Here is a 67,393-nt window from a genome sequence, read left to right as displayed (position 1 = left end):
CCGCTGGTGCCCAGTGCCAGGCCGGGACCCCTGAGCAGACATGGGGGTCCCTCTGCTGCAAGGAGAAACCTCCCCACCCTCCTCTCCCCCCTTGCTCTCTGCAGGGGTTGGGAGCTTTGGGGTGAGCCCTGTCCTGTAGCCAGGGGCCAGCTCTCCTTGCGTCACTCGTCCCAGCGGGTGCAGAGTCCCAGAGGTCCCCACGGTGCACAGTTCCTCCCTTCCCGAGCTACAGTGCTTCATCTCAGACTCCCAATTGACCAGAGATGCAGCACTGCACCTTGGGCTGGGAGACATGGAGGAGCCCACGGTCACCCTTGCTGCGGCTGGTGTGCGTCCGTGGGTCATGCCACGGCAAGGCTGTGTGTCTGCCTGCCTGGCTGGCTGCAGGCAAAGAGGTCTCCCCCCTTCAGAGCCACATGCCTGCATCCCCCATGCCTAGCCCCAGCACAATGGCAGGACAGACCTGGGCTTGGTAGCTCAGCCTGGACCCAGCTCTGCAGGGACAGACAGGGATAGGACAGATGGGGGGGGGGTTCTACCTCCGAATCCGTGTACCCCTCCCGAGAGCCGGTGCGGAGCTGGGCAAGAGGCGAGGGTGACAGGAGTCCCCCCAGAGTCCAGGGCTGCCACTCAGTGGGGCCAGGACACCCCAGGACAATATGGGGTGTGGGTATCACACAGTGCTTCCCTCCCTGCCCCCCGCCCCTTCCCCGCCTGGGGGATGAGGAGCGTGTGAAAGCTCCTGCTGTCCCTCCCCACCCCTGTCCCTGTCCCAGTCCCCATCAGAGGAGAGCCTGCAGCTGGCCAGCACCTGTGGGAAGGCTCCAGCCTCTGCTTCCCAAGCTCAGACATAGGCCCAATCCGTTCCCAGGGCGGCAGGGCTGAGCCCAGCCCTTCCCATGGGCAAGGACCGGGGGCTGAAGCCCATCTGGACCCAAGGATGAGGATCCAGGGGGAAGCTGGAGGAGAGAGAGGATGGAGGGAGCAGCCAAGCCCAAAAATGTCTTTCACAGGCGAACACTAATATCCTGAGCAGAGCCAAAACATGATAAACAGACCATCTATCACAACCGCATCCCACTGCCGGGCCCCGGCAGCCGCGGCACTCCCAGCAGCCTGACAAGAAGCAGATGGTGCATCTCCGGCATGAACCCCTGCATCCGGCACCGGGGCCCCCGGCCGGGTGTGCCCAGCTGGGAACTGGGGCAGAAATCACCCCGTGCAATGTGCTGGGCTCCCCGTCTGCTGCCCCTGGTTCTCGGTAGGAAAGAGTGGGGAAAAGAGCCCTGTGGTGCCCCAAGCTTGCTGTGTCCGTCAGTCAGGAAGGAGGTTTGGGAGCGGCCTTGGCTGGCGCAGGGTTATCTCCTTACCAGCCATGGCTGGGCCAGCCCTGAGCCCTGGCCAAGTCTGGGAAAAGCCATAGGGACCTGGAGCCAGAGGAGGTGCCACAGGGACCCTTCTGCCACCCTACGCCTTTGCAGAGCCTCTGCCCCACTGCCAGCCCCACCAGGCAGCGCCCCGGCCCCATGCACACCCCCGGGAAGGGGCCGCTCTGCTTTCTGCAAGGAGCAATGCACGGCACTGCAGCGTGCCCTGGGAGCGAGCGCCGCTTTGCACAGCCGGGCAGTGGGGAACAGGAGCAGGTTTGCCCGCAGCGTGCGGCTACCTGTGCCCAGGGAAAGGGCACGCGGTGGTGCCCGCGCTGGCAGCGTGCTGGCATGCCGGCTCTGCCCGGCTCTCGCTGCTGTCCGTGTTTCTGGGACTGTACAGTCATCGTGTGCCTTCGGCAGCCTTGATGTCCCCAGGGACTCCCACAGCCGAGCCTGTAAGAGACAGAGGGTGGCAATCAGCATGGTGGTGTGGAGCCGTGAGCTCTCGGGTCCCTTCCCGGGCAGCTGCTATGGGCCCCCCCAGGCGCCCAGCACCCCACGGGACTGAGGACAGCAATGCCAACAGCTCTGTGCACACAAGAAACCCTACGATAGCCACTCAAAGGCCTGCCTTTGATTGCTCGAAGCCATGTGTGCCCAAAGCCCAAGGGCATGGGGCATGTTCCCCTCTCCCGGTGGGTGGCTGGCATGTCCCCAGGCATGCGGGGAGTCCTGCAGTGGGGCCCGGGGATGGCCCCTGTCCTCTCCCTGCCACTGCCCTGGCCCTGGTGGGAAAAACTGTGATGGAGCCTTCTCTGCCCCTGCAGCGTGGGGCCGGGAGCCCTCAGCTGCCATCCCCGGGAGGTGGTGGCGAGGGAAGAAACACCGAGAAAGGCTGGAGGAATGTGCTGGGCTGTGCATCCCGCCGGGCTGGAGGCAAAACATCTGCTGGGGCTCGCCTACCCCTGCCTGAGGGGAGGTCGGCACCCTTATCCTCTCCCCGATGTCCCCATCGCAGCCTCTCCATCCCACGATGGGGCAAAAAGACAGCACCACAGGGCCTGTCCTTTTCCCCTTGTCTCCACTCTTGGTTTTATCCCAGTTTCCCGAGGAAAGGAGGCTGCCACCAGCGTGCCATGCAACTCACTTTGCTGCTGGGGGACCGACTTGTTGGGGGACACCAGTGTCTCCCGAGCATAGCCTGCCAGGAGGAGAGCTCCGGCCCCAGGTTGCTCGTCCCCTCGCTCGTGTGGGTGCGAACACGCCACGTGGCTTCCGAAGAAGAAACCAGAATAACAAATGGCTGGACTTGTGGTCCTGCCGATGCTGAGGTGGCCACCAGCCGCCACCGCATCCCCCAGCCAAGGCTCTCCGGAGGGTGCCCGGGGCACGGCGTGCATGCCCAGGACAGACCCCCGGCTCCTTCCTTGGTCATGCCAACACCGCCTGGCATTGCCCTGGCTCCTACCCACTGCTCACCTCCAGCCTTTGCCTCTGCCGAGCCGCTTCCCCTGCTCGCCTGCCCTGCCGCTGCCAGTGGGTGCCGGGAGGATGGGAGCAGGCGGGTGAGCGCTCGGTGGCCGCGAGCTGCCGCCCCGGCGGCGCTGGGCTGAGTCAGAGCTCGGCCCTCCCCGCGCTTACAACACAGCGCCCTTTCCCCTCTCCAGGCACGCCGCCGCTGCAGGAAATGTCCTTTTTTAATAGCAGTTGGGATTTGTTTCCTCCTTGAAACTCCCCAGCCCCGCGAGGCCAGGCGCGAGGCCAGACCTGGGCTTTTGAGGGAAACCTGAACCCCCCGGCCAGGAGGGCTCTGCCGTGAGCGGCTCGGGGCTGCCCCGCTCTCTGGAGGAGGGTGGAAGGCACTAGGTGATGCTCAGCCCCACGTGGGCACCCTTTCCCCTCCTCCTGGCCCCCAAAAGCCTCATCTCCACCAGCCACCGGGGCTCCGTCCCTGCCCCTGCGGATCTCTGATCCAGTTCTGGTCATCAGCTACCCAAGCAGCCCTGATGCCACCTCCCGCTGGCTGAGGGACTCATTGCTGGGTGACACCGGGCAAGGTAAATCCTGCCCAAGGACCCTGCCAGGTGCCCCCTCCCGGGTGGCGAGGGCTGGGACAGTGGAGGGAAACATGCTTTTGCTGGAAGGACTCACTCAACTCTACAGAAGCTTAAGGGACTGACCCCAGGGCAGCTTCGGCTGCCTGTTGGGTGTCCCTCGCAAGCAGCGATTGCACAGGGATGCTGCTCGCTGTCGCTTTGCAGCACAAGCTGGTGGCGGGACAGCTCCAACGCTCCTTCCCACTGGGGCCTTCCAGCTCTCCCAGCATCTCCATCCCGTCCCCCAGCATCTCCATCCCGTCTCCCACGGACAATGGTGGCCTCCGCAGAGGAGAGGTGCCTCCTCCCTCCCTTCCTCCCTCCCTCCCTCGCCAGGGCTGGTATTAAATCAAAGGTTTATGAGAAAATGGAGGGGCCAAGGGAGATCCTAATCTGGTCGCAGGCTGATTAACCCCGAGTTCAGGCTGAGGTCCTGATGCTCAGCTATAAATAGCTCTGCCTTCCCTTTCCCATCCTCCCGCCGGGGCTGCGGCGTGCCTGCCCTTTTATGGTCAAAAAGGCAGATTTGGAGACCGAGCGGCCCCCATCTCCCATGCTGGGGGCGAGCCAAGGGGGCCCAGGGGGATGCTGCTCTTTCTTGCTGGGTTTCGCTGGGATAAATTATAATGCCAAGAACAAAGGAGCAGGTTTGGGGGGCTGAGAGCAGGGGATGGGTGCAGAGGGGAGAGCGCATCTGGTTTGTGATCCTTCCTCCCAGGCAGGCGGCCCCTCTCCTGGTGCCAGAGCGAGGGAGAAATCACCTAATTTGGTGTCTCTGCCGAGAGCGGGGCTCCTCCGCACCCCGCTCGAGGCGCAGGGTGGTGGCACGGTGGGGACAGCGGGAGGGAGCTCAGGGACAGATGAGGCCTCTGCCACCTCCAGGCTGCAAACACAAGCTTACATCTCTCCGTTTGTCACCCAAAGGCAGAGGACAAATCCCACCATCCCTGCCTGGCCACCACTGTGCCCAGTCCCGTGCTGGTGTGCAGGACCCACCGGCTCCTGCAGAGCTGCTGGTGCTGGTCGCTGCGGCAAGGGGCTGAAACCCTCCAGCAACACCAAAGCCTGGCTTGGGGGTGGGAAAGAGCCTCTGGAGGGGCAGGAGTGTCAGGAAGGGGATTCATGGCTGGAAGAAGCATGGCTAAGGAAGAGCCAAGGCACACAGCAGCCCGGTCATTGCCTTTCCCACAGCCTCAGCTCTTCCCCACTGCCCCCAGCCCACTGACCATCGCCTCCCCATCCTCAGCTGAGTTCCTCCTCCCAGAGCTGCCTCCCCCTCCACAGGGCAGCACAGCCCCAGGCCCCCTCCCCAGCCCACTGCTGGAAGGCGATCTGGGGGCACGGGGAGCCCGCTGGCAGGGGCTGACGCCTGCCCGCCCCGGAGCAAGCGGAGCGTGGGAGCGGGCGCCGGCACCAGCCCTCCTGCTCTGTTTACACGTCACATTCCGGGTCCGGAGGAAGTGGTGCAGGGGTGAAGTCCCAGCGGGGACAGACCGTCACGTCACCAGCCTCCAGCCCTCGCTGGGAAGGGCTGGTGGGAACCCAGAGCACTGCGGGGAGAGCTCCCCATGGACGCCGTTCCCAGGCGGTGCGGGGCAGCTGCTCCAGCATCCTCCTTGCTCCCTGGGCTCTGCTCCTCACCCTGCTCTTGCATGGCTCCCAGCCGGACCTGGCTGGAGGAGCTGGCGGAGGGGAACGCTTCTCGGCACAGCGGGCATGCAGGAGCTCACATGAGGCCGGCAAAGAGCCTGGAGCTGGAGCGGGCAGGGAGCAGCGAGGCTCCCTCTCCTCTCACGGAGGCACAGCCATGGTGTGGCTGGAGCTCATTAAGCTGCCAGCACTCTTGGCTGCTTATCCGGGCTTTATCATCTTATCTCTGCTCCGGCAAGGGAGAGGGGGAGTGGGAGTGTGTGCAGCATCGCCTGGACATGAGAGGAGCCCAGTTGTTAGTAAATCACTTCCCCTGCAGGCCCCAGCTTTCCCAGCCCTGCCTGTTGTCTGCCCAGCCAAGCAGTAAAAGACGCTAAAAGAAAATGCCCTAAATGGGTCGAGTGCCCAGCAAGCAGGAGATGAGATGTGGGAAAAGATCGAGCACAGAAGTTACATCAGGACCGATACTCGGGCGCTGTTTCCCTGCAGTGCCCGTGGAGCCGGGATCCCCCGTGCTGGCAGACCCTCCGGCAGGTCTGGCCGGGGAGCGCCCAGCGTGCGGGGAGAGCAGTGCAGCCCCTCTGCTGTGCGGTGGGGCTCATGGGGGCTGGAGGAGGGGAATAGTAAAAATGAAATTTAAAAAAATAAGGTTGAAAAAGGAGGGGAAAAAAAGGAAGGGCAAATCCGCGATGAGGGATCCCAGGTAAGAAAGCCAGTCTGGAAAAGAGAGACGTTGCCCTGTGTACCAGCCACCAGCGAGCTGGTCCCGCAGCGAGCGGCAGGGTGACCTGTTGGCCACCATGGAGCATCTGCCCCACATGCGGCACGATGGGTCCCACGGCCCCATCCCAGGCCCTGTCCGCTGCCGTCCCTTGCCCAAGGGAAGCTGCTCGCCCACCTCCCAGCAGACCTCAGCCCAGGGAGAGGCAGTGCCGTCCTTCCCCTCCCGCCCTGTGTTGCCCACCATGGCAGGGATGTCCCTGCAGAGCAGGGGAGATGCGCTCCCTCCCAGCGGTCTTGGGGCGAAGACCTGGCTGCCTGCACGCCGCTGGCTGGCACCCACAGACCCTGCTGCCCCAGGGTGGGAATCCTCCGGCATTGCCTCTGCAGCCGCTGGGGAAGGGGCTTAACAGAGCTGTCGCAGCCCCATCCCAACACAGCCTCAACCGGGGCCGAGCTCCCCGAGATTCACGGGGGGCAGATTGCCAGGGCAGACGGCTGTGCCCCGGGCAGCTCCAGCAGCACACTGCCTCCCGGCATGCTGACCATCTCCCGCGGCTCCAGCACTGCACAGCACCGTGCTTGCCTGCTTCAGCCACAGTGGGACAGGGAAGACGTCGGAGCTCAGCACCTCCGACTTCCATGTCTCACATCAAACAGAGCCTGGGCAGGCTGGCTGCCTCTCGCTCAGCCCGACCGCACACATGTCTGTTCACCTGCCTAGCTGACAGCTGCACAGTGTGCACCTAATGGAGGCACACGGCTGGCTCCAGGGGCTTGCCGGCCCTCCAGAAGCCCCCTCCCCATCCCCACAGGCAGTGTGACCATCCCCAGCTTGTCCACCAGCACAAAGCAGCTTCATCCCTCACCTCCACCGGGCAGCGGGAAGATGCTCGCTCACAACAGCCACAGCCCAGGCGCTGGAGCATGGCCCCGCTGCTCTGGCACTGCGATGGGCTCCCGCCGTGCTGCTCTGCAGAGGCCAGCTCTGCCCTGATGCTGCTGCTTCTCCCTGCCCCAGGACGGTGCTGGCACAGCCTTGTGCGGCCACATCATCTCCATACTCAGCTCTGCTGGCTGCATGGGCTGAGTGTGCAGCAGGAATTTGGCTGCCGCTGCTGGGAAGGGTCCCTGTCCATCCCTGGGGCAGCCCGGGGCACCCACCAGCCCCTTTTCCTGCCCGGGCTGGCATCGCTGGGGTGTGGGACAGAAAAGCCCAGTCCCTGCCAGGTAATTGCATCCCTGGCTCTGCACGGGGTCTGACTCCAGCCTCTGCGCCTTGTCTCCGTGACCATGCCAGATGAGCTTGGCCCCACACCTGCTGTCCCTGCCCTGAGCCAAAGGAATGGGGCACCCCGAGGGGCTGGGGGAGCACTGGCACCTCCTGGCCAGTGACCCCCTTGGTGGCGGGTAGGGGAGGAGGAGGAGGCCCTACTCCGCTGCGTCCTCCCCGAGCCCGGCTGCCGGGTGTTGCTGGGAGGCAGGCACTGCCCCGGCTCCCCAGGACATCCCCAGAGTGGGGCAGGCAGCACGTCCCCACCGCCCGGGGAGGCCAGAGCCCGGCGTGGAGGCAGGGCTGAGACAAACCCTGTGAATGTGCATGGTCCCAGGCAGGCAAAGGGGTTCGGGGTTCAGGAGCGGCGAGTGCTCCCCCAGTGCCCGCTGGCCTGTGGCCACGGGACGTGTGTTGGGCTTCATCCACACCCCCAGCTGGAGCTTCCCACTGTGCAGGGTCTGCTCCGCTTGCCTCCTCTGTGTGCTCCTGGCCAAAGCCAAAGGATGGTGAAATGGCTCCAGAGCTCAGATTTACAGCCTCTTGCCTCATCATTTGCTGCTCGATTCCGGCTCACTCATGCAGACAAGCTTTCGCTGCTTCTGCCCCGCACGGGTTAAGGCACTGAGGCTGCCCCAGGGAGTGCGCTGGGGTCCCCAGCCCGGTGCTCAGCCCCCTGCACTGCCTGTGCTCCTGCCTGCAGGATGTCTGTGCCACGCCACTGCCCACCACCTTCGCCAAGGCATGGCGGTGACCGGAGCGCAGTGCCTGCCTGCTGCTGGCAAGAGCCATCACCTGCCAGGAGGCAAAGCATGGCGCAGGCTGGTGGTATGGCTTGTCGTGGCCCTATTCACCGGGAGCCGTGGCAGGCTGCACCGCCAGGCACTGGCTCTCCCCGGCTCAGCCCCAGGAGAGGAGGAGCAGTGGGATGCCGGGGATGAGCAAAGGCAGGTTTCACTGGGGGTGCAGAGGAACAAGCCTCGGAAAAGCCTGATCAGGAGCAAGGCTGGTTCTCGGACAGAAAAGGAGACCAAGAAAAGAAAAAAAAATAAAAAGCCCTTAATCATCTCCAGACTGCCTCTTGACAAGTGTGGAGGGAAATGCCACTCTATCCAGCAGCCACCCAGAGCTGCAGCCTGTCTAGACACAGCCTTCCCCGAATTCCTGCTGATAACTGCTTGGGAAATCTTTGGCGGAGGCATCTGCCTGTGTTTGTTGGAAATTAACTCCTCTCCTGTCGGCCGGCAGCGGGGAGGCAGTGGCGTTGCCCTTTGGCAGAGCACAGGCAGAGCACAGGCAGGCACAGGCAGGATAGGCCCATGCCGGGGACACTGCCGCTGGGATGGGGACACAGGCCATGTCGCACCGGTGGCTCAGCCCCAGGAGAGGAGGAGCAGTGGGATGCCGGGGATGAGCAAAGGCAGGTTTCACTGGGGGTGCAGAGGAACAAGCCTCGGAAAAGCCTGATCAGGAGCAAGGCTGGTTCTCGGACAGAAAAGGAGACCAAGAAAAGAAAAAAAAATAAAAAGCCCTTAATCATCTCCAGACTGCCTCTTGACAAGTGTGGAGGGAAATGCCACTCTATCCAGCAGCCACCCAGAGCTGCAGCCTGTCTAGACACAGCCTTCCCCGAATTCCTGCTGATAACTGCTTGGGAAATCTTTGGCGGAGGCATCTGCCTGTGTTTGTTGGAAATTAACTCCTCTCCTGTCGGCCGGCAGCGGGGAGGCAGTGGCGTTGCCCTTTGGCAGAGCACAGGCAGAGCACAGGCAGGCACAGGCAGGATAGGCCCATGCCGGGGACACTGCCGCTGGGATGGGGACACAGGCCATGTCGCACCGGTGGCTCCCCATCCCCATGTGCAGCATCCCAGTGCCGAGATGCCACAGCTTCCCTGTGAGCAGCCAGCGACAGCGGGAAGACCTTGAGGCACAGCAGGATGGGGATAGACTGGGACCATGGTGGCCACGGCTGCCCTGAGAGGTTACAGTGCCCTGGTTACTGTCACCGCCCCTTTGCAGAAGGACACACAGCCCACACGGGAGCTTGCACCCCCAGGGATGGCACTGGGCGCTGGCTGGACCCGCTGTCCTCCCGCTGGACCCACTGGAGTGACAGCTGGTGGTTGTCCCTGTGGCGGCTGGAGCTGCCCTGCAGAGGAAGGAGGCAGGGGGACATGGCAGATTGCTGCCACATGCCCGCACGGTGTCCCCAGGTGACCTGCCGGGAGGGCACAGCCACTGCTGGCGCCCTGGGAGCGGAGGGACAGCGCGGAGCTGGCCAAGGCAGCACCGCGTGCTGCAAGGGAAGGGCAGGGAGGAGGCACGACCCGGGGAGCCTCAGGGAGCCTTTGCAAGGTCTAAGCTCAAGGCTGTCTAGGAACAAGCTGTGTCCGTCCCCTCACACCATATGGGGCCAGCAGCCCTGCCATTGCCATTGCCATGGCCACTGCCGCTGGCACAGAATGACCGTGCTCGGCAGCCACTGCTCCAGCTCCAGGGGGACGAGGACGCGGCAACCATTCACCCAGTGAGTAACGGAGCCAGGGAAACGCCAGCGGCTGAGAGCACGCCAGTGGTGCCGGCCGGGGGGCAGAGCGAGGCAGCGGCACAGGCCGTGAGCCCTGGCCCCATCCTGTTTTCCCCAAAAAGTGGCAGCAGCACGGCTGGCCAGAACTGAGTGAGCAGCTCGTGGGCCCTGCTGCGCAGGGAGCCCGCCCGCCCGGGCTCGCCTCCGGCTTCCCATTTTTTCCATCCTAGACGTACACAGAGCAGAAAGCAATTCCTCCCCCAGCCCCGGCAGGGCCCTTCCCCGCCTCCAAAAAGCTGGGCGAGCCCCAGCGAGCCTCTCTCCCAGGGCCAGGACAGAGCTGTTGGGACAGATTTTGGGGAACCTCTTTGCTCAGGACCACCTGGCCCCGAGGTGGCTCTAGCCACTCCTCGCCAGCCCCGTGCCCAGCAGGTTTCCCTGCCAGCACCCTGTGGCCGTGCTCCACTTGCCTCCCCCCCTCCTCGGGCACAGCGTCCACGCACCTGGGGCGGGGGCACCCCTGCCCACCTCCCTGCAGCCAGCTGGGCTGAGCATCCGTGGCTGGCAGAGGGGGATGCTGGAGGAGCCGTGCCTTCCCCTGCCTCCTGCCTGCCTGTCCCTGCCCACACCCAGGGCAGGCACCGGGCAGAGCAGGAGCACCCACGCTGCTGGGGAGTCTCAGCACCAACCGCCCCCCCCATCCCCGCTGCCCCATGCACCCAGCGCGCCCGCCCGCCCGCTCCCTCCATCCACGGGCACCTACCTGCCGCCCCACACCTGCGGCGGGCACCGCGGGGACGTGGGCACGCACCCGCCACCTCCTCCCGGCACATTATAACGTGCCACTGGGACCCCGGTGCTGACAGCTGGGGTTTTTTAAGCGGCTGGCATGGGAGCCCTCGGTGAAAAACTCCTTCCAGGCTGCTCAGAAGCTGGAAAACCTTTTTCTTTTTACCTTATATGAGCTGCAGGAGGAGGCCAGGCTGTCGACGGGCACCGCTGTCAGGGGCGCCGAGGGGATCCATTGGCTGGGGTGCCGTCACGTGGCCCCGCCGCTGTGACCCGCCGCCGCGCAGCCGAGTGTTGCTTTTACCCCCTAAGGAAGGGCTGCTTGACAATTTTCATATTTCTTCTAAATTTGGAGATTTCAGACAATGCTGGGAGGCTTGGCTCGGGATGCCAGAGGCCCATGTGGAAGTCATTAAGTCGGAGAGGGGGAGCGAGGGAAGGAGGGCTGGGGGGAGCGGGGGGAGGAGAGCGGCCAGGGCTGCGCCGGCTGCCAGCGACGCGCCTGGGAACCCAGGCCATCCCGCCCGGAGAAAGTTGTTTGCAATAACTGACTTCCTCCCAGCCCCGGGACCGCGCACGGGGGGACGCGCACCCCACTGCCAGTGGGGCAGGGGTCCGGCGGGGCAGGCTGGCTGCGGGGCCGGGGAGCCAGGGCGGCGCTGGCATCTGTCCCGCCGGCCGGGGGAAGGAAGCGGAGATGCTCCCTGGCCCAGCTGGAGGTTAGCTTGTGATTCCCATTACTTTGAGAAGTTCCATCTGGCCTGGGAAAAAAGGCGTTTTGGTGGCCATGGGTCTCTCGCTGGGCTGCCCGTGTGTGCAGGGTGAGATCCCCGAGTGCCGGTGGGGCTGGGACCCCCATGGGACAGTGGTGGCGAGGCCAGGGCTGCAGGGCTGGATGCACGTGGCACCTTTCCCCCAGTTTTAGCTGCACGGAGAGCCAGTGTGGGAGCTCCATCACCACGGGGCTGTGTCGGCCCTGGCCCTGCGTGGACCATGAGTCCATGTATGGCCTCCAGCCGGCACTGGGGCCGCGTTAATGGGCAGCCAGTTGGCAGCCTGGGAGGGAAACACCCGGCACCAAAGCGCCTTCATCCTTCCGCACCAGCCATCAGCACCCCGCACAGCGAGGAAAGGGGTTGCCTCTGCCCCAAATGCCGCTGCCCTGCCCCGAGCCCCTCCAGGCCATACAGCTGTTTGCTGGGCTGTGCTGGGCTCTCCCCGGGCAGTGAAGCCAGAAGTGGAGCACGGCTCTGAAGAAGGAGGGAGCAGCCGCTGCAGAGTCCTCTGCAGCAAGTGATAACCGAGGGAGAGCCGGGAGCAAGGGGGGGCCACCAACAGCTTCTCATCTGGGTTTTCTAAGGTGGTATCACTCCCTGGGGGAGCAAAGGGCTGGTCTCTGTGGTCTCATGCCCTGAGAGGTCCCCTGGCTCATGGGAAGGAGCTCGATCCCGAGCCACGCACAGGCACAGCGGCGGCGGCCACTGCTGAGCACTCCTGGTGCCCAGGGAGTAGAGTGTGGTGGGGCAGGACTTCCACCAGCAACACATACCAGAGGGGCCAGGAAAGGAGAGGGGCCCTACCGTCCCCAGACCCCTGTGCCTGGGAGCTGGGGACAGCCCCAAAGCCAGGACATGGGCCCCTCTGCCATCGTGCCAGGCTTCGTACAGGGATGGTGTGGAGTGCTTGGCATCCCTCCTGCTCCCCCCAGACTTACGCACTACCTCAGCACCGAAGCCCCTGCTACAGCAGCCGAACATCCCTGCAGCACCTCTGTGTGTCCCCCGGGACATCCCTCCCACACTGAGGCTGTGGCCGGCCACCAGCCCCCTCCCCGCTACTAGCCCCGCACCCCTGCAAACCAGGCGGCCACCAGCCTGGCACAGCTCTGGGCGGCTGCAGGCGTCTCTGGAGGGTCCAGGCTGGAGACGAAGCCCTGTTGCCTGCAGCTGGCAGGGAGATGGGTGCTCAGAGTCATCCAGCTCACCTGGAGGAGGTGAAATAAAGCAAGCTGGCAAAGCCAGCTCTGAACCAGCTGGCCTGGTTTTGCTCAGCTGCTGGAGAAACGCCTACCGCTGGGAAGATGGAGCATGGGCAAGTCACTTTGGGAGTTGTTAAAGAGGTGAGGAGGAGAGGCAGCGGCTGGCCAGGCTGCTGCGGAGCAGCCAGCCACACCAGCTGGCTCTGGGGGGACAGTGGGGAGCAAAACCAGTGTGGAGGAGGTTTTTTTTGTACCAGCAACAGGGTTCAGCTGAGGGAGGGGGCGAGTTGTCCGGGAGGCTGCTGCCTTGCCAGCTGCAGTAAAGTAGAAGCAGGGAACCGGACTGTGCTTTTTGCACCATTATGCACACACGCTCACAAGCACACGCTCACATCTCCCTCCACCCCTGGCACCCTGCAGCGATGAACACCATGGCCCCGCCATCCCAAAAGAGGCAAATGTAGGAACCGCCGCGTGCTCAGCCCTGCTCCCAACTCTGCAATGCGGACTGCAGGGCTGGCAGGCCAGTGCTGCCCGGCGAGGGTGAGGACAAGACACGGGAAAGCAGCCGACAGCACAGCCCTGGGGGATGCTCAGCATCTGCCAGGAGAGCAGGGACTGGAGTGGCAGTGCCCGAACCTGCCGGTGGCATGCCCAAACCCAGGGGAGAGAGGAGCTGGTGTCCTCCAGGGACCCAGAGCCACCATTGAGGTACCTGGCCAGGAATATGAAGGACTTCCCTGGGGCTGCTGGCAGTAGACTGGGGGGAAAAAAGCCAAACTGCTTGTTTCAGTCCCTGCGCACACACAGGTTCAGTGGCCCCGTGGCAGGACAAGCCCTGCCAAGTCCCAGGAGCAGCCAGCTCCCAGCAGGTCTGCCTGCAGTCACCGGGGCGCGGGGCCGAGCCTGGGCTAGGCTGGGCGTGCGAAGGCAACCGCACAGAGCACAGCCTTGCCACATGCTGCCCTGCAGCAGGGGCATCCCCTCCCTCCGCTGCAGATATGCCTTGGTGCCCGGCACAGAGCTAGGACAGCACGTGTGGCATGTCCCCAGGACACGCTGGGGCTCCTCCCGGGGCACAGAGCCCTCCCACGCTGAGTCCGGCCCCGTACCCCTCGCTGTGTGGGCAGCCCCTGCCCGCAGGTACCGAGCTCATCCCCATCCTGTGCCCTGGGAGCCCAGCAGCCTCCCCGGGAGCCGGCACGGAGCCAGCACCTCCTGGCCCCTGCCACCCTCCGTCCCCTCTCTCCTCCGCATGGCCGCGCAGCCCCTGCCTTCAGTGGGCTGGCTTTGAGTGAAGCACAACTAGCTGCTGCCATTAAACAAACCCTATAATTAGAAACCAGGTTTCCTAAATGAAGTGAAAAATGTAACGTTAGCCTCTGTTTGTTCGCTGGATGCTGCTCTCTTGTTCCATGACCCAGAGGGGTCATGCCCTGTGGTTTCTGAGAAGCCTTAATAAGGTAATGTTTAGGAGGTTACTATCTTTACAACTCTTGTCTTATTACAACTCCATAAGAAAAACATTTGGGGCAAAGCAGGATTCCTTGGCGCGGGTTTGTTTTTGCTGCTCCTTCGCTAAGATGCTGCCCAGCGATCCCTCCTCGAGGCAGATTCAGTTTCAGTATCTCCTCAAAAGTGATTTTTTTTTTTTCCCACCCCCCCCGCCGACCTCCAGCCCCCTCGGCTGGGCATGAGGGCCCGGGTGCCCGGGCGGCCGGGACAGCCCCGCTCCCGTCCCGGGCAGGCGGTGAGGGGACCGTTGGCTGCCAGCCACGCACGGGGCGATGCCGCGGGGCAGCAATGGAGAGGGAGCCGCCGGGCAGGCTCTGCAGGGCTGCTCCCACCTTCCCGAGAGCCCAGGGTGCGATAAGAGAAACCCCTCTCCCACAAGCCCTGCTAACATCCAAACACACCGAATTTACAGCCTTTTCATCTGCTGCCCGACATCAGAGGGAGCTGCTGGGGGCACGCGGGCGTTTCTCAGGCCGTACGTTGTTACGGCCGAGAGCAGGCAGCCCCTGCCTCCTCGCCCCCACGCGTGCAGCAGGATGGCGCGATGAATGGGCGAGCTGGGCTGGAGCAGCTCTGAAGGCGACCTTCGGGACTGGCCTGTGCTGCTTTGTCAATCCCTTCCCTCCACGGACTGCTAAAACAGCAGCACGTAGGAGCAAGGGATGGGGACCATCATTTTGCCCTGACTTCAAACCACCAGTTCCCATCTGGTGACAACTCACCGGGAGCTCGAAGGTCCCCGCGTGTGCTGCAGTGGCCCCGTGCCCAGGGCCACAGGGAGGAGAGGTTTGACTTGAGCAGACGTCAGTGCCACCGCCGAGCTTTCCATTTACCTCCGCCCTCCGCCTTGCCCTGGGAAACTGGGAACTTGGACGCCTGCCCACAAGCAAAAGCCCTAAAAATAAGAGACTTTCTCCTCGTGGACCAGGAGGGCATTGCTGCCCTGGAAGCACATCCCTGGGAGCTCCCTCCAGCCCCGTGGCCTTGCAGGGAGGGCAGCAGGGCTGGCTCTAGGCTGCTCCATGTGTCCTGCATGGGGCTGGAGCCAGCCCTTCGCGCGGCCAGGAGCTGGGACACAGAGGGCGTCCTGGAGGACCATGTCTCACCTTTGCAATCCAGCACAAGATGCAGCCATCCCTCCAAGGTGCTCAGGGGTTGGTGTCCGACCACCACGTTCACTGGCTTAGGCTGTGGGGAGAAGCAAAACCGAGTTATTTGGAAACCCAGCATTGCCTGCCCGTGCTCTGCGCTGGTGGGCAATGGGATGGACTGAGGCCAGGAGCCCAAAGGGCTGGGGGAGGCAGGAGGGCAAGCCCAGGGGATGTGGAGGGAGCAGGGTGTGGGGCCAGGTGCCATCAGGCTTGGCAGGCTGAGGGGATCTGTGGCCATGCCGTGCCTCAACGGTCCCTGCAGCCTCCCTGCGTGGAGGAGACTGCTGCTCTGTCCTGCTCCGTCCTACGGGGAGCTGGGGCTGCCCCGCGCAGAGCACCCAGAGGAGTCGCTGGGACGAGAGTCTGTCCCCACCATGCCCTCACACCAGCCCCTTCTGTCCCCCCCACGGGGCCAGCCAGACACCGGGCAGCAGGAGCAGGGAGCCACCGGGGCAGCGGCCTCACTGCACCGGGCGCTGTGCCGGGCCGAGGCGGAAGGAAGCGGGTGTTGCACGGGGAGCAGGAGAGTAAGCTTTTTCCATCAGGTGCTCTGTCTCCAGGAGCAGAAAGCAAAAGAAAACAAAAGGCAGGAGAGGAACAGGGCAGGAGGAACCTGCGCATCTGGATCGTGTAACCAGTGACGTGCTGTAAACGCTGGGCGGCTGATGGATGTGCCGGCGGGGCCGCGGCAGGATGTACCGGACACGCACCCTCCCTCCCGCCCCGCTGTCCCGGCGCTGCCGGCAGCCGCTCTCCCAACGCCTCTGGCCCCCGTGAGCCTCCTGCCCGGGGGCGGGCAGGCCGGGGTGCTGCCGGCCCCGTGGCCCCCAGCCCCAAAGGACAACGCTGCGCAGCTCTGCCTCCCGACGCCAAAGCCCGACGCCAAAGCCTGGCTGTTATCTCACGCGTGTGATCCAAAGGGCGTGATTTACAGACAGCCCGGAGCATCACCCAGCTCCCCGCCCGAGGAGGCAGAAGGGCTGCCGAGACAGTCGGATTAGGGCTATATAAATAATGCTGTCCTTTGATGCAGAACCCAGGCGCGGCGAGACCCCGGGCTGCCGACAGCTCATCCAGCCCCTTGCATGGCCGCCATGGTCAGGCCTCCTGCCCACGGCACCCCAGCACCTCAGGGCGACTCCGCAGCCGCAGCTCCTGCATTGGGCAATGCCTCTTCCCTCCCGCGGGAAAACCCTTCCCACCAGGCTGGGACTCTGGGAACGGTGCCGGCATCACGGGCGCACGGGAGGGGACAGGTCCGTGTCCCACGACAGCTGCCCAGGGCAGGGCACCCACCCTGCTCGATGCCAGCAACAAATTCCTGGCCGCCCTCGCCAGCCAGGCTGTGGCTCTGTGTTTATGCAATGGCAGGAGCCGGCAGAATTAAGCACTTTTTGTTTTTCCCTTTTTTGAGGACAGGGAGTTTTAATTCCCACCAAACAATGTTCTTTTTCCAGCAAGCTTAAAATAAGCCTTTTTGGCCCGGGCGTCTCTGGAGCCACTCACGCGCTGCGCGGGCCTTTGTGCAAATATGGATGTGAGCACCGCGCTGCCGGCTCGGCCGGGCGCTACCTGCCGGGGGACGGCGGGGGGACGCGGGAGGGCCTCGTGCTGGCCCCCCGTGCCGGCGGCCCCGGCCCCAGCCCTCCTCCCCGCCGCGGCGCAGGGCTGGCTCTGGCAAGGCCGGCTCGCCAGAGCACGCTTATGTTTGATGAGCGAAAAATGTTGCTCATGCAGAGAGAGGAGGTGCTGTGGCCATGCCGCAGTCTCCCGCCGGCCCCGGCCGCTTGGCCCAGGGGTGGGTGTGTGCTCAGGTGTGCTGGGGCCTCACAAACCCCGCCGAGGGTCCGGGCTTGGGAGCAGCCTGGTGCCCGGAGAAGCGGCCAGGCCCTGCAGCGTGGCACCAGCACCACCCGCCATGGGTGGAGTGGACCGCAGACCCCATGCCAGCGACTTCTGCCCCAGCAGGGACATTCCCACTTTTAAAAAAAGGCAAAAAGCTGTTTTCTGCCTGTGTGGGAACTGTGGTCTGATTCTGCCCATTCCCTTACCTGTGCCCCCCCCATCATGTGCCCTTCCACATGCTCCGGGGCCAGCGCATCCCTCCTGCCGAGCACAGCACGACGCAGCTGCCCTGCATCCCTCTGCCCCAGGAGCTCAGGCTCGGCTGGGGGCATGGCAGCAAGTTCCGTGATTGTTACCCTGGGAAATATGAGCCTGAGTTTACTCGGGGCAGGTAGAACTTATCTTCACGGCCCCTCCTGCCCAGTTTGGGGGCCTGTTCCCACTCTCTGGCCTCTGCTTTCCACCCAAGTTTCCCGTGGCAGTGGGGCCATGTGGTGAGGAGGTAGCAGGGATGAGCACATACAACAAAACCCGAAAGCACGTCCCCTCTCCCCTCTGGGTAACCGCTCCCAGGGGAGCTGTGCAGGGGTTTCTAGCCCTTCCCGGCCGCCCGCTCCCTTGCCTCCCCCCGCAGGGCTGACCCCAGCACACCCTGCTCCCGCAGGGGTGGCACCGCGGCCGGCACGGGCACACGGAGCCCGCCAGCCACCCTGTCCCAGCCGGGCAGGCAGGGGCTGGCCACGACCCAGCCGCCTGCGCACCCCGGCCCCTTCCCTCCTGCGAGGCTGGTGGGGAAAAGCCGCCCGCGCCCGCCCCCGCCTCCCCCATCTTATCAAATTTGGCCATGTCTGAAAAGCCCTGGTTTCCTTTTCACCAAAAAAGATCAAAACTGGGTAATTGGCTGCCGGCGCAGATGCCTCTGAGCCTCTCTCATGTGTAAACAGCATTGCCGAGCGCTGACACAACGCAGGCGGCCGCGGCACACACAGGCGGCCGGCACCCTCCGGGCGCCCCGGGCCCGGGGCTGCTCACTGGCCCTTCCTGGGGGATCACGGAATAGGGGGTGAAATCTCTGGGGTGCAGGCAGGGGCTGGCTCAGCAGCTCTGAAAAGGCTGGTGGCGGAGGGCTGGGCGCTGCTGTACTGCCCGGTGCTACAAAGGCAGGTGGCTGCAGGGCCCTTACTATGGCCAGGTCCCCTCTGCCAGGTCCCCGAGGCGACAAAAGGGACACGCTGTACTCAGTGCACAGCATCAGACCTCACCCAAGAGGATGGCGAAGGCCCCAAAACACTGTGCTGGGGCTGTCCTTGGGGATGTCAACGTGGGCCGGGGCTCCCCTGCGGGTGGGAGCAGCCACGCTGCATGCCCTGCTGCACCCCGGGGATGGCGGGGCTGCGAGGAGGAGCGGAGCAGTGTGAGTTGGGGGTGCAGTGAGTTTTACCCTATTTGCAGGGTTTTCTAGAGGCCCAGTTCATGGATTGGGAAAAGGTGGAAATTTCCCACCACTCTACAAAGCACAAGGGCCCTCAAACCCCTGGGGATGCACAGTGAGTTGGGCAGCAGAGGGAAACAACATCTAGTGCTGCCACAAAAGCTGGCAGTGCTGGGGAGGGAGCAGGGGGGTCAAGGGGAGGCAGAAAACACCAGGGAGAGGTGGAGCAGCCCCCCCGGGGGCAGCGGCCCTAAGGGTGTCCAGGGCCCCTGCGAAGGAGCAGGGCAGAGCCTGGGGTCCCTGAGCGCGGGGAGCAGCGGGCACCCCCTGCCTGCCGCGGCGGGCTGGGGCGGCGGGGAGGAGGGAGGGATGCAGGGAGGAAGGGAGGGATGCAGGGAGGGAGGGAGGGACGCAGGGATGCAGGGAGGGATGGAGGGAGGGAGGGAGGGATGGACGCAGGGATGCAGGGAGGGATGGAGGGAGGGATGGAGGGAGGGAGGGACCCAGGGAGGGATGCAGGGAGGGAGGGATGGAGCGGAGGGGACGGAGGGAGGGCTGGCGGTGAGGTTGCGTGGAGGACAGCACCATCGTGTGGCACCGCGCTGCCTGGCCTCAGGGACAGGGACAGCCCAGGGCAGGGGGGCTGCGATGCCGGGCTGCTGCAGGCCCCGGCCCACGCCCAGGGCCAGCCCCCTCCCGAGAGCGGCCCCTTCTGCCCCCGTCCCTGGGACGGGGCATCGCAGCCGGCATCCCCCGTGCCTCAGTTTCCCCCACCGCAGCACCCTGCATTCCAACGCTTAGCACCGGGGAGCCAGAGCAGGACGGCGGGGGGGGGGGGGGCAGCACCCCACCACTAACACCCAGCACCCCGCAGCTCTCGGGCCCAGCCCCAAGGCCAGCTGCAAGCAGAGCCGGTGTGTCCCCACTGCTAGGGGTTGGGGACAGGTTTGAGGACAGCAGGAGGCTTGGGGACAGACAGACCAGGGGTGCAGAAAGTGGTGGCTGCTCTCACCTCACTGCTGGGCAGAAAGGTCTGGTGGCTCCTGGGGACAGCAGAGCTGGTGGTGGCACACGGATGGCGGCGGGCCCTCAGCTATCCCCAGAGGGACAGCCGGACAGCCCCAGGCTACCCGCACACCTTGCTGCCAGCGCAGGACGCAGCCCACCCCCGGTCCTCCGGCCAGCCCCTGCTCCCCAGCCCAGCAGCCGTGTCCCTCCTGGCCGCAGCAGGGCTGTGGCCATGCTGGTGGCACCACCGGAGCCCAAACCCCCTCCCCGGGGCAGGTTATTGCCCAGCGAGCCCCTCCGGCTGCCCGGGACCCCCCGCCGCCCCCAGCCACAGCCGCAGGTGGAGCCAGCGCCCGGGGAGGCGGCGGGTGGCCGAGTCCCAGACCGCGCTGGCCCCCTGCCCTGCCAGCGCCGAGGCTCCCTGGCACCTCGGGGACCGGACACACCTCCGGCGGAGCGGAGCCGGGGGCTGGGGCTTTCCCTTTTTAGCTCCCCGGCTGGCTGGTGCCAGCCACACTGCAGGACGGCGGCCGGCAGCCCCTCCGTGGCGATGGAGCGGGCTCCAAACCTGGTAGGTGACTGCACGTTGGCTCAGGGCTCGGTCCTTGTTGTCCTTCTTTAATAGAATTATTTGCACACTTGTTTACGGGTGGCTACCTGGGTTTGTTTGCTTTGGAGATGCATGCTGTGGCCTGCCAGGCCCATCGCTCCCACGCCTGGCACGGCGAGGATGCAACAGCCTCGGAGAGCAAAGCAGCGACAGTCTGACCGGACAGTCCGGCACCGGAGGGGGAAAACAGCCCCAGCGGAGCGGTCCCTGCGCGGGGGCACCGCACACCCGTGGGAAGGGCTGAGGGACGGCAGCGGGGCTGCGGGACGGCGGGCAGGGTGCGGGGCTGCCTGCGGCCGGCTGCAGGGACACGAATAGCAGGGAGCAGGACTACAGAAAGCAACTTTGTTTGCCGCTGGGCAGCCTGCCGGGTGTCAGCACACCGGAGCTCGGCCCTGAGAGGCCGGAGGGAGAAGGAAAGGAAAAAGCATCTTTCTTTCTCTCTCACCGTCCCCAGAGCACAGAGGGAGGGAGAGGAGGGTTTGGATAAAGATCGCATTATTGACTGTCCATCTCTAAAGCTCCTTTTAAAGCAGAGGCTGCCCAGGTACAGCCTGAGCTGAGGGTGTACCCGTCCCTTCCAGCACGCAGCCGTCGTGGGGTGGGGAAGGGACCGGGCACAGCTCGGGGAGCGTGGGCAGGGGCGCTTTGGGCAGCACACATTGCCAGCTGCACCCAGGGTGAGGGGCTTGCAGCCACACACAGCACCTGGGGCTTGGGCTTGGGACTCACCACAACCACGTGCCCACCGCCCCTGCAAACTGCCCTCGTGGGCTTCGACGGGCCTCGCTCACAGGCCAGCGTTGCCCTTTGGGGGTTGCATGTGCCACCCCAAAGTCAGTGTGGTCCTGCCATCACCCAGTGTCCCATGGAAGGTGGGAGAGCTCCCTTTCCATGCCAGCCCTGCGGCCTGGGCAGCCACGCACCATCCCCCTTCCTCCTCAGCTTCTCCTCTGCATCTTCACCTTTGCCATGGTCCTGGTCCCTGAAGCGAAGGACCAAAGCAAGGCAGCAAAGGGGAGGAGAAGGGGCCCGGCGCAGCCACCCACAGCCACCCCTGCCCTGGCCTGGGCCCCGGACGACTCCTACACCTCCGTGGCAGACTACGAGCACAGCATCCAGGACATGGTGCGCCAGCTGAGGAACAGCTCCGAGCCGGCAGACACCAAGTGCCAGGTCAACCTGAGGCTCTGGAGGTCCAACCGGAGGAGCCTGTCCCCCTGGGCCTACAGGTGAGCTTGGGGCGGGGACCCTGGGGACATGCATGGTGGCTCCGTGCCAACAGGCACTGCGGCGGCCATGGCTTCAGCATCATGGGGCTGCAGTGGCTGCTGGGGGGGTGCGATTTGACGCAGTGCCCCATTTCACCCCACAGAGGCATTGCCCTGCCCGTCCCCAGCCACCCCTCACCCCCATCTCACCGTCTCTCCTCATCCTGCTTTCCTTCTCCTCCAGCATAAACCACGATGCAACGCGGATCCCAGCAGATATCCCTGAGGCCCGATGCCTCTGCACCGGCTGCATCAACCCCTTCACGATGCAGGAGGACCGTACCATGGCCAGCATTCCCATCTACAGCCGACTGCCTGTCCGCCGGCTGCTCTGCCAGGTGCCGGGCGAGGTGGGGCACAAGCCCTCCGGGAAGAAGTGTCACAAGAAGTACCAGGCAGTCATGGAGACCATCGCTGTGGGCTGCACCTGCATCTTCTGAGGTTGCAGAGCTAACCCCTGCAGCCATGCATGGGCATCTAACCAGCTTGCTCTTGCTTCCCGAGCTTGCCCAGCCCTCTGGGAGAGGGTGACCCGGCTGAGCGTCAGGGTCTGCACCCTTGCGCAAGACGATGGCAGCTCCAAGACCTCCCTGAAATCCCCCTGCAGACTCCATCAGCCTCAGCCCAAGCAGCCACTTTGGGGACACCCACTGCAGGGGCAACCCCTGCAAGTCACCCAGCTACGCAGTCCTGCAGCTGGCCTCGCAGCGCGACGCTGCCCCGAGCCCCCTCACCTCCAGGGAGGAGCTCAGCAGAGCGGGCTGGGGAGAGAGGGAGGCAGCTGCCCCCCAGTCCTTCCCGCTGGGCAGGATCTGGCCTCCTCCCTCCCCAAAGTCCCCGTTTGCCTTCGTTCAGCTCCGGGGGCGCCCGGCCCTCCCCAGCCCTCTGACAGGCTCTGCGCTCGGCCAGGCAGCCCAGGGAGCGGGAGAAGCGGAGGGTGGTTCGGGCGGCTTCGGAGGTCCTCAATAAAGCGCATCACTGGCCCCCGTCTGCGCCAGCCCTGCCTCGGCCCCTCGCGCTGCCCCTCCGCCCCTGCCTGCGGGGCTGGGTGCTGCCCAGCCCTCTCCAGCGAGGCTCTTCTGCCCCCCAAAACACAGCTGAGCCCCAGGCTCGGGGAAGCCCGGACGCCCCTGGAAACAGGGAGCACTCGGCAGCAGGCACCTCTCCCTGCAAGTCAGGACCTGCAACAGCCCACCCTGCACGCCCATCCCCGGGGTGCCGGGCTGGTGAGCGGGGCCCAGGCTCTGTGCACGCACGGCACAGGAGAGGCCACGGGACCTCCTGCCCCAGCCAGGGCCAGCCCTGGCCACCGAGTTTCCCGGGGGAAAAGCCAGGAAGGTGGGAGAGGCACGGTGGGAGCCAGGCAGCTCGCTGGGGGGCAGGACCCTGTTCCAGCCCAGGGCCAGCCCCCACCTGATGCCGATGCCAGCCAGCCTCGTCCTTGAAAGCCCCCCGGGTCCCCCCAAAAACCAGACGCGCAGCGACCTTTTTTCATAGGAAAAGGCATAGGCTTCTTCCAGCAGAGCTTGGGGAACGGGAACAGGGAAACTGAGGCACACGGCACAGACACGCAGCAACACTGGGCAGGGACTGTATTCCCGAAGGCGAAGCATGTTCAAGTCACCCGGGACACAGCCCATCCCCTCTCCCCCAGGCCCAAACCCCCTGGTGTCCCCAAGGCAATAAATACTCCCCAGGCTACTACACACAGAAGCTCCCAGCCACCACCTCCCCTGGGTGTCACAGCTCAGTCTTCACCTTGTGCATCAAGTCCTTCTGGTCGATTTTCTCCAGGTCCTGATGCCAGCGGTTGTAAGCCAGCAGGGCCACGTTTTTGGCCGCCACCGCTATCATCTCCATGGAGCTGGCCACCCATTCCACGCCACTGAGGTAGAAGAGGTTTTCGTGGAGCACGATGGGTGGGAGGGACTTGGCGGCATCGTAGCGGGGATACGCCTGCCACTCTGTCACCTGCACCGAGTAGTAGGACCTGAAGAGGGTCTTCAGCTGCTGCTTGTCCAGCGGCTGCTGGGAGAGGACACGCCACACCGCAGCCTCCTGGGGCTGCTTGCGACGGAAAGCTGCTGAGATGTTGACAGGACAGATGTTGTCCATGGCGTTGAAGAAGAGGTCCGGGGTGTCGGTGGTGAGGATGCTGGCGAAGGGGAAGAGCTTGGGGTCGGGGAAGCCGAAGTAGGAGGAGTTGAGGTAGCCGTGCACCACGGAGGTGACGGAGGGCTGGAAGGCTCCGGGGAAGTCAGCGATGGGCGGCTCGAAGTTCTCAAAGGTGAAGTTGCTCCTGCTGGGGTGCAGGGGAGTCGTCACAACCACCATGTCGTAGAAAGCTGAGCCCTGGCCTTCACTGCCCTCGTAGTGCACCTGGTACAGGGCTCTCCCCTCTGAAAAGAGATGGTGGACAGTTAGGAGTAGCCCTGCGCCCCAAGTGGTATTGCCCTGGCCCCCTTTTTTCTAGCATGGCCTCCATCCTCTGGTTTTCCAGTACACACCAGTGCTGGACCATAGCATCTAACGGTTATGGATGAGTTGCTGATGCTTTAGGGCAGTGGAAAGAAGATTTTATCAAGCCTGTGGGAGAAAGTTTCCAGAGAAGCCCAGCCTAGCAGGGCAAGGAGGACCGGGGCAGCACAGCCCAACCCCAAGCCCCAGCTATCCAGCCCTTCTGCTGTGCTGGATGGGGGAGCAACCCTGCAACAAGGATGGTGCCATAGACCTGAGGGAGCTCAGGAGGGAAAGACAGGAACCTCAGGGCCAAGGGTCTGTACTGCAGGGCACCCACGGGATCAGACAAGGGGAGGAGATGGACAGACCCCCGGGCCCTCGCCCAGATGCTTTACCAGGACCAGGATGCTCTCCAGCCTCCCAACGCCCTCTCTCTGCCCCAGCATCCCCACGCTGCCACCACCAACTGCCCGCCCTGGTGCACCCAGACCCCTGCCCAGGCCAGCAGCATCCAGAGCAGACCCCATGCCCAGGCTCACCCGAGCTGTGCAGAGAGACGCCCGTCACCCTGGCCGAGATGACGTTGGCTTTGGTCAGCTTCAGCAGACCTGAACACACCAGCTTGTTGCCTCCTTCCACCGCCCAGGTGCTGCCTTGGGCCCCCGCCAGCGACATGGCTCCTGGGAAGAGGAAGAGGGTGGTGGCTCAACAGCCTGCCCACAGAGGGGACTCCGGGAAGGAGTCACACGGGGAGGAGAGGGGGTCCCCAGTTTCACCTGCGAAGGCAGGCACCAGCACCGACTGCCCGTAGCTGGAGCGCAGGACGGCCGCGATGACGTCGTCCACAAAACGCTGCGTGACGCCCACCTCCAGCAAGGACTCGGCCACCGAGCGCTGCGTCATGTTGATGAAGGCATCACCCCCCAGCGAGCGCAGCAGCTCCTCTAGGCTGGAGAAGGCATAGCCGTGCGCCTGGTACTTGTAGATCCTGGAGGGGACAGGAGCACAGGGTGCTTGGTGATGCCCTGGTGCCGGGGAAGACCTCCTGTGTCCCCCCGGCCCCGTGGGCTCTCCTACCTCATGAACTTCTCCATCACCTCCTCCACCCACATCTGCAGGCGCAGGAAGCTGATGCCATAGTGCCACCAGAGCCGGAAGAGGTTGAGCAGGTACCAGTCGGTCTCCTCCAGGACGAAGTGCTCCCCGCTGAATATGGCACTCTTCCCCGCCACCTCGCGCCGGTGCTTGAGGCCTGCAGGGAGCAGAGGGGCCCCGGCCCCGCCGGGCTGGCACGGCTCCCCGGGGCTGCCTGGCCGCTGGGAAAGGCCGGCGCCAAACGCCGCCGCAGCGGGGTTGTGGGCAAAGGTGCTCTTGGAGGAGCATCAGGGAGCGTGAGACCCCAGGGCACTGGGACCTCAGCCAGACCCTATACATTGGGGCATCCCGCGGAGCTGACATGCTGCCTGCTGGGACAAACTGGTGGGATTTTGTGAACCCCCTCCCATGCACTAATTAGAATCACAGAATCATAGAATGCTTTGCATTGGAAGGGACCTTTAAAGGCCATCTGGTCCAACCCCCTGCCATGGGCAGGGACATCTTCAACCAGATCAGGTTGCTCCGAGCCCCATCCAGCCTGGCCTTGAACGTTTCCCAGGATGGGGCATCTCCCACCTCTCTGGACAACCCGTTCCAGTGTTTCACCACCCTCCTCGCCCTGATGATCTGCTGGGCCGCCCCGTCCCTTTCTCTTCCAGGGCACAACAGGGCTGGGGAGCAGGGAGAGCAAGGGGGTCCCTGCGTGCCCCGGGTGCGGAGGTGGACTGGAAGCAGCCCTCCCCACGGCCCCGAGGTGCAGCCCCCCGGCCCAGGGAGGGAAGGAGGCCACGCCAGCGCTGGGGTGCCCCCGCTCACCAAGGATCTTGACGAAGTCCTGCATGTGGAGGCTGAGGGCGTGGATGGAGGCTCCCCTGCTCTCATACTGCTGCTTGTTGACGGTGACGGTGGCCAGGCGGCCACCCACGCCCGCCGGCTCGTACACGTCCAGCTGCACCTGCGGCCCGAAGTGCTGCTGCAGGAAGTAGGCGACGGCCGAGCCGCCCAGCCCGGCGCCCACCACGGCTGCCGGCAGAGAGGGGCGAGGGCGGCCGGGTCAGCAGCGCGCCCCGAGAGAGCGGGGGGCACCGCGTCCCGCCCGGCCCCGGCTGCCGCGGGGAGGGCAGGGGCCAGCGCGGCCTGCGGGGATGCGGCGGGGAGGGCGCGGGGGTGCGGCGCTCCCGCCGCGGCCGGGTGCCGGAGCGCCCCGCTCCCACCCCCGGCGGCAGGCGGAGGCCGGGCGCTGCCGGTGCCCGGGGCGGGTGCCCCCTCCCCGCTCCCCACCCCCCCGCTCCTACCGATGCTGCGCGGCGGGGCGCGGGCGGCGGCGGGCGCGGCCAGGAGGGCGGCGAGGGCCGGCAGGAGCAGCGCGGCGGGCGGCGGGGCCATGGCGCGGACGGCGGCGCGGAGAGCGGCTCCCGGCAGCGCCCGCCCCGGCCCGGCCCGGCCCGCCCCTCGCCGCGGCCTCGGCCCGCCCCGCCCGGGCAGCGGCGGGCGGGCGGCTGCCGGCGAGCGGGGGCCCGCCCGGCGCCGGGAGCCCCGGGCCAGCGCCTCCGCGGCGGCGGCGGGGCGGGGCGCGGGCGTCGCGCCCGGGGGGAGCGGTCCGGGGCAGCGCCAGGCTCCCCGCAGCACAGCCGCCGTGCGGCTGCGGGCCCTGCGATAACGCACCCGGCCCTCGGAGAGCGACACCGAGGCGCGGGGGGACCCTCGGGCCCCAGGGGCGCTGGCTGCGGCACAGGAGCCGCCCCAGGCCCAGCCCCAGCGCCCGCTGCGCACCCAGCGGGGCGCTCGGCCGCTTCCCCCTCGGAACCATCCCACCGGCGGGCCGAGGGCCCAAACCCGGGAGCCCCCCCGGCGCCAGCTCTCTCCCGCTGCAGGCTGCGCCGTGGGCAGGACGCGGGCCCAGCTGCTGCGGAGGGGACCGGGCTGGATCCCGCCTGGCTCATGCATCAGCAAGGGCAGTTCAAGCTTTTGCTTGCACTTTCTGCCCTGGGCAAAATAAGGTGCCCGACAGCAAGCAGCTTGCGCCATGGGGATCCCGTCTGGGAGCCTGCTGCTGCTCGGATTGCAAAGGATAGCAAAGACTGAGCAAAAACTGTGGAACAGGTCATTTACAGCCCCAGAGCCTGCTGCAGCCCAGGGCTGGCTCCGTACCAAGTGACAAAATTTAGTCTGAGAATCCATCATCTAAACTTTGTCTCAGGTGAAACACAACACGAGCACAGGCCCCTTCCTTTCCCCCAGCCAGGAGCTGCTTCAGAGCTGCTGTGTGGGGGAGCCCGCGCAACCCAGAAACTCGGGCGTGAACGTTTTGGGGGAGCACAGACAAAAGCTACCGTTGCTCAGCTCACCCGGGTCCTTACAATGGGCGGTATCAACCCACCAGGCCGGGGAGACGGCGTTACCAAAGCAGCTTAAAATACAGCGCACAAATATCTTCGCAGCACGCCTCAGGTTTGAACAAGCTCTTACTTAACCGGCCTGATTTCACCATGGCTGCGGGCGACAAGAAATGCATCTGTACGCGCAGCAGGGCTCGGAGGAGCCCGCGTCAGCTCCGCGCCCGATGGCCCCAGCAGGAGCGGCAGACCGTGCCCTGCTTGCAGGCCTCCGCAGCGCTCTGCAATAAGCAAAACTTCCCCTCGCTCACAAGCTCCGATGCTTTTCTGCAGGTGGAGGTGGCTGCGGTTTGAAAACTTCCAACTCTCACTGTCGCTGCGGAGGAAAACCAGCAGAGCCAGAAATTCCTAACGCAGCAGCAGCGTTTCCTGGTCTGGCCAGCGAACACCAAGCAATGCCCACACGTTTTCGGCGGAACGAGGAAGAGCCCCTATAATGCGATCACAAGGGGACTTTGCTGGCAGATCTTCAGCGCAGAAAAATAGATCTCACCCCATAAAGGCCATTTGCAAACGGTGTTTTGCAAAGAGTTTTTTCCTAGTGAGAAGTGCCCAGGGGCATTCAGAGCTTTAGGAGAACAAGGCGAGCAAGGCCCGCCGACACGGCACCAAGCGTTACGAGACCAAAGCAAAACCAGGAAGGGAGGGCCGGCTGGTTTTGCCCAGGACACGCGAAGGGAGAACGCATCTGTTACAATCACAGCCCTACAGAGAAAGCCTGTTCTTCTCTCCAACAACCCCCGAAATCATAACCTGCCTGCGCGTACCGCAAGCGTCGATACGCACCGCGTCCTGCGCCATCGTCAGTCGAGCTGCCGCACAGCGCGCCTGCTTCAACGCCGCACACGGAAGGGGAATATGCAGCACAGCGAAGCTGTGAGAGAACAGAACGGCAAAAATAAAACCAGATGTCAAGATTTCAGCTGCTAGCGGGGTTCTGCAGAACGAGCCAGCACCAAGGCTGGCAGACAGCGTTGCTCTGCACGTGGTCCGTGAGCGGGCTTACCAGGAACAGACGCAGCAGGCGCAGCGCTACCCGGGAACGACACACCTGGGCGGTTCATCCGTGCAGCAACCCCCGACAACTCACCTGCCTGAGGAGACGACACGCGTGCCTGTGCGTTTCTTGGAGTCCACCCGAAGGACTGTTAGTAACGTGTTCAACAAAGTTCTCCGCTGCCACGGACTCTACCCCTTATTTTAGGCAATCAGGCCAGGAATAGTGAGAGACCTTTCAGTCTGCGGTCCCACCCGACCGAAGCAGCAGTCGGAAGGAACAGCAGTTTGGGGCAGGGAAAAAAGGAAAAAGAAGCAACTGCAATTTTTTTTTTTTTTTATTAGCAAATGGACAGTATCTGGACATCTAAAGGAAATCAGCCCTTTCCAACACTAACTCCAATGTCCTTGTCAAATACTTGCACCACTCCCACGCCTCAGTCTTTGTCTTTCCTATAGCCAGAACCTTTGGGTAAACAAAGAGCACAGAAACACAAAAAAATGCAACATATACAGGCTTCCCACCAACTAACTGGACTGAGATTTTTGGAGATTAGCGACGCTTTGTTCATTTGACTTTGCAAGTAATATCAAAACATCTCAAGTTTTAAAATAAAAAAATACTACAATATTCACATATAATACTTAAATACATTTGTTTAGAAATTAAAGGACTGCTAATAGCTATTGATTTATCTCAGCTGTCTCTCTCAACAGGAGCTCTGCTGCTGAAGCACTGAGAATTTAAGGTTCACAAAGCGACATTCACATTCTGCACCGCTCCCGGTCAGAGTTAAGACGCTGCCACGCTGGTGGGACGGTGCCGCTGGAGACTCGTCCAGGAGTGCAACTCAAACATGTCCCACTGCCAGGGCACGGCAAGGTCACAGAACAAGGCGAACGCCCACGTTCGGTGGGGCTACCCGCTCCCCGAGAGCAGAAACCATCACATGCACGTCTCATCTAGCTGTCTGCGTTCCCAGCTCGAGCTCTTCAGTTCGTGGCTGGGCGAGCGGAGTGGAAATGACTAAGAGGTACGTGACGCTTCCTCTCCTCTGCTATTCCGTCCCTGCCAACGTACTCCCGTGTTTCATTAAATAGTCATTGCATAAAGTGACTGGAGAGAAAAAGCTCATGGGTCCGTCGCTGGTGTAACTCTGCAGAGTGCAACAGAACCGCACCAACGGGGACGCTGCCCCACCGTGCTGAGTGTGCAAGCTTTACACAAACAGGGCAGACAAGGGAGCAAGAATCCGCAAAGGAGAAATTCAATCCACCCTTACGCAATCTCATCCACGATAAGAGAGATCATTAAGTGTGCTTGAAAGGCAAGAGAATGAAATTTTGCCTTGGAAATCTGGATTCCGTGATGGAATCCAGGTTTGGTTAGTTCGTTTTCACTTCACCATTCAAAGGAAGCAGAAACTAGGACAAACAACAGCTACAGTATTTATCTCTTTGGTAACTTCTGTGAAAGTCTCTAAGCAATGGGTACATCTTACAGTAATCACCATAAAAGCCCGGTAAGATCCTGTAGAAGTTTCATAGATTGACAACCCTGGGGCACGACCAGGGAAAACAGCTTGCCCAAGCTTAAACGGGGCCTGTGGGAGGGCGAGAAAGACTGCACAGGAACTGGATCCCTCAGATTCCTGCTCTAGCCACACAACAGCGCCTCAGCGAAAGCGGATCCCAGATGCAAAAGCTGAATCAGTAACCCCTTACTACAGACAGAAGGTCTGGAGTGCATTTTAGGGTATTTAAGGCAAAAACGGGTACATACTAGCTGAGGAGACAGGCAGGCTTGGCAAATAGTCCGAAGGTGGACCAAGTAGCTGTAGTACACTTTCACAGTCACGTGGCTCCGTGGGCCAGTTTAAAGAGGATTTGGATCCCATCACTTCTGGTCACACACTGCTTTTAAATCTGGCTCAGGTAAGCTGCAGCCTTTCTTATGACAGAACACTACCTGGTGTGTAAAACGCCTTTGCTTTTGTTTAGTTCCTTATAAATAAAGTTTCACATTCGAAGTTATCTTCCATAAGCAGCTCTCCCCTCATACTGCAAAGAGGCTCAGCCGATAGAGCAGGGGCTGAAGAGGCAGCAGAGAACCCAACCGCTCCTTCCCGGGGAAGACACGGTTTCCTCAGAACAGGCTGCAGACCGTCCTGAGGCAGAACGGCAACACTTGCACTGCCACATTTCATATTTTACCTGTTCGTTGTCTTGAGTAACTGCATAACCTGGTGACCCAGTCAGTACGTAGACCCGCGAAACAATGAACAGGAAATCCTATATATCTCTAAAATTTCCAACAATGTGATAAAACAGGAGCGCTGAACAAGAGGCTTGTCCAAAGTGATCTAATACTGCCATGAAGCACTGTTTCAGGGTTGAAATGTCAAGTACCTGCCTGAAAACCTAACTACGCAGAGGCAGAAAACCGCACTTCAAACAGTATCCGCGACCGAGTCAGCCACCTACAGCTGTCACTAAAGCAGCTTGCGTGGAGCACATTAGAAACGTGTATCTTCCTTAAATTTCTGGAATGACAACCAACTAGCTGCACATATTCTCCCCAGATGAAAGACTGTCGTTAGCTGCTAATTGGAGGCTGCGGTAATCTTGAAGTCCACCACAAAAGGATTATGCAACTGACGCCTGAAAAGGAATGGGAGAAGAATAAGCTTTCTTCCAAACCAGCGATGGCATCCACCTTAAGTAGAGAGTTTTTGGAAGCGGATCTCAAATAACTGTCAGGCCACGGATCCAATTCCGGAAAGTAAAAAGGCAGGAATTAACGAATAACAACCTGAAAACAACCATTCCTGCCTTGGTTTCGCATAGTGCAGACCATAGGCTCATTTCTATAACTCTTCTGTCATTATCCTGCTTGCTGCTCTGTAAAGGGTTAAATTCTGATCTTACTCGGTGACTGCATCCTTTCAGCTGAGATAAATGGACTCCCAGGCAAAAGGACCACTGGGAAATACATATGCCATGCTGTGACAACAACATGCCTCCAACTAAGAGGACAGCTTGAGGTCAGCTTTCACTTCCTCAGCCTTCTGCTTCTCTTGCTTTCTTGTCACTGCTGCTAAAATTGGTTCAAGGGCACTTGAGACTTTTAGTAGAAAAGATTTTTCTCCTTATGTCAAAACCCAAAAGGTTTAATATTTACTATGACCACACAAAAGTAGAATCTGAACGTGAACTGGAAGTTAGTGTTATCCGAGTACCATTATTGGAGAGCTGAGAAAATAAAACAGTCCAGATTTCCTGCTTAAGGGCACATCTCCATTTTGCCAGCAGCTGCAACAAAGAGCAAATAGTTTATCATGCTTGAAAGCTGCATGAATACCCATCAGGGAATAGAGATTTCTCTCCTCTAAAATATACTTTTTGGTTGGAGAAAGAGAGATTTGAGAGCAGTTTTCCGGCTCCACCAAGAACCACTACTCCCCGTTTTAACTTTAGGAACAAGGAGGCAAACTGAAGTTTTACCTGGAGAACAAATATTAACATATTAAAGTCTGACCTAACAACTGAATTTTCTTTAAAACCTCATCCCTAGTCAACTGTAGTACAACAGAGATTTAATTAATTCAGGATTGTTTTCCTGAAGTGACATGAGAAAAAGCTGCCCCTAAATGTCATTTCAAGTGATCATCTTCATCCCCACCTGAGGGGTCTGGGGACAAGGGAAGACACCGAAAGCAGCCTGATAATAATACTCAGCCCTTTGGGCTTTTCCTCTTCCAAGAGCTTTGCAAAGAAAAAGCCTCACGACATCCCTGTGAGGTAGGTCAATAAGTATTATTATATTCCCTTAATACAGATATGGAAACTGAGGCAGAGAAGTTACTTTCCTGAAGGCCACTGCAGGAGTCTGTCTCAGAGATGGAACGGGGAGACAAGATTCCTTAGCTCTCAAAGAATTTCCCTTTCTCTCCCGTATCTCTCCTCTTCCCCATACAAGTCCTAATGGAGAAATGAGCAACGGAGAAAGGGGCTACAGTGCCACATTTCTGACAAATAGCAGGACTCCAAGTACTACTCCACATACGCCAAAGAGGATTATTAAATACACAAGTACCTTAGAATTAATGGCAAAATGACTGCACACATTATAAAGAAGCCAACATACCATACAAACCTAGCTTAATAAATTAAGTAAAGACATGCAGCTGCAGTTGCGACTGAGTGCTGAGGGGTCCTCAGCTCAGTAAGGTCCCGGATGCCAGTGGGTAAGCCCACGTCATTCCTGTGACTCTACTGCCACGCCGACGAGTGCGTGTCGGATAGTGCGACCATGGAGTTTATAGCCATCCTGAGTCACCAGTGCTATCGTGCCCGGCTGCATTCCCTCGGCTGGTACATGGCAGACTATTTCATGGTCATATGGATCATATTTGCCGCCAACAGGGTTCATCTTCTGAAGGCCATGTTTGGCAAATACACTTTGCAATTTGGCCTCTATGAGAGAGAGGCCTTCATAGATTTTCTTCAGGGTTGGATTTGGATTACTAGGCTCTGCTTCTTCTGCGGCACTCTCGGCAGTCTTCTCCAAGATATCCGCTACCTCCACAAGGTCCCTGCAGAAACTCTGGATCCCTACAGGCACAAAGAAGCAAGAAATAAACGAAGGGCCGTTTACAGAACATACAGAGCCACAGCACCAAGGACAGGCACAAAGTCAGAGCAGTTTGAAAGCACCTTTAAAGCTGCTAATTGATTTGAACCGTTACTTTAGTGAGAGCAGACACCGTCTTCTGTATCCCATAGCCAAAGCTTTATCCTTACATGGGTAGTACTCTAAAGACTCCCCAAATCAAGGTATATGCAGGAAAGGTGCATCTATACACATCAACACACACACACACACATATACATAGATATACAGTATACCTGACAAAGCAGAGCATTAGGATTTCACTTGTTCTTGCAACTAAGTTCTTGCAACTAAGACGTGTCATTTAGGACACCGTTCCACATCCTCTCATACAGTCCCACAGACACAAATGTTTTGAACAAACGCAATGGGGGGAAGTAAAAATAATACATGACCATTCAAAAGTACATCCACAATTTTATTCATAAGTTAAAACCATTGTGGAGGGACTAGACAAAACGGTCCTTGGGTTGGTCATGGAAAGTCATGCAGCCTTTTTCCTTAGAAAAATGGGTTTAGATCAGATACATTTCCAGAAGTGGTGTATTACACAGTGCAGAAATTTCAGGAAAACCAGCCTCCCTCAATTATATAGACGCCATAACTAACTTACTGGAAAGACACATTAGGAAAACACAGAAAGAGAAACAATAGTTTGATGCTATCTATACCTGTACGCACATGTTTAAACATGCACAGAACGAAGAAGCATGAAGGAGAAGCAACAAAGGAGCAGACAGAAGCAGACTGATTACCAACCATTTCACAGAACCGTTTAGGTTGGCAAAGACCTTCAAGATCATCGAGTCCAACCGTTAACCCAGCACTGCCAAGGCCACACCTAAACCATGTCCCTCAGCACCACATCTACACATCTTCTAAATCCCTCCAGGGATGGGGACTCAGCCCCTTCCCTGGGCAGCCTGGGCCAGTGCTTGATAACCCTTTCGGTGAAGAAATTTTTCCTAATATCCAACCTAAACCTGTCCTGGCGCAGCTTGAGGCCGTTTCCTCTCGTCCTATCGCTTATTACCTGGGAAAAGAGATGGACACCCGCCTCGCTACAGCCTCCTTTCAGGTTTTCCTCCTGCACCAAAGTCTCTTTTCATGCTCTGCAGGCCCCCATGCATCACTCCATGAGCAACTTCTAATAAAGAACGTCATTTTTCTTCAAATCTGAAGCATACTACACATAAAGTTAAAAAAGCTCAAAAAAACCCTCTCAAAACCAACGGTGCTGATTATCCCAGAACTCAACAGCCATTTTACAGCACAATGGGTAGAACGGTAAGCAAAATACAGCAGCTCGAATTTCAAAGCTACTGGAACTAACTAACAAAAAACCTTCCAAGATTCACACGTTGTGGAGAATAACAGTTTCTCATTCTCAGAGATGGTGCTGGCAGAGTGCAATTTCTTCGCCCTTCACCTGCCTCCATTGCCAAAGCTACAAATCCAGCTCACTTCACTGATGCTACAATATTTATTATAGAAGTTTTAAAGAACATCTGATATAGGAACTGACCACTTTTGTCCCAGGCAGGATCTACCTCCTAAAAGCTAGAGCAGAAGAGAAGAGGCTGTTAGTACAATAAAGGAAATCACAACCTGATGACACAGCCAAGAGCATAAAATACACCCTGCCAGAGCCAATTCTCAGCATACAGAAGAACTTGTAATTTCAGCCAAGTCAGTAGAACTACCCTCAATTGCACCAGGCCTATTTTATTAGAAGATCACAAAACAGTCACTGAGATGAACCTGATAGGACACAGCTGGACATACAGAAAAAATAGCAAGTAAGCCCAGACACCAACAGTCCAGGCCAGACCTCATGCCAGACCTTACAGCGAACACGGGCAGGATGAGGGGAGAGAAAAGCTGTTGATCAGCATTTCGTGCTCAGGCAGGCCAGCCACTGCAGTAAACACGGCTCTGCCTCACTTTGCTTACCAAAGAGCTTGGCATCTTCCACAAACTTCTGCGTTCTCCTCCGGACATTCTCAGAATCTGCCAAAGCTTTCCGGTATCGCTCCTGTAACCACAATAGCAAGGGGAGACATCAAACAAGGAGGTAAACCCCGTTTCCTGACAAGCTGGCAATCTCTTAGAAATGCTTTAACAAGAATCCACTTCGTGTCAGAAGGTTGTGCTGGGCTCCTGTGCTTTCATTACATGCAAACCCAAGTCCTTCTACCAATTAATCAGCACAACTGCAACTCCCTCAAAAAACCCAAGTGAAGGCCAGAAGCATTCAGGGCGCAGCTCAATTGAACACCGCGTTGTCAGGCTGCTGCTTTTTGCATGGCTCACTGCAGCTGTTGAGACACTCCTTTCGCTAGCAGGCAAGCTGGCGGTCTCAGCAACAGATCTGCATCAGCTGATTTATTGCTTGATGCAGTAGTACTCTCAGGGCGACGATCTCCAGAATTGCCTGCCCGGTGCTGTGGCATTTAATCCTCTCCTTAGTCACATCTGTTCTTCAAAGTCCCTATAAGATGATCCCTACCATTTCCACCGCACCACTGCCACTAAAGAGGCCTTTCCTTCTCGGACAATCCGGATCCGGTGCGACACAACAGGTGATGCTAATCAGGACGAAGCTACTGCCATTCCCTCTGTACAACGCTGTGAAAGAATTGACCAGCCCATCTCCAACACGCGGTTTTGCCTGCCAGGATCATACTATCAGTGTCTTGCCCCTAGGTACTGCTGACAGATGGCGTTTCTGGGGAAGGCAGACTGTACTTGCACAGTGCACCCTCTCACACTTAGAGCACGGCTGCTTTGAAGGCTCCCCCAGCACAGTGGTGCTGTGTGCGTGTTATAGGGCTTACAGAAAAAGCTAGGGCTGAAAGTCAGACCAAGTCAAGGGGACTGAACAAAAGACGTCGCGATGCCACCAGCAGCATACTCACAGTTAAATCCCGGACTTGTTCCTCCAATTTGATGGCTTTGCGCTCTAAGGCACAGTCAGAAAGGGGATGCTTGGGCTCATCACGGGGATCTTCCGGGCCACACTCGTCTCCCGTACTTCTCTGCTGAGCTGCAGTGCTGAAAGCACACGGGGACCCCCTGAAATACAAACTAGTGGCAAAGAAGGAAAGTTAAGTAACAACAGGGTCAAAAAGTAACGACACTGAACGAGAATTCTTCTAAAAGCAGGCTCACTTAAAGGTACATAGAATTCTAGATAAAATTTTAGCTCTTTTCAGAAAATATGGACAACTAGCACAGAAACACAAAAATTCTTTTATTTTTTTCTTTTATTTTAGACTAACATGTCACTACAGAGGCTGCACACCACTTCTTTGACATACCTTGAAAAGAGTCACGTTTTCACAGGAGAACAAGTTGTGGGGTGCGTTTTTGCTGACCTCCCAGTACAGGTGGTCAATGCTAGACGACAAACTTCAGAAACATTTTTGCAAGGTAGTCTTGAAAAGGAGGCTGGTGGTATAAAGCTGTTTTTACAGTTATTTAAGAAACCTCAAATGTTCTGAGCAAAATTCAGTAAGATCTGCAAACTCATGGTGCTTAATAAGACAGGCAGGCAGAGCCTAGCCTGCTACCTAAGATGGTACAGCGACCGCAAAAGGGCAAGTCACACCAGCGGAATGGCTGTGGATTTCTGCAGAGCAATTCAACAAGCAAGGAAAGACGTGCACATCTCGAACTGCTGGCTAATGGAGGTTCCAATTCTCAGATGCTCTGACCTATTTGTTCTCCTGGGTGCAAACAGACATAGCGTTTGGTGTATTGAGTTTTCCTCCTATTGAATGAAGAGGAGGAGAGTTTAAACCTTTTGCCAGTCAGTTCTTCTTACAAAGCAGCAGTTGCTAGGCTGTACCCAGCTTTCATGTCCACTGCACAAAGAACACTCACGAAACCAAAGAGAACTGCCAGAGACACGAGCAAGTTGTGTGCAGCCCAGATATTCCGAGGCCTTCCGCCAGGACCTTCACAGCACCATTAGCTGCGTTTGGAAAAGGACTGAACGTGCCAACTGAAAACTGGCCCTAATATTCTCCAGCAGTTCTAAGCACTTCAACTGTTTTTATCTCTACTGGCAATGAAAGAGTCCCAAAGGCAAAAAAAAACCACAACAAGCCCAAGCCTCAAGTGCTGAAGCCTACCTTATTTCCAATGACTTTCATCCTAAACACGCTTTTCAACTAAAAAGCACGCTTGTCAGTGGTTCGCGTTGGTACAGCAGGTGGAGCTCATCCAGGAGGCTGACTCCACAACTTGCAGACGAAAATGATGAAACAACCAAAGAGTCAGATAATTGGGCTGAGCTGTATAAACCCTGCCTAGGTGCTTAGCAGCCTATTCTATACTGTAACAATCTCACAGGTTTCCCCAAAACTAGATAATAGAAGTCTGGCTGAAAACAGCTTGGTCAGAAGATGATCAAAACCAGCATGCTTAGACACTTTGAAAAATAAAGAAAATATTTCTCACTTTGTTCTGTTCTTTTCCTTTTCTCACCCACAGCAACAATGCCGTCACTCCTCCTCCACCACCATCTCTTTTACAAACTGACCTAGACAGGACCGTTCCTGCCAGCATGAGGCCAAAGTCTCAGCCCACCTCCCTCTCACGCCTTACACCAGGAACAGAGTCTGGAGAAGAGAGTTCAATTTACTCCCAAACCAGCTCCACTCAGGAAGCATTTTTGTATACGCTTAACAAGGAAGGGTGCCTCCTTTTTTGGGAACGCCTGGGCTCTTCCTCCGAGCACGGCTTTCAACGTCCCCTTTAACAGAGGGTGTTTGCTTATACTAAGGGCACATCTACCGAGCGAAACGCAGCATGGCACAGAAATCACTGCCGCGGCACCGACTAAAACGTCTGTGTTTATACAGCACAATTCGACACTGCACAGAGACGCTAATTTAGGCCCCAGAATCGATAAAGCCGAGTTCACGTTACCAGGCCGGCACCATTAAGCTTTCTTACTTTTCAGCAAGGCTACATTGCTCGGGTACAGTGTCACAGGAGTGCACAGCCTTCGTTTCTGGGTCTATCAGATGAGTCATGCAATGCAAGTGTTGTTCAGCAATCCAGCTTAGCTGAGCTTACAGCGGCAACTGGAAGGGACAGGTTTGCTCCCCTTACTCCAGTACCAGAGCTGTGCAGAACGAAGGTTCAGGGAGTTCACCCAGCTGAAAGCTAACCCTACAAAACAAAAAGACTTTTCTGTCTGTGTCCCTCAATAGGTTTGCTGACAGATCAGATGAGTGCAAGTGCCGGCACAAAAGAGAAGGCAAACACGTGAAGCCTGGTGAGATGTGGGAGGGAGAATGTGGGGAAGGGAAGAGGTGTCCCCCTTCGGGTGGCAGCCAGGGCTTAGACCGGCTCAGCTCCACAACCAAAGCACAGTTTAAGAGATTTGTACCTGCCCAAAGATCACCAAGCAACTCCTACCACTCCTGCTGAGCAGCCCAGATGTTCCCTCATTTTATCTTTAATACAAGGTTGCTACACGTCCCACACCACTAATGACAAGTTTCCTTTTCCCACCTGAAGGCATTTGCATATAAAATTTTTTTATGAAGTGGGTACTTAAAACGTCATCTGTATGTCAGTCTGCTCCTTTTCAACACGTTACATGCCAAATACAAGTCAGAAAGCGCTTTTGCTACGTACGCTTGCTCTGGAGTAGGACGTTCCTCGCAGTAATCTTTAAAGAACCAGGCAAGGGCATGCCACCCGGCTTTGTTCAAAAAGCTGCCCGGGCGCTGCGGCTCTGGGTTCCAGGAACGCCAACACAGATGAAACCCCCACATTTTAACTCTGGCTGCAGAAAGATCTGTTTGGGGCATGAGAGAGATCCCATCTTGAATGATTTTTAAGATGCTTGTCCCATTCGTGTTGTTGACTGATTAACATAGCACTTTTTCAAAGTTATAGAAAGACTAAACTGGAGGTGGGGACAGAGGAGGACCCCCTTCAACAAGCCTTCAGAATCAATCCATGGAGCTTTTAACAACTGTAAAGCTTTCTTTGTAAATAAAGGCGTGTCCGTGGCGAGAACCAACTACAAGCTTCATCCTTTATCATCTCCCATTTCATTTAAAGAGCTGCAGGGATGGAAATCAGCCACGCCACAGATGAACCAAAGAACCTGAAAGGCAGCTGAGAAAGCAGCCTTGCTAGGCACCCCACCGGTTAGACTCCCGTGTCTCAAAAAAGCCATACAAATGAGTTAACTCTTCTGCATCCAAGAAGCAAAGGTGAGTCATTTCCCCGTGCAAGTGATTTACACAACACGAATGGGTGTGTTTCGGTGTGTAGGAGGAGAGGGGCATGAACGAGCCGGTGCCTCAGCTACGGGGACCTGCCTACGTGAAGCAGGGAGCTGCCTGCACAGACTCCTTTCCCCAGCTTGTGAAACCAAGTCAGCGACCACTCCCCGTGCAGCGAAGTGCCCCAGGTATCACGTGCTGTTCAGACAAGCTCGCCTTAAAAGTTGCAGGCAAGAAGTAAGAACCACAGACTGCCTCCAAAGGGAATTCTTAAGAAGAACTCCTATGCAGAATTGAAAATGCCGCTCAATTTACTTCCTCCTCCAGGATGAAAGAAATACTCCACTAAAAAGGGCACGTGCTATTTACAGTCTGTCCACTGCACTGTGCTCCCTCTGCTAAACATAGTCCTGATCACAGCTGCCCTAAAACCAGACAGAAATCCCACTGGAGGAAGCTGACACATCCCGAAGTGACAGCCACGTGGAAGGCCCAGAGCGTGCGAAGGGATTACACAACTAAGCTGGTGATACAAAAAGATTTACAAACTGATGTCACAGAAAGCCAAACAGATAGAAGAAGCAGAGAAGTTGATTGTATCCACATGGCCTAAGCCAGTTGTCCTCAAGATTAGACTTTAAATGATGGGAACAGGTCTCTGTGGCCAGAACAACAGCATCCCCTCTTTCTGGAGCACAGGCACCAAACCGACCATCCCAAAGAGGGGTTCCCTCTGAACACAGGGGTCCTTACCCCAACTCTCCTTAAACACTCCCTCCTCCTCCTCCCAAATCAGCACGAGTAAGAACGCAAGTGCTGAGACACACGGAAACATCTGCATTAGTGTTTTAGCTCTGATGAGCGTGCTTTGGAAGGAAATCTAATTACGCCCAATTACGCGCTGTTTCATCAAGGAGTGATACCAGAGATTAATACCATGTGGATTCCTCTTCAATGAAACTGCAGGACAAGCTTGTGCGGTGCAGCTTAACGCAGGATGGCTGTAAACCGGGCAGTGGGCTCCCCGCCTGCCCCGTCCAGGGTAAGGAGCCCCCGGGATGCGTACGGCGTGGGTGCCTGGGGCCCGCCGCCCACCGCTCTGCTGCGGAGCCACTCCTCTGGGCTGTGACGCGGGCACGGCCACGCAGAACACGCGTACAAAGCGGGGCTCCACGCCGAGGGCAGCTTCTGGCGATCCTCCACCAGGGAAGCCTGCTCAGCTCCCATCCAGGTCACCTGTTTCAAACTCGGTGCACGTTTCGAGAGGGGCAAAGAGTTTTTGCACATATGAGAGCATATGAAAGAGGAAGGACTCTCGCACACGCATCTTTACGTTTAGTCCCAAACACAGCTGCTTCTATTATGTGCTGCAGAATTATTTTATTGCATTTAAGTGGTCTTTTCAGTTTTTTTTTACCCAGAGGAAAAAACACTAGAGTAAGTTAGCAGGCAGTTAGACCACAGTAGTTAGCTGGCCACAAACACAGATGCTTCTATTATGTGCTGCAGAATTATTTTATTGCATTTAAATAGTCTTTTGGTTTGGGTTTGTTTTGTTTTTTTTTAGAGAAAGAACTGTAGGATAAACTAACATGCATTTTGCCTTTTTTCTTTTCACCTGCCCGCATTTCACTCAAATAACCAACACACCTGTTATGGATCTCACTTTTATAAGCCATATTCCACAATGCCTAAAAATATGACTGGACACTGTTTCTCTGTCTAAATACTGACACAGTTAAATGGGCTCTCTTCCCTCAGACACCCAAAACATACTGAAAGTACAGGTGCTGCATCACTTCCAAAAATAAAACCTGAGGAGCACATTAAATGTATAGTTCATGAATAAATGGTTGACGGGGCAAGACGAGATGCAGAAACCACCCGCGGACACACGTAACGGCGGGAAACAACGTCACGACGTGACTTGCTGACTACAGAATGGCTAAAAATGAAAATTCTTCCTCAAAATGTCACTCGGCCGGGAAAGACCTTGCTTATTGATAGGCTAGTTGTGCTCCAGGCCTCCTGAGGAGCTAAGGGCCGGCAGGGTGCACCTCATGAGGGGCAGAGCGGAGACCTCCGGGGGGGGACGGCGGCCTACACCCCCCTGAGGGCGCCCCGGGCCCGGGCCCGCCGCGGCGGGCCCGGGGCGCTGCCACGTCTCGCTCCGAGCCCGGCCGAGGAGGGGAAGGCTCAGCGCCGCGGCCGTTGGCGATCGTTAACGGCACAGCCTCCCCTCTCCTCACACCGCCGACACGTACCTGCCGCGCCGCGGCGCGCCGAGGACGGTCCCGAAGCGCCGCAGGGAGCGGGCGGCCATCGCCCCGCAGACGGACGGACTGAGGGGAGCGACGCGCCGGCGCCGCCCGCCAACTACAGCTCCCAGGAGCCCCTGCGCGGCCCACGAGCCCCGGCAGGCGCCACAGCGCCGCCCCGCGGCTTGGCGGGTAATAACGCGGCGGCTCCCACCCCTGCGTCCGTAAAGGCTGAGGGAGGCGCGGGCCCGCGGTGGGAGGAGCGGTGTTTCTTACTTCATGGTGAATAAACGTTTAAAAAAAAAACCAACACCCAAAACGTTGGTCAAGTGTGCCTTTTCACTGAGGGCTAACTCCACAGGAGTGCTACAGGGAAGATGGGGAGTGACTCCTTTATCAGCAAGCCTAGTGATAGGACAAGGTGTATGGCTTTAAACAGAAAGAGGGTAGATTTAGGTTAGATATAAGGAAGAAATTCTTCACTCTGAGGGTGGTGAGGCACTGGCACAGGTTGCCCGGAGAAGCTGGGATGCCCCGTCCCTGGCAGCGCTCAAGGCCAGGTTGGATGGGGCTGTGAGCAGCCGGCTCTGGTGGGAGGTGTCCTTGCCATGGCAGGGGGCTGGAACCAGGTGATTTTAAAGGTCCCCTCCAACCCAAACCATTCATAGAATCACAGAATCTTTTAGGTTGGAAAAGACCTTTAAGATCATCGAGTCCAACCGCTAACCCAGCGCTGCCAAGGCCACCGCTAAACCACGTCCCCAAGCACCACATCTCCCCGGCTTTTAAATACCCCCAGGGAGGGGGACGCAACGGCTTCCCTGGGCAGCCTGGGCCACGTGGCGCGCTTTCACAGGCTGTGGTGGTCCAGCTCCATTTCTCCCCACTGTGGCACAGGCTCCTCGTTTCTTTAGCGGGAGGGGCGATGCTTTGAGGAGAGAGTTTTACCCATTTCCGAAGTGAAATGGGACCGTGCGGCTCCGGGTCCCAGAGGGGACAGAAGCAGTGACAACCAGCATGGGGAAGCTGCTACCGAGGACGAGTACCGTCGGGAGCGGGGCTTTCCTGTCTCGTCCCTGGGAGATGGGGAGCCCCTCCAGCCTGGGCAGCCGAGCTCAGGGCTCCCAGCTGACTGCGGTCACCAACGCGGCACACGAGATCACCCAGCCTGCCGGCCCCGGCAGCCGCTGCCGCAGGGACGCCGAGCCCACCCCAGACCCGTCCTGGCCCATTCCACTACGAGCAGGAGTAGTTTACCCACAGCTCCCTACAGCCAGGGGAAGGGGCATGCCAGTGCCAGTGCTTTTATTAAAAGCTGCTTACCTAGTTATAACAAGAGGGCTTTGAAAGAGCGAGCTCCAAAGGTTAATTGTGGCAGTTGTTAACATGAGTGGGCAACAGTCCTGCTCCCTTGTTCCCAGCACAAAAGCCTGGGCCGTTCCTTTTTATTCCTGTCCCTTGTTTCTGTCTGTGCTAAATGACCTTCCTTTATTTCTCTTTTCTGTTCCAGTCCCCTCATTTGAAAGCATCTCTTGTTTTTTAATTTTCAGACTTCCCTTTGCTCTGTTTTGACCACATGCCTTGGCAAACCCTGTCTGACTGCAGCAGCAATAGTGTGAATGCACTGCTGGCCAGGAGACAGCCCCCTCCCTTTCCCTGCTCCCCCAAAGCTGGCACGGGGCTAGGGCAGAGAGAGCCCGGCTGCCTCCAGCCTCAGCCCTTTGCAGCACTTCTAAGCTGTTTAGCAAGGTTGAAAGGTATCCACTGTTAATGCGCTTTCAAATGCTGACACTCGAGCTTCGTTCATTCCCACGGGAAGCCAGCGTGCCTTCGCCCTGACTGCCTGGAGGATAAGAAGGAAATATCGGACGAGGGCGCTTGGTTGAGGCACAGCGAGCTCGAGACGTGAGGAACCCTGAGATGACACCCTGCAGAGCTGGAAGCAGTGACCAGGGCAAATGATCAGCATCTCCAAAGTGTCCGGTCCTGAGCAGCTCATGAGCCCCAACACCGAGGCAGCCAAAAATCCCCAATGAGTCCGTGGTTGCTTTGGAAAGTGTTAGCCTGGCCTCCAGCGTCCCCGGGGTGGCACACGCTAATCCTGATAAATCGGAGGGCCTGCTGGGCGACTGCCAGCCCCTGGGCTCTCCCCGCCTTCCTTATGCACCACCACGGGCACACACACCTTGCGTCGAACTCCCGGCCCGTGGGAGGCTCCCCCAAGATGGGTTTCCCAGTAGTATGCGACCCTGATCCACAAAGGACTTCCCTTCCCCACCCACCTCCCAAATCCCCCTCCCGCCCCCTTCCCCATGGTTTATAGTGTTGCCCACGAGGCGGACGGTGGCGGGGCGTGGGAGGGCGTCTCTCCCCCCATGCCTTCCCAGCACCCTCCCAGCGCCTCGGAGGAAGGGGGCTGGTAGCTCCTCCATGCATCTGGTGGGGGCTCGGCAGGTGTTCCTGCAGCCCGGCTTATGTCTGCTTCTTTTCCCATTCCTGCAGAGAAAGGGAAAAAAGCAGGGAATGAGGAGATATCGCTGGAGAAGTGAGCACTGAGCCCTTTGAGGACCTCCCACCCTACTGGGGGCTTTGGACCACCCGCCATGGCAGGGGGTTGGACCAGATGTCCTTTAAAGGTCCCTTCCAACCCAAACCATTCTGTGATTCTATGATGCTCTCCCCTCTGCCCACCCAGCCTTTACTTCCCAAATCTCCCTGCAAGCTGGGCTCGTGCCAGCAGCGAGTGCCGCTGAGCTGGGCCAGCCTGGCTGCAGGGGACACTGGCAGTACCCCTTGCTTTTGGGGTAGAGAGCATCCCTGGTCCCCAAATTTCATGGTCAAGGAAGGGAGACGAGGCAAAGGATGAGATTTCCCGTGGGGCTGGGGAGGAGAGGGGGAGTGAAGCAGGACCTTGGCCTTCCGCAGCACGTTTCCCTTGTTGGCAGGGAGGATGGAGGGACTTCTCTTCCTCAGTTCGGCTGCACAGTTAACAGGGACCAAGTGCTCAGGGGGGCTCTCGTTTGGCTTGTTTGTAGCTTCCTGTGGAAAAGGGGGTGCAAGAACGAGGAGGATTTAGGAGACCCAGGGAGCAGGGACAGCCAGGGAAAAAAAAAAGCACAAATTGTCATGAGGTCAAAACTCGTGTGGCCAAACCTAATTGATGCTTTGCTTCCCACCTCTGTCTGTGGTGGGACAAAGCAGCAGGGATGTCCCTTCTTGCCCATGTGCTGCTCCCCCCACCACCCCAAGCACTGCTGCTGGGGGATGCCGGAGCCACAAGAGCGAGGAAGAAGGGGTGCATACCCCATTCTCAGCCTTGCCGGTCACAGCCAGCCCCAGGGCCGGGCCTCCCGCCAGTGACTGCTTCAGCCGCTCCTTCACTTCGGTCAGCTTGAGCTCCAGGTCAACGCGGCGCTCCTCCTTCTGCCGGCACTGCTCCTCCAGCACCGCCACCCGCTGCTCCAGCTCCTGCAGCTTCGACCCTGCTTGCACAAACGTGCCCAGCTCAGCACGAAGCTACCCATCCTCCTGGATAGGGACGCTAGATGGGGCTGGCAGCCTGGCAGCGCGCTGCAGCCAGCTCCGCTCGTGGCCACAATGCCACCGCCAGCCCAGCATCCCCATCCCACCCCGGCTCTGCAGCCTTCCCCCTGTACCCAAGCGCCTTCGAGCATCCTCAGTCACCGCGCTTGGGTGGCACCAACCTACCCGTGCTGCCCTTCATGGCTTCCCGCAGCTCTCGCTTCTCTTTCCGCAGCAACACCAGCTCACTGCGGATCGATGCTTTCTCCTTCTCCAGCTTCTCCTTCTCCGTCAGAAATCTCCTGGCATCCTCCTCGGCCCGGTTCTTCCCGTACCTGTACTGGTTGGCGTCTGCAAGCACAAGGAGAGACTGTCATGAAGGCTCTGGCCCCAGCTACACTGACGCTACCCATGGTCCAGCTGAGCTGATGCAGCGCAGCCCATCACCCGTGTGCCGGAGCCGGCCGGCCCCAGCCGGGCCACAGACCCCCTTGGGGGAACAGCGTCCTCCCGCACTGGCCAGGGTCCCCCCACTGAGGTTTGCGGCTGAGGGCCCCCACTCACTCGACGCGTGCCTCTTCACTTTGACTTGCGGGTCCACCCGCCGCGACTTCTCGCTGCACGAGGAGGCATGGCGCTTCACCTGGGCTCCTGCCGGCCGCCCTGGCTCCTCCTCGGCCTGCGGCACGGATGGGAGGGAGAGCGTGCTGAAGCACCTGCGGGGCCATCGCGGCCCGGCCAAGGCTCCCCGGGGCATCTTCTGTAGCCCGGCCACAGTGATGGGAGAGGGTGAGCCCCTGAGCCATGCTCACCTGAACCTTCTCGTAGGGGACGTCATCATACACCACACGGGAGGAGTCTGGCCGGTGGTCCTGGGAGGAGCTGGCCCACCTGCGGGAGGAGGGATGGGGTCTTCCTTTCCAGAACATCCCTGCCAGCCCCCCCGTGAGCCCTTCCATTTCAGAGGGCTTCCTGCGCTGCAATCCCAGCTTCACTCACGAGCACCCTACCCTACCCTACCACACGTATCCCCTAAGTCCTTCATCAGCGTTGATGAAACGCCTTCCGCTTTCCATCCTGCACGAGGGAAACTGCCCGGCTTTGGGAACCGCCAGCCCCTGGGACACCAGCTCTCCCCGAGATCACAGCACAAACCATGTCCCAGCCCGTGCCTTTTCTAGGGAACACACAGAGCTGAGGACCAACATCCCCAGCCCAACACTCTGCCCCTGCCACGGCACAGCAGGAGGACAGCCTTACAGGTAGGAGTGCCTCACAGCCGTCACTATGTTGGCAATCGTCTCCACATCCACGTAATCGTAGTGCAAGGCCTCCGGTGCCGTCTGTGAGCCCGTCTCCACCAAGAGGAGACCCAGCCAGCGGCCCAGCTCTTCGGAGCAGCTTGCCTGCAGGGGAGAGAAAGGGTTGGGGTGCGTGCCCAGCTCCAGCCCCTCGCCCTCACTCCTGCCTTCCGACACAAAGCCCTGCTGTGGAGAAGTGTCCTCTGACATGAAGCGTGTGTGCAAGATTTAGGAGGGTCCAAGAGAAAGCACATGGGCACATGCAGGAGGTCCCAGTCCCAAACCTCCAGCCACCCCCTGCAACCTGCCTGCTCCAGCCCTGCCAGCCTCCTCCTTGCCTCCAGCCTGCAAATACCTGCACGGCTGCCCTGGCTCGCCCAAACGATGCCCTGGGCTTCCTTAAAGCGCAGGGCAGGGGAAAACAAGGCACCGCTTGCACGCAAGCGTTGGTCATCACAGGAGATGCTCCCCCAGCTTGGCAACCCCCTCCTCACGGGACCGGCACACCCTGCCCGCCCCACTGCCCACTCACCTCCAGCGCTGCCACCTCCTGCCCGCTGCGAAGGATGCGGAAGGCGAAGGGGTGTTTGGGGCCCAGCCCCGGGACCACCTCGCAGCCCCGGAGGATGATGGCATTCACGTGGGTCCGCAGGTCGGTGCGGTCCTTGTGGAAGTAGAGGGTGTTGCCCTTCAGGCGACACCAGCGCTCCTTCCAGCACTGGTTAACCAGGACGCTGAGGTAGCCTGGGGGGCGGCAGGGCCGAGGGAAGCGTCTCAGCGCCTGCTCAGCCGGACCTTGGGCAGGCTTTAACGCGACAGGGCTGCCCAGAGATTATGGCATGGCTCCCTGCTTGTTTGGTTCTTCTGTGCCTCAGTTTCCCCACAGAGAGCCAGCTGGGACCCCGGGACCCAGGTGAGGTGCTAGGTCAGTGCCACATAGTCCCGTTTTCTGGGAGGACACAGGTGACCCCTCGCCCCCTCCCCACAAACCACGGGAATTTGCAGAGCCGGGACTGGGGACCATTTTGTAGCCTGAGGCAGTGTCACAGCCCTCCAGCAGCGCGGTGAGCTTGCCCCCACCCCCCCACCCCCTTACCCCCCTTACCCCCTGCCCGCCCCCCGCACGGCTGGGCCGGGGGAAGGATGCCAGCTCCCCATCGCTCCCGGCCCCGCGCGACCTGAGCCCCATCTCTGCCCTCAGCCTGCACGAACCGCAGCAGGGGATGTCCTCCTCGGTGGAGGAGGTCTGCGTGTCCTCGGGGGAAGGCTTCTTCTTGGAGAAGCTGATGATCCTGGTGATCTTCTTCCCCGCCGCCCGGCTCATTGAGCCCTTCAGGTCAGCCAAGCCACTCTTTTTGCCTTTCCCTGGAAGGAGGACAGGGTAGCTGTGTGTCCCCGGCACATGTCATGGCATCCCCCCTCCCCGGGAGAGGATGCTCCCCAGCTGTGGTCCACATAGCCGGCTCCCCGGCCGGGGGGACAGCCTGCCTGGCTGGGTGCAGGGGCCATACCGTGCTCGCCGGGCTCTCTGCGGGCCGCCGGGGAGCCGGTCTCGCCCGTCGCCACGCTGTCCGAGTCGGAGGTGTGCTTCTCCTGCGACAGCCGCTGCGGGGGGAGCGGAACAGGCACCCTGTCAGCATTGTGCCCCTGCGCAGCCCCCCGCAACAGCCACTATCGGCCCTTCGTCCCTCCCGCGCAGGGCTGGGAGCTCCCCCGGCGCCAGGGGAGCCCCGTTCCCCTTCCCCAGCGGCGGGGAGCCCCATAAGCCCCGCAGAGCTGCTGCGAGGATGGGAAGGACTCCTCCTCACGCAACACCAGGAGCTCGGTGCTGCCCTGGCCCCGCATTCCCCAGGCTCAGCCGCAGCAGCTCCGCGCAGCACCTCGGCAGGGCAGTTAGACACCATCACCTTATCCAGGTCCATCTTGCACGGCATCACCGGAGAGGTGGGGGCTTCCACCCCGCCCGCTGCCAGACCGCTGGCTTCCTTTATCACCTGTGGAGACAGCCCCCAGCAGCCACTCAAAACGGACCCGAGGGCCAGGGCTGCTTTCCCTGGCTCAGCATGCTCCCATCTCTCTGCAAGAGCCAGGCTGAACCACAGGGAGAGAGGTCCTGGTTTCTGCAGGACAGGACAGCGAGCCTTGCTCGGGGCACAAGCCCGGCTTGCCTGGGTGATTGCACGTACCTTGACCCCTTCAAAACTGCAACCAGTTTTGCAGATTTTGTCAGAGATTTTGGAAATCTTGGGGGTGAGGGGCTTGGGCGCTAAGCTGCGCAGCCATCCTGCCAGCACAGGACACTCATGACCCCCTGTTTTACAGGCAGGCACAGCGTGGCTTGCTCAGGCCACGTAAAACGACGCTGTCCTCCCACGTTTGGGGTACCAGCCGGGTTTGTGGTGTGCGCAGAGGCTCCCTTCCCACCCACGGCCCCTTCCCTGCGGCCGCTACCTCCCGCCCCTGAACAAAGGCAGGAAAGGGCCATGGGGAAGAGGAGGGGGAGAGCAAACATCCCCACCCCGCAGGGGCTATCAGCACCGGAGACGCCCAGGCCCTGGGAAGCAGCTGGCCAGGCCCCCCCGCGACTGATAAGAGATGGGAGCAAAGCCCCCTTCCCTTTCCAGGGGGGCAAGACCTTTCCCAGGGCAGCCCCCTCCCCACCTCAGCCAGGGAGGATGCCAAGGAGGGTCTGCGGCCCCCAGGAGAAGCGGGGGGCAGCCATCGTACCTTCAGCCACTCCTCAGCCTGCTCCTTGCTCTGCACGGCCAGCACCAGCGCCTCGGCTCCCGGCAGCGAGAACCGCAGCTCATGCTTCTTGCGCCGCCCGTCCTTGGGGACGTAGATGACGTTGCAGGTCCCCAGGGGCACCTCCACGTGTGGCTGCCGGTCCTTGGAGCTTTTGTAGCACTAGAGGAAGCAAAGGGCACTGCTCAGGGCTCAGCCAAAACCTGCCTGTCCCGCTGCCGTGCCGGGCAGAGCTGGGGTCCCTCTCAGGGTCCCTCACAGGTGGCACAGATGGAGGTGGTTCAGTCTCTGCAACAGCCTCCGTGGCACACGGCTGCGGGGTGCCTGCTGACTCCACGGGGTCCCAAAAGAGGGGACCCTCCATTCGCTTCCAAGGGAAGTGAGGGCAGCCCCTGTGTGTGCTCTGCAGGGCAGTCGCAGCCCTGGGGCAGGGTATTGGCTTGGATAATGCTACTTTTCTTCAGCCTGGACCTGACCTCCCTCCCAGCCCACCACTGGGTTTCTGTCCCCCACCAGCTCTGGGCTCACCAGCAGTTTGCTGTCCCGTATGATGGTGAGCTGCTTGGCCCACTGTCCAAAGCGCTTCTTGCGCAACAGGAAAGCGCAAATCCTGCAATCCTTCACCAGGTTCATGGAGGCTTCCTCCGATGGCCACTGGTGTGTCAGCTGCTGGCCCTTCCCCTCCTCCTCCTCCTCATCGTACGACTCGTAAGAGCTGCTCATCGCATCCGAGTCATTGTCTGGAAGGAAGCAGGCGAGTCACCCCAATGGCACCCCGGGGCTGGCTGGGCATGCTCGCACACTGCCAGGGCTCCCCACGCCCGGCGGGCTCCAGCACAGAGCCTGGGCTGGGCGCTGCTATGGACGGACGCCTGAAAACAGCAGCGTTTTGACCCCAGCTGTCTCCATTTCCCTTCCAAACCAGGCAGGACGCTCACGGGCCAAATGCCAGTCCCAGGTGCGTCCATCCAAACCCTTGGGGTCGCTTATTTCTTTGCAAGCCTCAAACTTTGAAAGCCTGGATTAAACCTTCTACCCGCGACACAGGATCACGCGCCAGCCCTCTGCCCCACACCTCCCGTGCGGGGCGCGGAGGAGCAGGGCTCCGCAGCGGTGTCCCTGCCCTGGCTCTCCTCCACTGTGGCAGGGCAGCTCGTGCAGTGCACGAGAGCTGCATAGGCAGGGACACCCCTTCCCCATGCTGGTGACAGACACGGCACCGATGACATCCCTTCTGCAGCACGGGGGCTCTGGCTTGCACAACAAACAGCACTCCATGCTCCTTGCTTTTTGCCCAGCATCCTCTGACACGCGAGAGGTCCTCCAGCCTCAACCCTACCGGCCCCCAGCCCAGCCCTCAAGCCCCCATCTCGGGGCTGGACTTTGCCGAAGCTCTCCCCTCCCCATAGAGGGCACCCAGATACCTACACGAGTTTTTTTGCTCCCCGTTCATCCTGGTGATGGGGTAGTTGCTGTCTGCATCCTCGTAATAGCCATCCTCGATGGAGTTGGGGGGGCTGGAGCTGTCTGCAGAGGAAGCAGAGGGCAGCTGGGGCTGTTACACCTGGTTTCCCCCCAAGGATGCTCCGAGCAGCGAGCCTGCGAGCTGGGGCAGAGCAAAGCATGCCCTCCCAGGGCATCTCAGCATCCGTCCCCCCGCAGCTCTGACCTCTCCCCATCACCCCCTTTCCAGTCGAGCCAGAGCAAACAACTCCTTGCAATAACAGCGCAGCGGGATGGGAGGGAAGCGGGACAGGAGCGATGCTGGTGGGAGCAGCGACATTTCCTTCCCCGGGACGAGCCGTCACGCCCGCCGAGGGCTGCCTGCTTTGCCAGGCGGGCAGGCAGGTGGGGGGATGCAGCAGGCAGCTTGCGGGGCTCCTCCTGCCTCCCCAGCGCGGAGCGGGACTCACTGCGGGAGGTGATGTACTCGGGGGCCTTGCCGGGGCCCAGGGGCAGGGCTTCCTCGTAGTAATCCTCAGGCGGGGGAGTGGTGGGCAGCGGTGGAGCAGGGTCCACAGGAACCTACAGCAGAAACAGCACTGGCATTAGCCAGGCAGCGGAGAGGCTCCTGAGTCCCAGCAGCTCCTGCTGTGGCAAGGGACAGGAAGGGGTCCCAGCCCCGGTCACCGCCACCTCCCCGGGCCGGTGCAGAGCAGACCTCGCAGGTGGGCATTCAGGGACTTACCGTTTTTGCCGTCTGGCTCCTCGCCAGCTCCAAGCCAACGCCATCACCAGTGTCCCCCTCCTCCTCCTGCATGTCCTGGAGATCCCGCAGGTCACAGTCTGCCCGGGGGTAAGCGGAGAGGGTGAAGGGAGCAGGAAACCCCAGAGCTGGCCTTCCCAGCCATGCCCTCCAGGGACCCCCAAGGCAAGCACCCATGGGCCTTCCCCGGGAAGGTGCTGGGAGACGGGTGCTCCTGGTAAACGCAGCTGGGCCACGGACCCCTCCATGGCCAGCCCCAAGCAGCTTCAGGGGAGTGGGAGCAAGCGCCCAGGGGACAGTGCCCATCCCAGGCACAAGGAGGCAGCTTTCACCCTCCTTCCCCGGGGCGCCCCAAGAGCCCCGCTGTCACCAGGGATGCCAGGGCCAGCACTGCACCCACCCAGCGTGACCCCTGGGTCGCCCACACGTACCAAACTCCTCAAAGAGAGACTCCACGAAGCTGGTGCCATTGCTCAGGGACGCCGTGTTGACGTACATGTAGTCCACGTCCTTCCCTGGGAGCGAGGTGATGTTCTCAGCCCGGGGGTGGGCAGGGTGGCCGGGGCGAGCACCGGCACCCCTCCTCCCCGCAAACACCAACCCAAGGACACAGACCAGCCCACCCCACCGTGCCATAGGGTGCTCCTCCGCAGTAGGTGCCCGGGGAGCAGAGGAGCCCCCAGGGATGCTGCCGCCACCCCCGCCCAGGAGGGCAGGGAAGTGGGAAGGCTGTGAAGCCCCAGGTGCACGGCCCTCCTGGCCTTCCCGCGGAAACCCCCGCGCTCAGCAGAAACCGGTGGCAGGAAGAGCACTGCGAAGCGGCGTTTCCGCAGGGAGCAGCCCCCCCGCAGCCACGGCAGGGCTGACGCCAGCCCCCGCGCCCGGGGCGGGGAGAAGCTGGGAAGCGAGAGTGGGGAGCAAAGGCACCCCAAGGGGGCCGAGCAGGTGCTGGGCACAGAGGCAGCTCATCCCTGCCCTGCAGATGGTTTTCCCTACCCCACTGGGGTTTTGGCCCGGGGCAGCTGCTGGGGACACCCACTGCCCCTGGGGACAGCCACCAGGCACCGTGGGAGCGGGAGACAGACCTGCGGGAGGCTGCAGCTTCTGCAGAATGGTGGAGACGGCCAGCTTCTTCTCCTGCGTGGTGGCACTCAGATACTCGTGGTCCAGCAGCTTTAGCAAGACGCTGAGCTCTGGCAGGAGCTGGTCCAGCACTGGGGGGAGCAGGAGAAAGCCCATCAGCCAGGGTGGTGTCGGGGTGCTGGGGCTGAGACAAGGCAGAAGGGGCTGGAATGCATGGAAGACCCCAGAACGGGCGTCTTTTTCCCAGCTGGCCCAGCACAGCTCGGGCGGTGTTTGCTAAGCGCACACGTGCTCCTTCCATGCACAAGCTCTTCCACCTGCATGCAGACGCCAGGACGCAGCCTGCTGAGCCCATGAACGGAAACACCAGCGCTGCAGGACTACTGGACCGCTATCAAAGGGCTCAGCGCACATATTTTTCCACGTAGATAAAACCACACCTCTGTCTGCCTGGCAGTGTATCGTTGCTGCTGGTGCCCCCTCGCTGTGACGGGCACCGGGTGGTGACAGAGGGAAGGAAGGAAGGAAAGGAAACCCAGATGCCATCTCCAGAGCCACCTGGCAGTGCCGCCCAGGGAGACATCCTCCCACCCCTCGCCTGCTGGGGGACATTCACATTCCCCTGCTGTGCTCAGGCCACTCGTGACCTCCCAGCCCAGTGCCACCTCCACAGGGTCCCCATACACAGGCTAGAGCCTTCCTCCCCGCACGCCAGCAGCAGCCCCTCTGCCCTGCTGTCGCTCCTCCCCTGTGTTGTCCCAGCTCATCCACACCGCTCCAAGGCCACCCCACTCCTCCTTCCAGGCATGGAGTCACTGTCCCAAGGGACAGTCCCTGCCCCACACAGGCGGCCTGAAAGGTGCCCGGGGAGGGTCAGGGACTGCAGCAGTGGGGCTCTCCCCACCCGGCTCCGTTAGCTGGGTCTCGGTCCAACACGCACGGCCCCAGAGGCAGCTAAGGGGGTCAGAGCAGCTGAAGTCCTGGCAAAGAGGAACCGCATGAGAAGCCACTGCTCATCCGCTTTCCCATCGCTCTGCAAGATCCCAGCACCGGCCAGCTCCCGGGCTGCCGCCGCACCTGAACGCAGCATCAGCGTGGCACACAGAACCAGGCAGGGGAGACAGGGAAAGCCCAGCAAGAAGCAGGAGAAGAGAATTTGCTGCAAATCACCATTACAGGCACAACACATAACAGTGTGGGTCTTCTCTTTGACGTGGTGATTTATGGGCTAGTTTTTACGAAGCAAAAGCACACTGCAGCTGTGGGGTTACCCGTGCAGCAAGGCTCCAGAAAACACTTGGGTGTTTGCATATCAGAGCAGGGCTGCAAAAAAAATTCATCACTGAAAGCAGTATTTACAGTGCTGGCAGCAGCTGACCGACAGCTTTGGGAAAACATGTAGGCCAGGGATGGGAAGGACGGGAGGACCTGAACAAGGCGAGCTCTGGACTCCAAATCTCATGAGCCAATCTCTCTCACCCTCAATTCTGCACATGCGCCGACATCCTCATCCCAGGTCTCTTCTTGTGCCTTATCTTCTCTGAGCAGGATAAGACAAAACTGAGCTGGATCCAAAGCCAAGCTCCTGTTTTACCCGGGACCACGCACCCGCCCAGCTCCACTGGCATCCAGGGTAGCTCCTGCAGGGTCCAGCGCCTGCACTGGAGAGGCCAAGCTCAGGGACAGCAGCAAACCTGCAGCTCTGGAGGCTACAGAGGGTGGGAGAAAAAAAGCTGCTGTTTCTTCCAGCACAAGTGTGAGCAAGATCCCTCTTCTTGGCAGCAACCAAAAGTCATAGTGGCACAGCTGGGGCAGCGTGCAGCTGGCTTTGGGTCTCCAGGGATTAGAGGAGAGGCCAGAGGTGACGGCAGAGGCAGCTCGGACGTGCTGACTGATGGGGATGGTTTGCAAGGAGGGCAGAACGTGGGCCCTGGCAGCACGGACCATCGGGGACACCCTGCCCGGGCTGTACCCATCCCCACCGCTGCCCCTCTGGGCTCTGCCCGGGGAAGGGCCCCGGCGGAGCAGAGCTGGGCCGCAGCAAGGGCTGGTACGGGGTGTACGTCCCAGGGGAAGGGCAGGATGCTGTGCTGCTGCTGCTGGGATCCTCCTTACTCGTGTTCTTTCACGAGCTTCTGCTAGGCCCTGTCCAAACACCAAACTGGGCTGCTACAGGTCTGACCCAGGAGTTTGGGTGCCCACCATCCACCCCCACGAGCCACAGCCCGGAGCACAGAGTGAGTGCCCCAGGCCAGGCTGGCACTGCTGCCCAAAGCAGGGACAGCGCAGTAAAACCAACTGCTGTTTCAAAGCTTTTCAGCTGAAGGAGCGGGTTGATGTGGATCAGTGCCCGGCCAAGACGAGCCCTCGGGCAAGGAGACAGCGTGCCCGGCCCCAAATCGCTGCCTCCCCAGGACACAAGGCAGGATGTGGCTCGCAAGCCTCTTCCTGCCGCCCTGGCCGATGGGCTTCTATCTCCGCAGACCTTCTGCTTCCTCCTCCCTCCCCAGCGCCAAGCTAAACAGCAGCCTCAGCCCTTTCGGCAAGGGCAGCTTTGCCAGTGCCCATCTCCTGTGGGCAGGCCAAACCAGGACAGGTAGCCCCCAGGCAGGGGGAGAAACCTCAGCACAGCTCCAGAAGGAGCAAGCAAGCCTGGGGAGCTGGCAGCATCCCCCAGCCCATGGGGAAGGAGAGGGCAAACTCAGGGGGAGCAGGGCTCCTGCTCCCTGAGCTAGAAAAACACCCCACAGCAGGCAGGCAGCCGCAGGACCCAGGTCCTGCTGATGCTCCGCTCGCTGCCCCCCTCCAGCACATGCCTCCTGGGGCAGGGACCTGCTCCAGCCATGCGAGAGCCTCCTGCGTGTGATGAGCGAGGGCAAGCACTCGGCTCCCATGGCCCTCTCCTTGCCCCTCTGCAAGGCAGGGAGGGAGGGAAGAGGGGCAGGCCCCCCCGGGTGTCTGTATAGCGCTGCACAGGCAGGATGGGAGCAGGCTCCTGCTCAGCAATGCGGTGGTGGTGTCCAGGTGAGACACCCTCCCCTGCCCTGCCCAGGGTGCAGCTGCAGGGCTTGGTGGGGCACGGGGCTAACAAGCACCCAGCACCTGCAAGCATCTAGGGAGACACTTACCCATCTTCCTGCTGCCCCAGCTGGCCATGAGCTCCCACGGAGGAGATGGGGACCATGCACACACCCGGCATCAGCTTCCCACAGCACACCGAAGCCTAGGCCGTGGTGCTCACCAGCATCCCCATCCCCTGCCGCGTGTAGGACATCTCCCATCACAGCCACCAGCTTCTGTGTCGAGGCTTCGGACCAGCCGAGGGCAAAAGGGCAAGCGGGTTTCTATTAACAGTGACAAAGCAGGCGGCATGCGTGGCGAGGGGGGCAAGGAGACCCCCCCTGCACAGGAGAAGCGAGAGCGGCCGATAAGCGAGGTTTGTCACCCGACGTGGCAGGCGGGTGAGCTCATCAGCAACGCCCCGAGCGCCAGCGCTGAGCCGGGGCGCACGAAGCACGGCGCGGGGCGAGCACTGAAGGCGCCTTTGTTTCCCCCCAGCTGAGCTGTCCCCTCCGTCTCCCTTGTTAAACATCCTCCGAAATACAAGGCGGGGGGGGGGGGGGGGCAGTCAAAGAGGCCTGTGATCCCAGGAGGGTGTGCAGCTCACTGAGCTGAGGAAGGGAAGGAATTCATTTCCTACGCTCATTAGGCTTCCAGCCTAAATAAGGTTAATGGGGTGGCTGCAGGAAGCAAGGGGAGATGGCTCCAGGGTTGCTGTGTGGAGGGCAGCGGGTGCTGATGTGACCGATCCAAGGTCACCTGGTGAGCAAGGACCAGCACATTACTTCTGCCATAGCCAGCAGGAGCAAGCACAGACCCCGCACCAGCCTGCATTCGTGCCCACAGCACAGCGGGCAGGGGACCGGGCTCACGTGCGGGGCGTGAGCGCTGGTGTCGGTGCACACCCCTGCCCTCGGGGACTCTGGACACCACGGCGTGAAACCGTGGAGCCTGGGGACGGAGGCGGCGGCAGGACATCAAAGGGCTCCCGGGGGGAAGGCGGCACAACATCAGAGCGGCCACAGGCGCTAAGCAGGTGACGCAGCCGAAAAGGGACCCTGCATCCCCCGCCCGCCGAGCCACCGCCTCGCTCGTGGGACACCTCCGGCCTTGTGCCTGCCTCTGGCGCTGACAAATGTCTCCCACCTGCTGCTTTCTTCTGAGGCTTTTCTTGCAACCGAAATCCTGTGGGATTGCACCGCTTCGCTGGGCTCAGGCTTTGGGCACAGGCATCCCAGGACAGGGAGCGATGCCAGCCTCCCTGCCTGCAGACTCACTCCTCTCCACATTTGCAGCCTGACGGGGAGATGTCAGCAAGTCTCCAAGCCTGGGAAGGCCAGGAGCCACGGCAGCAGATGGCTTTAGCAGGAGCTAATTTGGGCTGGATGGGCAGAGGGGATCCAGGGCAGCTCTGCCGGGACGGGGTGAGCCAGGGGACCAGCACCAGGACGCTGCTGCCGTTCAGGACAACGGGGCAGTATTTCCTCTGCTGCTAAAGCCTGCCCGAGAAGCAGCACCAAGCACGATGCTGGCAGAGGAGCTGCGTCCCCTCCAGCACCGCGCCACCTCTCTCCACCCTGCACCCAGGCCAGCTCTATTTTTTAGACCCCGCGAGTGCTCCCCCCCCTCACGGACCCGCTTCCACAGTGCAGAGATAAGGGTCCGAGCGCAGCCTGCAGCTGCAGAGCCCATCGCCCCCTCCCCGGCCTCTGCTCTGTCACAGGAGTAAAAATCAGGTCTTGCTTCAACAACCTGCAGAGAGGAGGAAGAGGAGGAGGAGGAAGAGGCTCCAGCCAAGCCAAAGCAGGAGTTTCCTGGTGTGCAGACCCAGCTTTTGCAGGGGGAGAGATAAGACGACGCACGTGGTGTTGTCACCCCAAGCAAAGCCAGTCCACAGCCGGACAGAGCCCCGGGGAGGGGAGATGCTGTCTCACAGCACCGTAACGCTGCAAGGCTGCTGCAGCGGGACGTGCGCGGGGACCCCCGTCCCGTGGCTGCCCAGGTGCCGGCAGCCCCGCGGCCACGGCTCTCCCGTGTCCTCCGCCTGCCCCAGCCATGCTTCCTCCTGTGCCAGGTGAAGGCTGGGGGCGAGGGGGGCCGGGGGGAAATCGGATGCTGGGAGTGACGGCCATTGTTTGTAGCTAAAATAAAAACCAAGCAAAAATAAATCCTTCCTGTTGGCGCGGGCAGGGCCCTGGGACGGGCTGCCTGCCTGCGCAGGGCTGCTGAGAGCTACCACCAGCAGTAAACAAACATTTATAGCTCCTGGGATGCCATAAATAGGTGGGGTGCGGGCCGGGGAAGGGGGCACAGCCGGGGCTGCCCCAGCAGCCGGTGACAGCAGCAGAGATGGCCCAGCCCCAGGAGGAGCCCTGCAGGGAGGTCACCCCATCCTGTAGGACAGACAGACCCAGCACCACTGAAGGAGTTACTTGCAGCAGATAAACCGCTCTACCCTCTCCACGGGCTGATGTCGAGCCGCCTGCAAGAGACACCCAGGCGCTGGGATGTGCCTCCATACCTTGCTGCCGGCCCCCAGCCTCCTCCTGCCCACCACGGGCTTCAGGCATCACTGGGGGGGTGATGCCCGAAGTGGGCATTGGCAGCCCCCTCCGGCCCCACCACGCCGCTTCCCGCCCCGGCGGGGCCAGCTTTCCCCTGCTGCTGTTCCTTGAGGAAGGCCATGGCCTCCTGAGCTCTTTGCTGAGCTCCCGGGGCAGTTCCTGTTCCCATTCCCATTCCCAAGGAGGTTTCTTTCCGACGAGGAGGAGGCAGGCGCGCAGCCGGTGAGGAAGTGCCTTGGCGGAGGCGGTGCAGCGCTCCCAGAATTGTTCCTTTGTGCAGAATTCAGGAGGACAGACCGCTGCCTGCCTGCACCCTGCCTGCGGCCACTGCTCCTCCGGTGCGGGCAGGAGGAGCACCCTGCCAAGCGGGCAGGAGAAGGGCAGCGCTCAGCCCCAGGGAGGTGGCAGGGGCGAGCAGGGCATCCCTGCCAGCCAGGCTCAGTTTCCTGGCCAGCCATCACCAGCTGGGTGTGGGGCAAACTGGGATGACTGGGACGGGCTGGTGGGGCCAGGAATACCAGCCTGGAAAGTACCTCCTCCTCTCAGCACAGAGCAACTTGGCATGCTCTAGCCCGGAGGGTTTTTAGAGAAAAGCCAACAATTAATGATCACACTTGAGCTCTGACAACATCCCGTAACAGTGGAAGATTTGCTAAGGGGCCACTCGATGCACATGAATCATCTCCTCCCTGGAAACAAGGGCTCCTTGAGTGGGGCGGATGGGGGGAACGCCTCTGACTCGGCATCCAACAAGGTTCGCAGGAGCCTGAGCGCTTGGGGCTGGCTCCTGCGCGGCCCAGAGCCCCCCACCCTCCCCGGCTCTCCAGCTGCCCCAGCCAGTGCCCCTTCCCACCCCTCGCTGTGATTAACCCCCTTGCCGTTAGCCCCAGGACCCCGGCAGCCACCCCTGCTCCCCCAGCAGCTCCCAGCTCAGACGCCGCAGCATCCCCAAGCATTGCCGAGCACAAACTTTTCGACCCATTCCCCAAACTCCCGGCACCTCCCTGCTCCTCCCCACCGCCCCGCGGCACACCCTGCACCCCGCCAGGCCAGGCTGCAGCAGGCAGGGCAGGGACGCACGTCTCCGGGGGATCTCATCATCATGGCCTTACAGTAACTGATATCCTTAGCTGATAACCTTGGAAAATCAGTCCCGGGAGATGAATGTGAAACCTGCTTGCTCAAGGGGGCAGAAGGTCCCCCGCCAGCTCTCCCTCCCAGCGCAGTCGCCTGCTGCCTTCTCTCCTTACACGAAGGAGCCCGCAGGGTTTGCAGGGCCCCTCTGTCCTGCTCCAGCCCTGGGAGAAGGGGAGATGAGCAACCAGAGAGGTTAAATAGCAAGAAGACTGCCCTGGCTGTGCCTGCTGAGCCTCCTTCATCTGTGGCCCCATCTGCTCCAGACGCACACCCCAACACTGACGGCAGCTCGGGGGGAGATTGCTTTCCCAGCACGGCCCCAGCGGCACCGCCAGCTCAGCCACTTTCAGCAGTGCTCCTGTGAAGGGTCCTGCGTCTGGCCCACTGCCTTTGCCAGCAGCAGCTCATCTCCCCGGTATAAATAGGTCTGCAGAAAGCCTTATCGCACGGCCTGGCTCTCAGCCGCTCGCCCACCCCAGTAGAGACCGGCCGGGCAGCAAGTCCAACCAGGGGCTGAGCCCCCCTCTCAGCCACACTCTCCCCAAGCCCTCCTGCTTCAGCCTGGCCCTCTGTGCTAAAGCGGTTTCTCGGAGTCCTTACCACCCCCCCAAAATGCCCAGAAGAGCAAGGGGAGCTGCGGTGCACACCCAGGGCTGCTGCTCTGCCCGGTGCACCCAGCCAGTGCAGGCACACAGGAATCGGCCGCAGGAGCAAGACCCCAAGCATCCCCATCCCGGTGCACTCTTCTGTGGAGGAGAGAGTTTACCGTCCTCCCCACAGTCTTACACATGGAAACAGGAGTCCTGAATAGACCGAAGTGTAATTACAGGCCAATAGAGCCTACACGGGGCAAAGATTATCACCCGCGTTCACGCCCCTGCCAGGTCACACACTGCAGAAACCATAGTTGACTGCTGCGGGGCCAGTCAAGGCTCTTCTCTATATAACTGCATTAAGGGAGGAACTGGAGAACAAGGGGATCACGGTGGTTCCCTTCTCACCCAGCCCCGTGCCGGCAGCGTGCCCCTGGCAGCGTGGCCCAGAGGGAGGGCTGCTGCCCTGCACTGAAGCCCCAGGCGGGGTCGAGGCTCTCCCGGCGATGCCCCTGCGCAGAGCATGGCTGCAGGTGGAAAATCTCCCCCTGAGCGGCAGCGACCGCATGCCCAGGGCTGCAGCCTTCCCCCAGGGCTGCAGCACCCTCACCCCGCCTGCTCCGCTGGCCGCCCCGGTCCCCTCGGGCAGCGACTCAGGGAGGGTGGCACCTCCCCAGGGAGCCCCCGGCAGAGCCACGGGCATCGGAGGGGCCGAGGCTCTCTGAACTGGCATTGCAGCTGGAAGAAATCCCCAGGGCAGCCCTGGGTGGGCTGCAGGGTATGTTCTTCCTCGCAGCAGCTTGCATCGAAGCAGAGCAGCTTCACAAGCGGCGCAGGTAATAATTAACAGGCTGATTTAATCACCCACAAACACCTCCTGTGACCCAGGCAGATAACGACCCTCCAGTGCCCCACGCTGCAGCAGGACTCCTTCTCCCAGGGCTGCCGGGGCTGTTCCCCTCCGCTGATGGCTTAGCAGCCCTTTCTCTGCCTCCTGGAGAAGACTCTGGAGGTTTGCTCTAGCTCACCAAAAGCAAACTTCATCCCTCTAACCCGAAGAGGCTGCAGCTGCCCCCAGCCCAGGGGAGGAGGGGGCGGTTTCTGGACCCCCCTCTTACTGCTGAGCACAGTGAGAAGCTGAGCAAATAAAAGCACCCAGGTGAGATCTCGCAGCGTGACCCTGCTGATGCCGCCGGGCAGGGCACGGGCAGCCTCCTCCCTCTGCCCGGACCCCGGAGCCCCGGGGGGCTCCCAAGCCCAGGTACAAGTTGTTTCCAGCCGCAGCTCAGCCCGGTCGATGCGATTAGCCCTGCGTGGACCAGGTTCAGCGCTTCCAGGCGACATTTCAAAACGGCGCCAGCCTCGGCGGGCGCGTGGCAGGGTGCTCCGCCGGGCCAGCCTGGGCGCAGGGCTCAGAGGCTGCTGGCTGGAGAACACGTTTAAATAATGAACGAAAAAGAGAGGTTTGGGATGCCCTTTAAAGGAATAGTCAGGCAGGGGCGAGACCTGCTGAGTAATGTATAAAAAACAAGCTTCAGGCAGAGGGGAGATGTTAAGATTAGTCAGAACACAGAATAAACTATTTTCTCCAACCAAAATTTTGGCGTGGGCCTTTTCCAAACAAACTCCACAGCGCTGGGAGCAGCAGGTTGGCCTGGGCTCCCTTCCAAGGCCAGGAGAGGCCCCAGGGCCGGTGCCACAGCCATTTGCCCACCCCTGCGACGGGCAGAGCACCGGGAAGCCTCCCCGGCCGCACCTTCCAGCCTGCAGCTAGCTCGGAGCTGGGGGTCCTGAAGCGCTTGCCTCTCCACAGCCCTTCGTCTCCACCAAACCTCAGCCTCCAGGACAGCAGGAATTACAGCTAATTGCAGGCACCGTAGTGGGAAACCCGCTGACTCAGCACCCCGGTGCTGATGACGGCTCTCCCGCGGGCATGCCCTCCCACCGCCCTGCGCCCAGGCAGGCACGGCCACGTTACCACCCAGGGCCGGGTGGGCCCTCCAGCCCCCAAATCTCCAAAGTGGACACCCCACTGACGGGGATGGAAAGCTCTCTGCATTCCAAAAGGCTGCTCTCCGTGTCCTGTACATCTCCCTTCCCCAAAGCCCAGATCCAAAACATCTCGGATGCAATGCCCGACCCGCAGGAGTGAGACAGGCAGGGCTGACACATCTTTCTAGGAGGAAGAGTCGCAGGAGGCGGCTGTGCCTGGACCCCCAGAAGCAGAGGAGGGTACGGGACCCTCACCTAGCAGGGTGTGGGCAGGGGGGGCGTGGGATTTGCAGGAAGGAGCTGGTGGATTAGCCACCAGCCAGCTCCGCTTTCCCAAACGCTTTCAGCCACGTTGCAGAATGCGGACCCCTCTTTTCAGAGGTGGTGACCCCGTATGGGAAATATCCCTGCAGAGTCGGGGAGGGAAACAGGCACCCAGCACCCAGCCTGCTGGGTTAGCAGGTGTCTGTGGCCATCCCTGCCTCGACGCCAGCAAGGCCCAGGAGCTTGGGAGCTGTGCCGGGCACGAGTCCCCCTGCCCGGCGGGGACATTGGGACCCTCTCGGTGGCCACCTCAGCCCTGTCCCTGCAGGAAAGCGATGTTCCCAGGCCGGGCACGGCAGAGGGTTTGGGGGCCAGGGCCGTGCTGCCCCGGAGGACCCTCGGAGGGCAGGATAAGCATATTTTCTCAGCTGAGAACAGCCCTTCCGTTTCCTTCCCTTGCCCAGCTCTGCCGGGAGCATCAGGTGCAGAGGCAAGGCCACCGGCAGACAGCATTTCCTACCCGCTTAACCCCTGCGGGCAGGGGCGGAGAGGCAGGAAAGCCAGTTTATCCCGGCGGGAAAGCTGACAAGCCTGAGCACGGGGGAACACGCGACTGCTCTGGTTATTGCTGATGTCTCCATCAGTGCCGGGACTGGTTCACCGTATCTGCTTTTAACTCCAGGACACAAAAGCCAGCTATCAAACCTGTTCCTATGTAACGTCTATTCCTGGATCTGTCCTTTACAACCTCAGTTTCCCAAAGCGTAAGATGACACTGGGACCACATGAAAATGGGAGGCTGAACTCACTGGACAAGGAGCCAAAAAGGGGCTGTTCCCCCATCACCAAGTGGGGTGGGTTTAATGTTCAAAAAAACCCAGAAGAAAGCCAAAGCCATTCTTCAAGCTGCTTCTTACACATCTGCTAATTGCCAGCAATCAGAGCATACCAGCGTCTCCCAGAGCTCCCTCCTATCGCTTCCAGGATCACATGCACATGAAACCCACTTCAAAAAAAAAAAAAAATACTTTGAGCACGGAAACCCCTTGCAGCAAAGATCTGTTTTTGTTCCAAACTGTTACGAAATGTCAGTGTTTTCCCTTGCCTGCCAAAGAGCCTGCCTTTGATGCGATGGGAGGCATATCAAGAGCAAAAATGGAAGGGGCTGCAGCAGCCGCGCCGTGGGGGGAGCCTGGGGGAGCGAGGGCCAAAGAAGTTATTTCCATCCTTCCCCACGGCGGAGGCTGCAGATCGTCAGCGCAGCGTCTGCAGAGGGACCCGAGCTCCCCAAACGCTGCCGCATTTAGCGCCGCAGGGCGATGAAAGGCAGGCTGTTGGTGGCTGCGCGGCGGCAGGACCCGCTCTGCGCATCCCGTGGGTGCCCTGGCAGGGGGTGCCGGCCCCGTGTTTGTGCGGCAGCGGGGCTGGGCTGGCAGAGACAATGCAGAGTGTCCAACCAAACTGTCCTGCTGCTGCCCTGGAAGAGTGACATCTAATAGATACTTTGCAGGACTGACAGCTGTGCCATTAGTTTTCACTGGAAGAAGGTTCATTATATGCGGGAGATGTGTGTTCCTCCGGAGAGAGCTTTAGCTGTGCCAGACTAGACAGTAGCTTGGGTAGGGAAGGGTTAAGGGGTTAGGACATGAGTCAGGGATGCCAGAGACCACTTCAAGCCTCCACTCTGCTAAATCATTATCTCCTGTCCCCAGCAAGTTATTTGGCTACTGAACAACAGACAACTTGGGTCGAGCCCAGTTTTTGCTCCCTGTCCTCCTCTGAAAAGCCTTCCCACTGTTTGGGATGAGATAACTTCTTCAAAACCTTAAACAAAGTTTTCCTGGGCTGGGATGAGAACCGCCTGCCAGCTGCAGGCGAGCGGCTCTCGGCGTGCATCGGCGCTCCGTAGCAGAGGGCACGTCAGCCTCGCGGCTCGGCACATTTGCACCGGAAAACAGCATTTCCAGGTCAAGAGCAAACGCGGGAAAGAGGCAGGTTTCGCAGACAGCCCAGGCCGATCGGACAGTCCCCAGGGTCCCTGGCTGGAGGACACTGCCCCTGCAGTGGTCAGTAAGGGCACCAGCGCGCTCCTTCCCCCCTGCAGCAGCCCCTGCAGCAGCGGGCACCGTGCCGCGCAGGCCAGGGCAGGTCTGCGCCCTCCGGCGCAGCCAGGGGGGCTTCAACAGGGATCGAGTACCTGCAGTGAGACCCATTTCCCCCAGTTAAGGGCAGCGTTGCAGACAGAAGGATATTGGAAGGTACAGAGGGGCAAATAACTCCAGTGCCTCCCTGCTCCGCCGGGCATCAGCATCCCCAGGGATCCCCCCACCCCTCTTTGCCCCACACGGCGGGGCCGGGGCAGCCCGCGGCGGGCTCAGCCCCCTTCCCGCATGCTCCCCAGCTACAAACAGGCGGTGGCCCCGGGCAGCTGAGTTTCCAGCAGAAGGAATGGCTGCAATGCGGGGGAGACTCGGCACTTGCCTGGCGTGCTAACAGCTGGCCCGATCTGTGTTTCGCACCCACTCCGCACCCCCTTCCACCGGGCTACGTGCGCGGGGCGGATGGGATTCCTGCTGCCCGCTTGCAGGCGGCAGGTCAGGAATGATCCGGGCTCCCTCCCACCAGCCCCACGGCCTCCCCATTCCTGTGGGCGAGCTGGAGCCAAGTTTATCCCTGACACATCTCCACCGGCTTTGCTGGATTTAGACCCCAGATAACTTTGGTGCAGGACCTAAATTCTGGTGGCACAAAAGGTCAGGGAAGAGTCACTAATGAGGAGAAGCTGTGTGCGAGCACAGTCCTGCTACAGCAAAGGCTCATGGCACAGATCACCTCCCGATCACGCACGCATTCACTTCTCCATCAGCACAACCTGAAACAACTCCGCAAACAGCCCGCAGCACCAATTCCCCGGGTCAGGCGCTGGTGTAGAGCTAAGCCCCGCGCCGGGTGCTGCCCAGCCTGCCGGGGAAGGCAGCGGGCTCGGCTGGAGCATGGAAAGAGATGAAGCAGCTGGTGGATCATAAAGCAAGAGCAAGTCAGGGGCTGAGCAGAGCTCCAGGTAAAGAAAGGGGCTGCCAGAGAGCAGGCAGAGGCTGGGGACGGGGCAAGGGCTCCTACCCACAACGGGACCCAGCGCCCCTTGCAGTAGGGGAGGGAGCCTGGCGAGACCTCCACGCCTTCCCTCCGTGAGCCACAGCCCCCAGAGGGATCCAGCAGCTCTAGGTGATGGGCAGGAGGGTCTGGAGGAGGTTTACATTAGCAAAGAGCCATCCAGGTGCCAACAGCAATTCATTACAAGCACTCAAAGCAAAGCAGGCAGGCACTGCTGCCACTACCATAGAAGGCACCAGCGAGGGGGATAAAACAGCAGAGCAGCTCTCCCCTGGCAGGGCCAGCTCGCGGAGCAGCTGCACCGTGCCCAGGCCCATCTCCACGATGCTCCAGGATGGTTTCCACGGTGTGCCAGGCACCCCCTGCCCTTCCCTGCGGTGAGGTCCCAGGTTTGGTTTTTGGGGTGGGCTGGGATGCAAACAGGGTAGCCTCCCACCAGCTCACACAGCAAAAGAACAGGGAAGCCGAGACCCTCTGCTCTCCCCTCTCCCCATCGGTGAGGTCCTCTGGGACCTTGAAGGACAGCTCTGGCATCTCGTGTCATTTGACAACACTCCCCCCCTGCAACAGCACCCTCCTTCAGAGCCAGCGAAGCCACCCTGGCTGGCCGGCAGGCAGGGCGAGCCGTGGCCGCGGGGAAAGGCTGTCCCTGTCACAAGCCCTGTCCCCTCCCAGGCTGCTGGGCACTGACACTGCCCTCCAAGCGCCGACACCGTGAGCTGCAGCCCAAGAGTCAAGCTCTTCATACTGTGTTTCCACTGCAGAAACACCACCCCATCCTTTTACATCGGGAAGGGGAACTCTTGACCCTCGAGTCTTTCTGGTGCTGACCCTGAGCTGCAGATGCAGCGCTGCCCGAGTCGCCCTGGGACTTCAGCGTGGGCCCAGCCCCGTTATCATTTTTGGCTGGTGCTGCTGCCGCACCTCCAAGTACAAGCCAAGGGCCAGGACCCCCGTGCAGCACCATGTCAGCGTCCTGCAGCAGCAAGCAGCAATCCCCCTGAAAACCGCCCTCTGCTCCCACCCAGGGGCCTGCCAGCCCCAGCAGAAAGCCAGGACCTTCTCTGCAAAGTTGGCCCGAAGCCCCGGCAGGTTTATTCATATCCCAGATCAAAGCCTAGCAGCTACGTGAGCCCGATGCCACAAGCTGCAGGCGGGAATCGCACACGTGTGGGAACGCAGCCGCTTCCCAGCAGGGTGGGGATCAGGCCCTCCGTGGCTTTACGAGACCACCGGCATCTTCCCCAGCTGGGGAAACTCTCTGGATCCCATCAGCTCCATCTGGAAACACCAGTCACCTCCCTTTCTACGACCATAACTTCCCCTAACAAGTGCTTACACCCCACAGGCTTGCTTACAAGCCGCTGGCTTTTCACCCATCTGACCAGCAAAGGGAAACTGGTACCAGTTTGTCTCCCAGCTGACCCTGCCACAGGGCTGGTGGGGGGCAAAGGCACCCCGGGAACAGGGTCCCACATCGATCCGGTGAGTTGGGTTGGGAAGGGATGCGCGACCCCCAGACCCCCGGGACCGGGACGGGCATCCCGGTCGGCACGGCGGGGAGAGGGGATGCCGGTCCCGTCCCGTCCCGTCCCGTCCCGTCCCCCCTTACCGCTGAGACGGTCCATGGCCCCGGAGCCGCGGGCAGCACCGGCCGCCGCGGGAGGCGCGGGCGGGCGAGTGGCACCGGTAGCAGCCGCCCGGCGGGGCCGGGTCTCGGCTGCGGAGCGGCCAATCGCTTCGTCCGCCCCTCCCTCGGCGCACGGCAGCGCCGAGCACCGGCACGGCACGGCACGGCACCGGGAGACCTCCCGGGGGTGTCCCCGCCGGCGGCAGGGGTGACAAGTTTGTCCGCCATCGCTGGTGACCCCCTGCAGCACCCACCTCCCTCCACCCCCCTTGCGTCCCGGGGTTCCACCCCGCCCCGTGCATCGCCCCACACCGGGCACTGAGCACCCAGAGACCCCCCGTGAAGGGTGAGGGTCCAGGGTGGGCCACCTCCGCCTGCCCGCTCTCTGCCCGCCGGGGTTGTTGGTTTGGGCAACTTCAGTTTGGGGAAAGACCCAGAACTCATTCCCCCACCCAAAGGCGCACCCCGTGAGCAAGCCCGGCTCCCCTTACCGCCTCACTCCCTGCGTCACCCATGCTGTCCCCCTCACATCTGCTCCCTCCTGGTGTCCCTCATGTGCCCAGCCTCTGCCTGGCCACGGTGCTCAAGCCACCGTCACTGTCCCTCCCCAGCCCAGACCTCAGGGGAGACCTGGGCCTGGGAGTCGTGGGGTGTGCGAGGGAGGGTCCCGCGCCTGGCAGCAGGGACTCCGGGCACCCCCAGGACAATTTCTCCCGGCCTCAGGTCTGCAGCTGAGCCCTCTCCTGGGGACAGCAGGCCGTGACAGAAACGTGATTCGGTTTCACACACACCCAGTTATCACTTGGGAAAGCAG

General features: G+C 60.5%; 4 protein-coding genes across 6 annotated transcripts; 1 reads left to right on the top strand and 3 right to left on the bottom strand.

Annotated features, from left to right (window-relative positions):
- Positions 1-19,906: 19,906 nt before the first annotated feature.
- Positions 19,907-21,677, top strand: IL17B (interleukin 17B; the record flags this gene model as incomplete). The annotated part of the gene is made up of 3 exons (XM_082324570.1): positions 19,907-19,927; positions 20,912-21,198; positions 21,422-21,677. The coding sequence occupies 3 exons, from the start codon at positions 19,907-19,909 to the stop codon at positions 21,675-21,677; spliced, it is 564 nt and encodes a 187-aa protein (XP_082180696.1).
- Positions 21,678-22,918: 1,241 nt separating this feature from the next.
- On the bottom strand, positions 22,919-26,216 carry PCYOX1L (prenylcysteine oxidase 1 like). Its single transcript, XM_082323856.1, has 6 exons — positions 26,091-26,216; positions 25,612-25,818; positions 24,775-24,949; positions 24,474-24,685; positions 24,237-24,377; positions 22,919-23,636 (listed from the first exon to the last, which is right to left on the bottom strand). Exons 1-6 carry the CDS (start codon positions 26,179-26,181, stop codon positions 22,978-22,980), a joined length of 1,485 nt encoding a protein of 494 aa, XP_082179982.1. The 5' UTR covers positions 26,182-26,216; the 3' UTR covers positions 22,919-22,977.
- A 301-nt stretch (positions 26,217-26,517) lies between these two features.
- Positions 26,518-41,599, bottom strand: GRPEL2 (GrpE like 2, mitochondrial). Of its 3 annotated transcripts, XR_014229488.1 has the most exons (5): positions 41,375-41,598; positions 35,778-35,946; positions 34,813-34,894; positions 32,335-32,801; positions 26,518-30,848 (listed from the first exon to the last, which is right to left on the bottom strand). XR_014229488.1 is itself a non-coding variant. In XM_082324355.1 (4 exons), the coding sequence occupies exons 1-4, from the start codon at positions 41,431-41,433 to the stop codon at positions 32,446-32,448; spliced, it is 654 nt and encodes a 217-aa protein (XP_082180481.1). In that variant the 5' UTR covers positions 41,434-41,599; the 3' UTR covers positions 26,521-32,445. The 3 variants fall into 3 exon arrangements, 2 of the variants coding, with proteins under 2 accessions (XP_082180481.1, XP_082180482.1); XM_082324355.1 differs by having other exon boundaries at positions 26,521-32,801; positions 35,778-35,934; positions 41,375-41,599; XM_082324356.1 differs by having other exon boundaries at positions 26,521-32,801; positions 41,375-41,572.
- A 2,086-nt stretch (positions 41,600-43,685) lies between these two features.
- Positions 43,686-66,614, bottom strand: AFAP1L1 (actin filament associated protein 1 like 1). The gene is made up of 19 exons (XM_082323852.1): positions 66,562-66,614; positions 52,228-52,356; positions 51,574-51,657; positions 51,125-51,222; positions 50,850-50,961; positions 50,365-50,463; positions 49,465-49,676; positions 48,919-49,098; positions 48,099-48,185; positions 47,703-47,796; positions 47,404-47,556; positions 46,724-46,935; positions 46,151-46,296; positions 45,703-45,781; positions 45,455-45,569; positions 45,077-45,241; positions 44,672-44,850; positions 44,279-44,407; positions 43,686-43,864 (listed from the first exon to the last, which is right to left on the bottom strand). Exons 1-19 carry the CDS (start codon positions 66,575-66,577, stop codon positions 43,841-43,843), a joined length of 2,313 nt encoding a protein of 770 aa, XP_082179978.1. The 5' UTR covers positions 66,578-66,614; the 3' UTR covers positions 43,686-43,840.
- Between the last annotated feature and the right edge of the window lie 779 nt (positions 66,615-67,393).

Source organism: Platalea leucorodia (assembly GCF_965183815.1).
Source record: "Platalea leucorodia genome assembly, chromosome: 11".
Lineage (NCBI taxonomy): Eukaryota > Metazoa > Chordata > Aves > Pelecaniformes > Threskiornithidae > Platalea > Platalea leucorodia.
This window is presented reverse-complemented; position numbering and strand designations above follow the sequence as displayed.

Bases quoted from the DNA above. Each gene is read 5' to 3' on its own strand.
- PCYOX1L (XM_082323856.1), bottom strand. From the start codon at position 26,181: ATGGCCCCGCCGCCCGCCGCGCTGCTCCTGCCGGCCCTCGCCGCCCTC. The intron at 24,378-24,473 runs GTGAAACTGGGG...TCCTCTTCCCAG, and splicing joins GCTGGTGCCTGCCTTCGCAG to GAGCCATGTCGCTGGCGGGG. The intron at 23,637-24,236 runs GTGAGCCTGGGC...ATCTCTTTTCAG, and splicing joins CGTCTCTCTGCACAGCTCGG to AGGGGAGAGCCCTGTACCAG.
- GRPEL2 (XM_082324356.1), bottom strand. From the start codon at position 41,433: ATGGCCGCCCGCTCCCTGCGGCGCTTCGGGACCGTCCTCGGCGCGCCG. The intron at 35,947-41,374 runs GTACGTGTCGGC...CTTTGCCACTAG, and splicing joins GGCGCGCCGCGGCGCGGCAG to TTTGTATTTCAGGGGGTCCC. The intron at 34,895-35,777 runs GTGAGTATGCTG...TTGTGGTTACAG, and splicing joins AACAAGTCCGGGATTTAACT to GAGCGATACCGGAAAGCTTT.
- AFAP1L1 (XM_082323852.1), bottom strand. The intron at 51,658-52,227 runs GTCTGTCTCCCG...CCTCGCTCCCAG, and splicing joins GAAGCTGCAGCCTCCCGCAG to GGAAGGACGTGGACTACATG. The intron at 44,408-44,671 runs GTATGCACCCCT...CCTTTTCCACAG, and splicing joins CCGGCAAGGCTGAGAATGGG to GAAGCTACAAACAAGCCAAA.